Source organism: Diadema setosum, chromosome 5 (genome assembly GCF_964275005.1).
Source record: "Diadema setosum chromosome 5, eeDiaSeto1, whole genome shotgun sequence".
NCBI classification, from domain to species: Eukaryota; Metazoa; Echinodermata; class Echinoidea; order Diadematoida; family Diadematidae; genus Diadema; species Diadema setosum.
In genome coordinates this window covers 42294790-42361637 of record NC_092689.1, presented here as the reverse complement: position 1 = coordinate 42361637, position 66848 = coordinate 42294790, and the positions used below count along the sequence as shown (strand labels likewise).

The following is a 66848-nucleotide window of genomic DNA, read 5'->3' as shown; positions in this document are numbered from 1 at the left end:
TTGGTATAACATCATATATATCATCATAGCATGTGATAATACAAAGTGATATGACGCCCTAATTGAACGCCATTTTTACGTAATAAACATGTCAATGCTCTCCTCCTTATGGGTGCCATGACTACATTGCATCTACATGGCAACATCATTGTAAAGGGTGCGCACCCCCAGAAGTGTCTCATATCAACTAAGACTGTCTGTGAGTGCACGCTCTATGTGTTCAGTGTTTGTTTTGCTTTGTTTTGATACCGTTATTGTCAAGACTCCTGAGGAAGGCGTAGGACGCCGAAAATTTGAGTTGAATAAACTCATGCTTTATTGGCCAAAAATGCAACCCCAGTTTGTTTTTTCATTTCTTCGTGGAGCCAATACCTGAAATCTCAACATGTTTATACATTGTATATATATGGCCCCAAGTTAAAATTGTAGAGGTAAGCATACAACAATGCAAAGTAGAAACACAAAACATTTGTACTGCTTGTCCTTATTACAAGCATTAAGATTATCTCTTTGATCATTTGGTTTATCATCATATTTGCAAGTATTCCTATTCCATTTGATTGTACCAAAATTGAATCAATGATACAGTACAGTGAACCCCATTACGAGGAGGCCATCAGGACCACTGGTTTTAGTACATTATATTAACAGTAGCCCATAAACATAGCTAATAGATACAGCAGTGGGACAATGGGAGTGCTGAATTCATGCTGTTAAAATGGTATCCCCTCCTAAGCTTGAGGGGTTCCCTGTACCATTAACATCAAATTATGAATTGTGTTGATCTGGTTTGTGACAGAAGTTTAGTCTCAGTGCAACATTACAGAGTACATAACCTTATTTTATGCCAGATTTTGTCTATTGTAACCCATCAGCGTGCTGAAACATGTTTTTTATTCAGCATAGTTTATTAGATTTATAAACATTTAAGCTTACAAATGCTACTGTTGATACCTTTCACCAGCTATTATGTATGACCAGAAGTACTAGAGACTTAGAACAAATGATTCGAAGTGGTATAAAGAAGGTGCACAATAATCTGGGGATATAAAATAAATCAATCAGACAAATCAAAAATGTTAGTGGCTTGCATACACACAGTGGGATACTTTAAATTGTTCATATAAGACAAAAGTTTATGTTTGTGTGTGCATGTCTGTTATAATGTGTGTGTGTGTGTGTGTGCTACATTATAAATTATCATTTGTAAAATCAAGCAATTGAAAATAGTGACATAGCTGAAGAAATGGCACCAGTTTTCCAGTAAATCTCATTCCTCTCAAAAAGATAATGTACGTAACTGATGCAAACAAACTCGTTATTTTCATTAAAATTACCAGACTTCTATTGCAATAAACAAAAATGTATTTCATACATATGAACTTGTGCGAGTTTATGTTGTTATTAAATCCTTCTGGTATGAAACAATAGCTGCAATGAATTTAAGCACAAATAAGTGAACCACTAATAGCAGAGAGATGTATTAGAGCAACTCTTACTCTCTGTGAGTGGAAATATATGGCAAATGATACACCATGCTGTACCTCTGGGTTACGTTGTTACATAGTGCCATCTTGTGTTCGTAAGATGTGGGTTATGTCGTTGCGTAGCGCCATCTTGTGTTCATAAGATGTACAGTTACACACTGCCATAATGATCGCCATAGTTTAGCAGTCTGGCAATCATGATCCAGTGCCAATTCAGTGCTATTCTATTATGAATTTTTGAACCATAACACAGATATGATAATAGACTTTTCATATACATGTATATTTTTTGAAATATGTTTTGACAGTTTTGAATAGTAATTCAGAACGAGATCATTTCAATCCATGAACTCATCCCATGATGACTTATTTGATGTCTTCCATGGACTGGTATGTAATGCGTACAAAATGCGATGCTGCTGTCTGTGTAGTGTGTGACACAGATCACTAGCGAGTGTGATGAGCTCTCAAGTTATGATGCTGGCCATTGCACTGCTGGGCTCATTGTTGCAACAAAGTTTTCTTTCATGTAGTACTACTGTGCACTCCTGTTATAAACAACATGAAATTCCGGTTACAATGAAATAAAAATTCAGGCCGCAACATTATCCGCTCTATGTATTTCATTGTTTATTTGTTCGGTTATAATAAAATCTCAATATAACAAAAGAAAACTGCCGGTCCCGAGGACATTGTTATAACGGGATTCCACTGTATGAATTACTGTCACCCATTTCTTGGTAACCCAGGGTACAGCCGCAGTAAAAAAATAAAATTAAGTCAACAAAAATTGGTATCCCAGGGATTTGAGAATTTGATAACCTTGTAATACAGTATTTTCAAACACTATCATTAACCACATCAGACATTGAAGTAAATGTAAATTTTATGTCTTATTTTAGCTTCACTTTGACAAGCAACCAAACTGCTAGTGGGCCAAATAATACTGTATTGCTTACTGATGAAAGTCACTGGGATTTTGTGTGTAAAATAGCAGCCAGTAATGTGGATACACACTGTAAACATGCTGTTGCACACTTGTTGCAAAAGAGTTCATGTGCACTCTTAAAGGGATTGTATAGTTTTGGTTGAGACCTAATTTCACGTTTCTAACATTTTTTGGTGAGATAATGAGAAACCCCTTATGAAATATGATAGAGCATGTAATTCTATGAGGAATTCAACATTTATTTGATGAAAATTGGTTTTGAAATGGCCGAGATATCAAAAATAGCGATTCTAATAAAGTGTGGGACCCACACTTTGTTACGATCGCTTTGTTTTACTTTGTTTTTGGATGTTTCAGTCATTCCAAACCTGATTTTCATCAAATCAACTTTGAATTCCTCTTAAAATGGTATGCTCTGTATTATATCACAAGTGTTTTCTTGGTATCTCGCAAAAAGTTTTGAGCCCAATTCTCACCTCCACCAATACTGTACTATCCCTTTAATAGCAAGAGATGGCTAGACGTGCATCCAGTAATAACAAGTTGCCCTTTCAGCTATACTAGTAGTTCATTGTTTTTTACCCTTTGAAATGAAATGATGTAATTGCATTTAATTTTGTTCAAGGTTCAATCTACATGTCTGATTTTGTTAATAATAGTGATATGGACTGGCTACTCTTGAGGGATACAAGATTAATTGCCCTCACTAGAATTATACTGCCTAAGTCGAAGACAAATGCAATACAATTCTACTTCAGGCAATATATGTTGTATCCCCCTCAAGGCCAGTGCATAATTATGTTATGTGTACTGTTTACTCGGACACCAAGTAACTGATATTTTAATGTGTACAGTGTACATACAATACATAGGATTACATGTACCTTTTCTAATCTTGGACAAGCTGAGAGTACAAGAGATTAATCAGATCAGTTCCGAAGTTTGTTGGTTGGTGAGCACATTTATTTCATGATTTTCTACCAAAACTTTCACAAATCATCAATAAAATATAATAGAGATATGCAATGTAAACTGAAGACTTTGTATTACCTCGACCATGTGCAACATTTAACATAAAGAAGGCACCTTGTACAAATGTAATTACTGTTCAAGAAAACAAAATCCTGCACTCTTTTGCATGAGTAAATTTCAGTATTGCTATAAATGACAAAATACACACTGCACAGTCACCAGGGCAGAATATCTGTGCCTCCTGTCTCATACATACATGCATGTAAATGTACACAAAAATATAAAATTTCACCAAAATAAAGCACACATGTGAATTCCAATAAAATCCATTCCAGAGCTGTGAATGGCGATAAATGCAAAATAACACAACCACTGGCAGACATTTTGGCACCAAAAAGCCATCATCATTTTGTAAATTGCAAATATACAAATTGGCACATCTCATGATATTCCTTGATTAGATCTAATGTACAAGAAAATGGAAACTAAAATATACAATCATTGCTCATTTGTGTGTATAAAATTATGTAAATGTACATCTCACACTATAGCCTCATGTATACAGTGTAACATTCAATTTTTTTTTCTTTTCTTTCAGTCACTTGCTATCTCATGAAATCTCCAGAAATACCAGACCACCAACTCTAACAAGGGAAGTTGTAAAGGTCTTCCTGTATTAACATCCACTCTCCTTTCATCTTAAATTGTGTCAAACTTACATAATTGTGGCAATACTAGACTATTACAAATTTTTTGTTCATGTAGCCCTTATCCTATGATGAACAGAAAAGAAATCAAAATGTTTCCTTTTACCAGGAAAAAAAAAACAAACAAACCAGCAGTTGACAGCCACCTTCTGCTGAAATACCTCCGGAGGGAAGCACTGACAGAAATGTAGTACACTGTATACATTTTTTCACAAACAATCATACATAATCCGATTTGACGAGAGCATATTAAAATACATAGACTCTTCAACATATTTTGTTAGAGTTCCCAAGAGTAATAACTTCTCTTTAAAAAGGTGGGAAAAATTCTGATGCGAGTGACACTATGTCATCAGTAATCCCCATCCTAGGGAAAGAAATAAAAGATGCAATTGATTACACAATTTAGCAGTTTGTCAGTATAATTAAACATTTTCCTTGAGTGTACATGATATTGTAAGAATCGATATCAATGTGCCAACAAATGAGCACACTACCAAATATGGACTTTCCAAACACTAATCATTCTGAAGAACATACTTAAAAATCAAATAAATATCAGCTTGACTAAATAATGGTAGTAAAGTAAAGTATTTGTAACATTTTTTTTTTCTTAATTTTGAGTACAATGACATTTTCAAAACATGTAGATGAAAAGCATGATGTCTTGAAATTAGATCTCCAACATATTTGGAGGCAGGCTACTAATTTGTCAGAGAAAAAAAAAAAAAATATATAAATGGTCCTTGGTTCACAAATATGTCCAAACCTTTTATTTCACTGCTATGGCAAGTGAACACATGTATTCTGCATAAAACTTTGACATACAAATTCAGATATTACACCTCATCTACATGCTTCTTGTTTTTAGATTTGAACTTGCATTTCTATTCTTAGAGAAAAAATACAAAAAGGAAAACACACTTTTTTCAGTACTGCATAAAATTCTTTGCTGTAGCAAAAGAAAAGGAAAATTAACCAATGCCTACCACAAATAATTTCAAAGTGGCATACAACAATTACTAAAGCACCATAAATGTTTAATTGAGTTTTGTATAACCAAGAGTTAATCACTTTCAGAGCAATCTTTTGCAAATACGCAGAAAAAAGTGCAAATTGACTTAAATTCATATAATCCAAAAAACATAATGCAGTGCAAAATAATAGTGCTCCACAATAACAGTGAGTTAAGCCATTGCCTTCCAAAAACTTAGCAAGTCCCGTTTTTGATCTACAAGAACATCAAAATCCCACATGGAACAGGCTGACTATAGTGCACAAAACAAGATCAAGATATTTATAGGAGATATGTGTACTTGCATCTGTAATTGCCAAAGTGCATTTTTACGTTCAGCTACTCTCCAGACTGGGCATACATGTAGCTACAGGTGGGGAAAAAGGAGTAGGCTCTTGATTTGAATATGTACTTCAGAATGCATATTTCATCACAGTGTCCTTAATATTACCCTCTTCTGAATATATAATGATGTCATTCATAATGCTGAAGTATACTGTATTTTTGCTGAACAAAAAACACTTCAAGTCACCTCACTTGCAGAAAATACCACACTTAATATTTCAATTTGATTCCTGCTGCCAGTCAAATGTTACAATTCATTCAAAATCATCATTTAAAACTACTCTCTTCAGAATCTTTTCTCCATTTCAGTCCACAAAATGAGCCAGGTAACTACACTTATGTTCAGTTGTACTGCTTTGTTTCAGAGTTTTACCTTTGAACTAAGTTATTCAGATTAAATTCTGCTGGGGTGTTTTGATATTGATTCCTGTATACATGGGGCAACATAGTTGTATTGCTTTTGCTGCTTCTAACAACTCTTTACAATATAATGTCCAGGCTACTACAGAAGTTGGCCCTTCAAAGAGAATGCACATGATCACTACTGCACAGACTTGGAGGTAGTTTTCCCTCGTTTGCTACTCATCCATTCTGTTGTCAAATTCAATCTGCAAGAGGGCTTTGCAGGGATCATGAAGTCAGTCAAGCTCAAATTACCTCAAAAAATTTACTCAAAATGAGGAATGGAAAAAAAAAAACATTTTCTACTTTTATTACTGACATGTGTGCTCTTCTTATCATATAATAGAGTGGTCTGATTAACAACTTAGATGTTACTTTTGAATGTGAGTTGAATGTTTGGAAAAACATAACATGCAGTGGGTACTCGATCCATGTATTGTGGAGCTCATTTCTGGCATTTTTTATCCTCCTCAAAACCAGATCAACATAAACACTATACTAACACTCCTCCAGACCTCAAATCTGCAACCTGCTGATTTCACATCCAAGAACAAAATGCACGACCCTGCTGAATGCGCCCTCATAGCATGCTACATAATGTGTTGTGTATGTATCAGTGAGGTAGCCCATGTTTACACTATTGCAGTGATACTCAAAACAATACAACGCAGCAGCTTTTGACACATTTCTCAGTTTTACAACAGGGCAAGACTGTCTGAAAAATAAGAGAGTCGAATATAAAGAGAAAGATATAAGAATTCACCATACTGTATTAAATATAACACTTTTTCAAATAATCAAATTATAATAACAGAAATGTTTCTTCCTTTTCCAAACAAACCTCTTAATCAGAGTTGAGCACCACAATGGTACACTTTGTTTACAAACATAATATTTCTATGCAAAAATCAAGTAAGTATTGTAATATTTACAGTAGTATGTACCATCAAAGCTTACTTAATGACTACATTTTATAAAAATACATTGTGCTACACCTCTCACTGTTTCTTGTAAAAAAATCATGAGTAAGAAACCAATACTATGATGGTATATACATGACTGCAATGTTGAGTATCATTCTTCAATAGGCCTATATATTATAGCTGTCAATTTTCTGGCATGGTTATTATGTAAAGTAGTGAAACTATTTTTCTCTAAAAATGTAAATATACAATTTGGCCCTCAGACTTGCAGATTTATGACAAAAGGCGAGAATAGAAGCTTTTATGTACATGGCCATCAAGCTACAGTTTAAAAAGTGGACTTCAAAGGATAATCATGTCCATGTGTAACTACATCCATTCTTTGTTTTATACATCCTGTTCAAGACTTCTATGGTGCAGTAGATCAACAGAACATAGAATTCTAATCTCAAGACAAGCATGTTGAAATTCTACTCATATTCAAACATACATGTACACAAATTATGGCAATACATCTTGGTGAATACAGTACGCTATAATCAATTAAGGAAATATTCATATATTACTCGATTATTTACACATAGTACATGCATCTTAATAGTATAAAATGTTTTTCTTTTATGCAAACAAAAGTGATGACAGCCAGAATTGTCACAAATATGAAGGCGTAGGACGTACAAATCATAACCCTGTCTTTCTTTGTCATTAAATATTTTCTACATTATAATTGATCAATATTTATCACAGAGTATTGTGATATCGGTTCTCTTGCAAGTAGATCATTGTGTAAGGCTCACAGGCAATACAAGTAAAATGTCATCTCATTCTCATATAGCACCATTTTATCTGACAAGGACAAAACATTTCCAATGGATATTCATAGTATTCAATCAACCCTTCTTCATATAATCTTCATATAATTATATCATGCACATACACTCTGCCTATTTCCATTCATCAAGATTTCACATTCTGTTGAAATCTGTCATCACATGGCACATCAAACTTCGTACCAGAGCATGCAATAATTTTCTTTTTCTTGACACCAGTAAAAATTGTCCGTACGAAAGAATCTCCTTGACAACACCATGCAGCTTTCCAGAAGGTAATCAGGGAATCCCTCTAGGAACCTTGAGTCACATGTCAGAAAGTCAACTGGAGAATTCCCGCCAGCCATCACGCAGCCTCTGCCAGGATGATGGGATGTGTCCGAACATATCCCAGCATTCAAAGTGTCGGTCAGCAGGAGAGAAAGTCCGCCCTCTGGTGATGATTTGCTCATCAGCCACCGCCAAGATCTTTATTCACACCCTGTAAATGCAATCAAGAGGAAGGGAAAGGGGAAATATTACTACAGCGGACTCTCATTATAACGAAGTCCTTGGGACCTGCAATTTTCATTCATTATATCAAAATTTTGTTGTAGCAAATGTTCACATGAGTGTCTAGTCCACACGTTGATAGGAAATCTAACACGTAGGACTGTACAGTACTGGTTGAGGTAAGGACTTTCATAAAATATGAAAGAGCATGTAATTCCAAAAAGGATTCAACGTTTATTTGAAGAAAATTGGCCTTGAAATGGCTGAGATTTGCAAAAAGAGCAATCCTAATAAAATTGACAGGCCACGACTTTTATTGGGATCTCTTTGTTTTTCCTTATTTTTAGATATCTTAGTCATTTCAAAACCAATGTTAATCAAATAACCTTTCAATTCCCCTTAGAATTGTATGCTCTTTAACATTTCATAGAGTGGTTTCTTAATATCTCACAAAACATTACAAGCAGAGTCCTCACCTCAACCAGTACTGTACAGTCCTTTTGATAAATATTTTGCAAAAGTTTCTGAGAAAAAAAAAAACAATTAGAAAATATGAAAAAATACCTATAAAAGTAAATACCAGCTGGCATCTTGCACTGGAAAGATGCAGCATACCACAACTTATGTATTTGGTTTTGAATGTCCAACCTTGTTTTCTTAATCATTTAATCCTGACAGTGCTATGAGTTTGTTGCTGACCTTAATTTGTGCTTGAATACATGTAATTCAGTGTTCATATGCTTGTAGGTGTGCTACTAACTGAACATGCTTCGTGATGCGAGGTATTATGAAGCTGCAATTTGGAAGTCTGAGGTAGCAAGGATGTCATGCAAAGTGTGGATGGTAGTGTCGTCAGCCGCGAGGGCAGCATTCGCAGACAAGGATCGCTGGCGTCAGCTGAGCATGGCTGCTTGCCGCCCGACGGACATGGGCCACGTGAAGGCCTGCCTTCGCTCACCCAACTCCAGCTTGGTTAGGACGCTGTGGCAGTCAAATACGATGCGGTAGCACTCTTCCAGGTCACTCCACAAGTCATTGCTATTTGCTTCGTCATCATCATCACCATCATCATATTCACTATCGCCACTTTCATCAAATGAATCCAGTGCTTCATCAGTTCTATGTGAGTGATGAATATAACATGCACATGCAAGGCAGGTGTTAGTACAGTGGAAAGATCAGCTCGATAAATCCCTCCCAACATTGATTCTCTGATTCCTGTATGATTTTCTAGACTATGTGCTCGCTGTTTATATATAAAATACCCCTTGTTATTTACATGATCCCATCAGAGAAACTGTGACACCACTGAACATTACAAAATCACAGTGTTGAGAAATTGGCTTGTTTCCTTAGATGCTGTCAATGAGTGGAGTAAGTTTTATAGATTAATCATATGCACACATAAAATGGGTCAATATATTGCACCACAGTAAAAATGCCTCATCAAAACCAGCAAGTTTTAAATTTGATAACAGTCAGAGACTTTGATATTCAAACTTGAAGTTGTTAACATATGAAACTTCACACTGTCGAACACAAATCTAGTTTCTTATTTGAGACTCAACAGCTCTGGTGTTTGCACATTAAATGGATACTTGCCTCCCAACTTTGACCAGTGCATGAGTGAAAAAAAGGAAAGGGGTGATATTATTTATATGGGAATTCAAAATCAGATAAAAGTTAGTCTGAAAAGAAAGTACAACTTTTGAGCACAAGAGTGAAAATTTTTATCGAAGTTTGATACAAATTAGAAAAGTTATAAAATTGTTCCATTTTGCTAATTTTTTCAAAACAGTTGATAATGGATATGCAAATGAGTGAGCTGATTATGTCATCCCCTAATTTTCCCATTGAATCATGTGCAAAAAAAAAAAGTTACAAAATAACTTTCAAATGATGATATGTCAGAAATATACTTATGATTTGTGACTACGGCATAATTGAACTGTCCAAAAAGTTGAAGATTTCAAGCTTTTGTGAACAAACTAGATGGCAAAGTTGTGAGGGGATGACATCATCTACGCACTCATTTGTTTTTCAAACTGACAGTTAAGAACTGTTTATGAAAATTACTAATACTTGACAAATTCATACCTGCCCTAATTTTATCAGATTTTGATAAAATTTTCACTTCTGTGCAGAAATTTCACACTTTCTTATCAAGTTAAGTTTTGACTGGTGTGGAATTCCCCTCAAAGAGATGATGAACTAGACATTTAAACTAATGAACACTGTTAAATTGTTAAGCTAGTCATGCAAGAGTCAAGGTTTTAAACATAAATGCCATGCACACAATCATGCACGATCTGATTAAGAGGAAACTGAAGTGTACCACTTTAAGTGAATTTATATCTACGAGTTCAGGCCTTTGTCACATCTTCCAATGTTTGTCACTTACATGGAAAACTTGGGACAGGATATAGATTACTTGATTATTTGTGTATTTATATCAGTTATCAATTTGAGTCTATTGCTTGCTTATGGTGTAGAACATACTGAAATACATGTAAAAACAATATTTGTAAACAAGGCAGTGAGAACAAGAAACTGGTCAGAGAAAATGAAACATGCCAATAACCAGCAATAAAATTAAACATGCCAACAACCAGCAAGAGAAAATGTTAGAAAATAATATGAAATCATCTCAAATGGCTATCTTGGTCATGTGACATCATTGGACAGGACATCTCATGAGCTTCAGTGCTAATTAAAGCACTTAAACACATGATCTTTCTGTACTAACTATGTACTGGTCTATAGGCTGAAACTACCTTACACATCCAAGCACACTAATGGCTGTGAAATACATAAAATAGTGTCATGACAAAGTTTCTCCTAATCTACCAGGTAAACAGTGTCTGAAGTAACATTTCATGAATGTGGAGTTCTATATGGGGAATATGATAGTCAACTGGACAAGACAACCACAAAGAAGCAACACATTAGCCAATTAGGGACCTTTATAATAATCTTTAAAAAAGTATTAATCATCTTATTGTCATATGCTGTCCAGTGGTTTTCACTGAACTATTGCATTCATTTCATCACTGCTATCTATAACTACTCACTTTGATGCCTTGAGGAACCCTCCGATGGAGCCACCCTTCTTCTTGCTCGACTTAACTGGATCAGGAGACTTGGCCCTGCTTGCTTTCTTGGACCTATCCATGGAGCTGGACCTGATGCCTTTACTGGAGGACTTCCTCTCGGCACTTGGTGATCTGTCTTTGGCCTTCCCTGGCCCAACAGACCTTGCTCTTCTGAAGAGGTCCAGCTTATTCAGTTTGTCTGCCTTTGAGAGGAAACGTCCTCGCCTTCCTGTTTCTTTTCTGGATCGCCTGTCATCCTCTTCCTCCTCCTTGGCCTTATCCTTCTCTTTCTCCTTCTCCTTATCTTTGCCCTTCTCCTTTTCCTGCTCCTCATCATCATCGGTCTGCTTGGGCAGAGGATGACCAATTGCTGCTGCTGCCCCCTTGAGTCCAGACTCTGCCACCATGGATCTAGGCCGCCGCTTACCATTGCCGTTGCCTTCTTCCAGGGTGTTACCTTTGTCTTTCTCACGCTGTCTTGTCTGAGCCAGCAGGTCAGGGTAATCTTGGCCCTCTGCACTGTCAATGCTGCTGGATTTGTTCTCTGCCTCCAGTCGGGACTTGGCTGGGTCACGCACCTTGACCTCTGGCTTGGTATCCTCACGTTTGCTGACCATCCTCTTGAGGGCTGTCAGAGTGGACTCCTTGTCCTTTTTCTGGATATGCCTTTCAGAGGGCTTGGTGACATCCTCCTTCTTCTCATATTTCTTTTCAGTTTTCCTTTCTTCCTCCTGGTTTTCTGCAGTTTCCTGGATTTTCTTTGCCTCTTGAGAAACTGCCTCCTCAGCCTGGGCCTTCTTCTGCCTGCTCCTCCTCCTGCTCTTCTTTCCAGATTCCGGCTTTTCAACATCTTTCGCTTTAACTGGTTCATCTGCTCGCTTTTGAGATGATTCCTTCTCTTGTGGTACATCTCTCACTGCTTCTGTTTTAGGTGGTTCTCTTGTGGTGGCATCTGTTTTTGAGGCATCTTCCTTCTTCTGCTCCTCCTGAGCTGCTGCTCTTTGTCTCTCCCTTCTCCTTCTTCGGCCTCCTTTATCTTTGTTTCCTTCTTGTTCCTTGGCTGTGGAAGAATGAGATTGCTCATCCTTCGTATTTTGGGAGCTCTTTACCTCCTCATGACCGGTCTTCTCGGTTACTCGATCAGTTAATGGGGTTGGCACTTCCTTCACCTCCGGTTCACTCTGCTTGCTGTTGCTGTTATTTTTGTTGTCAGCCACCATCCCATGTCGCCTTCTCCCATGTGAGCTAACAGTATATGTGACAGTATCTTGCTTCTTTTGTGAGCTTGGTGTTTCTGTGACTGCAGCAAGCCTTGATGACTTTGACTTCTGCCTGCTGGACCTGTCATCTAGTCTTGAAGATTCAGAATTCTCCTTGTCACTGTCTGTGACAGACACAGTGTAGGAGATCCTTCCTGAAATCTTCTTGGGGGTGGCACTACTTGGCTCTGGACTAGCATTCCTCTCAAACTTGTTTCTGGTTGCTTGGATGGCCGATGTCGATTTCCTGTGTTCTGTTTCAGATTGATTGGTCTTCTCACCAGGCGAATGCTGCAGCTGTGCAACCCTCGCCTTGATGAGATCTGCAGATTTCCGCCTCTCCAGAGGCTTTTCATCACCTGGGGGACTCTTCAGTCTCTTGATCTTCTCAGCAATGCCAGTGGATAAGGAACCAGAGGAAGACGCTGGAGATAAGCTCTGAGGTGAAGTTTTGGTTGATCCACCTCCAGCACCCTTCTTCTCTTCGGTAGATTCTGTAAAGGCTTGACTGAGTGCCTTCACAGATCCCTCCCTCGGTCTCTCTTTCTCATACTTCAATGACTTACTCTTCTGCTTCACTGGACCAGCTTGGACTGCACTTGGGCCTGTACTTCCAGAGAACTTCTTTCGCAGATTTTGCACATCACCATTGGTTTTTTGCCTTGAGAAGTTGGAATCGTACAGTCTCCCGGTGGACGGTGAACTCCTACGAGAACTGCTCACTGAATCAGAAGACTCTCTGCGCCGATGGGCAAGAATGCTTTCAAATCTCCTACGAATGTCCGAGTCTGAACGAAGCGATATAGACTCCTGCTCACTGTCATTTGTCGTGTCTGAAAACACCTCCCTCTCCTGGCGTTCCTTGCTCTGAGGGGATAGAGGGAGCTTGAATGGCTGCTCTGTCTGCTCTGCTGTAGGAGACTGGAGTTGAGATCCACTTTGCCTGTCCCTTCGTCGTCTTGAACGTGGACTCTCTGCAACACCATCCTTCACTCTCGCTTGAGCAATTGGACTTGCCACTGGAGGCACTGATTTATCAGCAGCTGATCTCCCAGTGGATGAGACAGGTGCTTTGGAGTCCTCCCTTGTCTCTGGAAGAGGTGGTTTGTCTTGGTTTGAGGTGATACCAAGTCTGATGTTCCTCCTAGCCTCACGTCTAGCTCTCCTCCTGGCAACCATTTCCTCCACTGACTCCTCCCTTGGTGCATCTGCTTCTCTCTCTGCCTCCTTGTGGGTACTGCTGGTGGGCTCCGTCTTTGATTCTCTGCCACCCTCTTCTTGAACGTCATTTCCTCTCCTTCTTCTGGTAGATGTCTCGATGGGACCGTACAGACCAGGATACTGTCGCTTTTCAGAGTCTTCTTTAGTACTGGTTTGCTTCTGGAAAAGAACATGATGAAGAAAACTTTGCATAAGTGCATTGCTTTCATCGTCCCAAACCTCAAAATGATAATTTTATCAGGTACTGTCACAACCATTCTCGGTGTAGGTACATTTCAATATTGACATTTGATTGATAATACTGCCTCAGTTTCTACAGATGTGAATACACACAAAAACAGGAACAGAAAAACAAACCTTCAAAACCTGACGGCTACTGGGTCAGGAATTACAATAAAATGTTTGAACATTTTGATTGTTTGGTTTTTTTTTTTTTTTTGTGGACAGATGCTGTAAAAACTTAACGAAACATCTTTTACCCTACATTGAATATTTATGGTTACATAAATTTGTGATTATACATTTATATATGTCAACTGATCTCCAGGACAGCTGTACCATAAACTGCAGTAAAATATCTAAATGCTCAACATTATGCATTTTACTAACCATGACTTTTTGCCAAATCAATCAAACAACACAAAGACATTTGAACATGTGAACTAATAACAATGAGCAAGAAACTTGCAAATTATCATGAGAATCATAGTAGCTATGTCTGGGTTATCATAAGTCCAAAGTGAAGGGCACAATAATAGCAAGGATTTCCTGCCATGTAATGTTCACATTACATGAAGCTTCACTTTATTCCATCTGTGAAAATGCTACCTGCACATGAAATGTTACAAAAGCACACTGAATGTGGTCAGAGTTCAAGGCTGTGACTTTATGAAGCACACTGCAGTGAACTGAAAACAACACTCTGCACAGTATACCAGAGCAAACCACTGCAGAAGTTGGTACTGTAAACAGTATCAAGTGTTCCTACCAGCATGTAAAACGTAGGATCTACAGGTGTGACCAGCTAGTATACTCACCTAAGATTTTAATCTCTACTACGTGACCATGTTAATAATGTTCATGTTATACATGGCAAGGTCATAGCCATGATATTAAAAAAGTTGAAGAGAAAAAAGTCACCAGAAGTCACTGCAGGACATTGCCGAACCAAACCCTACATCTTTGCTCATTGTAGAAGCTGATTTCTACAGATACATCGATGGACAGTCTGCAAGGTCTGATCTTTACAGTGGTAACAATATTTCATCTTGTCCCAACTGTTAATGTAGTTATGTACTACAGTACAGGAGAGAGATAGATATGGAAGAGAACTGACCTGTTTTTCAGAGACTTGCTGTGGTTGCTGTGTTTGTGTGCGTGAGTTGGTTGGAGACGAGCTGGCAAGGGGAGGATCAGTCGTCACATGTTTCTTGGATGCATCATCATCCATCCTAATGTCTTCCGCTGCATCGTCCAACACAAATAACAAATACAAAAAGTGATTATTTTAGACAGTCTTTCATCATACAATAAATGACTGATTATGATGACATACATATGCACGTGTGCAGTCAATAAATTCCTGTTACATGCCAACACCCTATTTCCCCTACAGAGAAAGAAACAATGATATACCATAATCTAACCACTCAATAATAGGTTCCCCTTTTTAATTCTACAGCTTGTATCTCTTTCATCCATGTCACAAATGATGCATGTTCTCTCACCAAGTTAAAAAAGTTCCATTATTTCTAATAGACAAAGGAGCTCCTCCGTACAAGAAAATACATGATGACCTAAATAATCCATAAGTGAGCTCAAGAACACGCTGGAAGTCTGAAAATTTGTTCCAATTCCCACAACGGCTCATAACTGTCAGGAAATAGGCCTTGGTCAGAGCAGACATGGTCAGTGAAGAGAGACAAGTGACCACTGCTCACTCTCCTCAGTAATATGGCATTCATTATCATACAGTTTGTTACCATGACAACACTGAGAGGCCAGGAGACAGCAGGTTGTTATATTTATATCTCTTAGAGTAAGGTTTCCTGTCAGCATTCCCTTTTCATCACAAAATCTTGTGTTGTCTTTTATTACTCATTTCTTTTTCTCCTTCCCATATATTTTTCCTCTATACTTTTTCATCTATTTGTTTTAACATTTGATCCCTTTATTCATATGGTCCTTTTCATTATCCATCTTCTCTTTCTCTCTCTCATTCTTTCCCTGCCTTGAAGAATCTGCTCTTATTCTCAATGCCATATGTTTGTTATTTGTGCAGTTTACCATTCTGTTTGTTTCTTTTTTTATGTTTCTCCTTTAGCTCAGTCCTTGTTCCTGTCACTGTTTTCTCTCCCTCCCCCCCCCCCCAAAGAAAGAAAATCTATTTATAAATTCTTACTTCTGTCCTGCACCATTCACTCCACTTCTTGATGTGCATGCTTAGCTGTGTCTGTGTGAACACATGTCACAACAATTAGCCTGAGTCACATACAACCCCCCTGGGACAAAACAAAGTTAGCTTCAGAATCACTCTCTCACACAAATGTTCACACCCTATACACGTACATCCAGGGACTGTCAAATGGTGACAGATTTTACTCATAAGAGCTACCTCCACAGAATCCTAACTTGACCTTTCATGTTACACTTAAAACTTCACTTTCTAGATCTCACAAAATCAATTGCAATGAAATATGAAGCCACAGCACTGAAGTTTTAACAATAGACTATCCGATTACAGCATTGCATGCATGATACCCATAAATGTTCATAGAGAAGAAATGTTATGATACAATAATATACTGTTAACATACTGCCTCTGACATATTGTAATTCTCTGTTGGGTACATTAAAGGTACACACAAAATTGCTTTCAAAAGCAGATGCCATATTGTGAAGAAGGGTATCCCACACAACCACACACAGTCTAGGAGAATGACCTCATTTTGTAACAATCTTTCTAGCTTGAAGTTAGAGGCATTATGTGCCTTTAGTATACCACAGAACAGAATCACACATAAAATGACAAAGAATGTGATTAAGAAATTCATTAAATATTGGGTTTTCAGTTGGAATATAAGAGTAATAGTGATGGTTGGATCCATAGTTCATATAGCACTTTACAATCACAACTGGCAATAAATGCAGATGCAATGAACGCAGATGCAACTTGACAGTGGCTCGACAAAAATGATGAGCTCTTAACATTTTGACGGCCAGTATTACTCTGGTAACTACATAAATCAATGTAACTCAAAAGCTGATTTCTTTATGAAATAATCCCCTGGTGAGTTCTTCCTCCTTCACTCCCCCTTCCCCTCCTCCTCATTTTCCTCTTTCCCAGGGATCCACTTCCCTTTCCCTCCCCTGTGCCTTCCTCTTCCTCCTCCTCCACTCCTACTCTGCTTCCTCCTCTTCCTCTCCTCCTCCTTCTTCTCCACTCTTCTTCTTCTTCCTCCCCCATTCCCATCTCTTTGCTCCTGCTCTTCTCATCTCCCTCCTCCTCCTCCTTTACCTCCCTCTTCCTCATCCTCATCTTATTCCATTCCTCCTCCTCTCCTCTTCTCCCTCCTCCACCTCTTCTTCCTCCTCCTCCTCTTCCTTTCTCCTTCCTGCTCCTCCCTCTCCATCTCCTATCCTCCTCCTTCTCATCCATCATACCTGATATATGTAATGTTTCCAAGGATGGACTCCCATCTTGTCTGGATTCCGTGGACTCCGAGATGGATAGAGTGGACAGGGAATCCTTGGAGGGCTTGGTATGTCCAAGATTCCGTCCCACAATAGGATCCATGGACTGCATGTGGACTGGATTCTACAACACAAAAATGCATTTTTTTCATTACAAAACTGACCTTCCATTTTCCCTTTATTCACAAGTTGGTTAAAACAAATGATTGCACAATGTAAATATCTATAAACATAAAGGCATTAGAGGAATTCCTTGTAAATGAAAACCAAATATATTGAATTTTATAGTCACATACAACTGCATGCACATTCTGTGTCTCAGAACCACTGATGAAAATAAATATCCCACTCCCCCTGAGATGATGAAATCAAAATAAACATTGCAAGGGACCCGTCAGATTTCCATAGCCAGTGGATCATTGTCAATCACACATGTATGTTAACTTTGTTTTCCCAACAAATATTGCCCTCTTTAAATAAGGATGACAAAGCGTCATGTTTGTACATTACAGCTAACAACATAAGGAAACCATGCAGACATATAAAACAATCACTGATGTTGAGACTAGCTGCATGAAATACGCAGAGCAAATATCATCTACAATCTTCCTTGTGTTGCACAATGTTTGCATTTGGGCGCAGGTATTTGCCTAAGGAATGAGTTGGTGTACAAGCATCAGCAAACACTTCCAGGATTGTTTTGACAGGTAAAGAGGATTGGTGCTTGGAATGTCACACAAATCACTGTTTCTGGTTGAAAAATTCTGAAAACACTGCCACTGTCAGTGACCTTTAATGTTACATATCCTTTTTAATGTATTATTATGTCGTAACTTGATCTTCAAGTGGCCAATGAACTAATATACACACATAAATGTAATGTCAGCCAACTATTTTGTGCACGAAAGCAGCAACCTATAAACTTTGTTTGGAAAAGACTATCCATCAAAATCAAATATCTAGACTAAAAACACCAGAAAGCTTGCATGTGATGGTCACAAGACATTATGTCAACCTACGATTAGGTTGAGTATGGTACTGTTCTAGTTAACCTAATGATTCTTTGCACACAGGTGTTATTCACGCCAACTAGACAGTTTGAATATAAAAACTAAAAATAACATGGGTGCATCAAACTTACATAGCTCCTGTCTCTAGCCGAGAAGCTTTTGGCTCTCTTGAAGACGTTGCCCTGGTTACGGAGATAGGATATCTCCTGCGACTGTCGCTCCAGTTCCAACTGTAGGAGCCTGATCATGTTCTCCCGCTGCTGGAGACTGCGCTTCAGATCCTCGTTGGGGACGCCCTGCTGTCGAGGAGACACATCGGCTGTCTGCACCTCTGCTTCTGTCTTCTCCGGGAACTTGAGAGGGTCTTGAATTTTGTGCAGAAAATCATTATAGGGATAAATAATTATTATATTATTATAAGGGTAAGTAACAAGGACACTTCATTCTCTGTTTTGAATCTTTATCTTCTTTTTTAACGAAGTCTTACTCTACACATTTGAACAAGAATTGATCAAAATATTTACTGCTTCTCAAAGTGGCATCTGTACCATAGTGCACATTGAGTATATTTTACTTACTTCAATACATTCCCAGATTTCTTGGTCAGTTCACTCATAAACTAGGTGAATACAACCACCTCTGGTACAATATAAATGAATGTTGACTTCATCTTTCAACTGCAACAAACATAATTCCCCAGTACCACATTTCCTATGTAACAGAAAATTAAGAAGAGACAGATACAGACTTATGCATGTACATAAGACCTAGTACTGTAAAACGAGGAATGTTCGCGTGCATTTTAATTTCGCGAATTTCGCGAGCGCGAAGATTCCCGAAATTAAAATGCACTCAAAAGTTCTTTTCTACATTATATGCATTGAATGCCAGTGGCAGTTCGCGAAAATTTCATGCCACAAAAAAGGCCTTCGGCTCCATTTCGCGAAAAATTCATGTTGCGAATATATCATGTTTTACAGTTATTACGGATAAGATCTATTTGCAAATTGCAAATTTTGTGTGAGCAGTGTTGCACATGAAGCCATAAAATGCATAAGCCTCAGAGATTAAAGTTATACTAGCACATTTGAAAGTTCAGGGGAGATCTAATGCTAGTAAAATTACATTGACACAATGCGCAAGCACATGCATGCATACAACAGAATTAATTAAAGGGGTATTTGGGGAATCAAAATGCAAGGGTTGATCAAATGTGCAAGAAATCAAAGTATCTTGTTATGAAGAAAATATGGAACCAATCAGTAAAAATCAGGATGAATCATTAATGGAAGAATTTTTCAGTGTTAATTCAACTAGAGTTAGAGGCAACTGGCATTTCCACACTGCAAAAATACAGACAGAATTATCAGGATAAAACATCTCATGGAGTGACGCAAACAAGTCAAGACACAAAAGTCCAGAAACCAAGTCTCTGAGTAGTCATCTCTACTTACATCACCAGTGCAATTTCAACAACAACAACAAAAATAGTAATGATAATAACTTGGGAAATCAAACTCTTCGCTGGTATTCACATATATGTATGTCATCTTTGGCTTCTGTAAATAATATTCAAAACTCAGGACCAACAGAATACTACTCATTTGCTCTTGGGTGTGTAAATGACTTTGAGAGTTCACATGTGTATATGTACAAATGCCTGCAAGTAAGGACGATCCTAGAAATCCACCCATATTAAACTGGGACTTCATAATGGATTCATTCAAGGCCCTTTATGGTGCCATGGGCTTTTTACTAGAGTGGAAACATATTTGCAGCTGGTCTGAATTTGTAAGAGCATGCTCCATGGCATGAATTATCTTAGTTCAGGCTGAAACGTATCAAGTCCAACATCCCCTCCTGAATATTTTATCGTCAAGCCTTGGGGTCCAGTGTTATGCGGTAAAACAAAATAAGACAAAACATCTCAAGAGGGGACAGGGCACATTTGAAGGCATCTGCATGCATGTCTGCATGTGTATGTTTGTGTGTATGAACTATCTTTGTTGAAACTCTCAGCCAAAGACTGCATTCTTCACAAATCACTCAGTATCGTGAGGATCCAATGAGAGGAAGCATCAGTTCGCCATCTCTAAATGAAAGAATTATGTCCACTGAGTCACAGAATATCCATCGGCTCACCATCTTCCCCTTTCTTCAACTTCAGTGTAACCTTTCTCGCAGAATATGCCCCCTGTTTTAGTTTTATTGGTGCAGGAAGGTTGTTATAAGAACATAAATGGACACTAGGGTTTTGATGTATCATACTTCTCAATTATGACATTAGCAGGCACTGATCATAAAAACAAATAGGGCCTACCCCAAAGGAAATTACAAAAAATAACATTCGTGAGAAACAACTCCTAAGTATTTGTCTTGTGGAAAGAGTTAGAAGAAGTACATAATTTCAGTATTCCTGCTAAAATTACAATCTATCTCTTTATTTAAAAAAAAAATCAGCTGTCACTTTTCTAGGATATTTACAATTTGCCTGTGATACTCAGATGAAATATATTGACAAATGAAATGACATCAAATTTGAAAGAAATGAAAAATTCACACCTTTACTATTACTGTGACACCTTCCATCTTATATATTCTTTGCTCATTGTTTGCATTTTTACATAATCCAAGGGTTTGTTTCCATCCCTTTTTCCATCCCTCCTCCTCCACCCCCACAAGAAAAAAAAAAAATGATATTAAAGGGTGTGTACAGTTCTGGTCGAGGTGAGGATTTAGCTTTTAACGTTTTGCGAGATATTCAGAAACCACTCTATGAGATGTCAAAGAGCATGCAGTTCTAAGGGGTATCGAAATTTTATTTGATGAAATTCGGTTTTTAAATGGCCGAGATATCCAAAAACAAGGTGAAACAAAGAGATCCTAATAAAGTTGTGGCATGTCGCCTTTTATTATTAGCACTTTTTGGGATATCTCAGCCATTTGGAAACCAATTTTCATCAAATAAACGTTGAATCCTTCTTAAAATTACATGCTCGTTTATATTTCATAAGAGGCTTTTCATTATCTCACTTAGGAATGTTCAAAACATGAATACCCACCTCAACCAGTACTGTACAGTCCCTTTAAGACTCTGGCTGTAACTTCAATTGCCTTCCATACAACAGCACACTTCAATAACACTGGCTTTTGAAAACCTGCATTTTTCAAATTTTGTTGTCATTGAAGCAAAATCTAGAAAACTGAATATAAATCCCTTAAATAGCTATACCCTATTGTCAATCTTTTTTGTCACTACTGTATTGCTTTTTGAAATAACCTTTTTTTCCACTGCATACTCCCTTCAACCTCATATCAATTGTATCAATATCAATAATTTCACAAACACTACAGAAAATGTTAGTGAAAAAGTTAAATCAAATCATAGGTCATGCCACAAAACTTCAACAACCTGAAACTGACACAATTCACTATCCTCCTCAAATCATCACTTAATATATTCCAAAAAATATATCACACACAACTTTTGCAATAGTGTTTTTTAGAAGAGGTATGAAAATGTAATATCTTATTATGATACGTGATGGCTTAACCATAAAGATTTATAGCATATTTCTAATGCCAGATATGAAAAGCAATGACTAAGTTATAAGGAGAAAAAGAGGTCTTTTCTATGAGGCTTAGGTTATATGCACATTACTTTGTAAAAACACCAATGATAAAGTCTTAGCAATTAGCTTTCAATAGTTGTCTTTGTGCAAGTCTCAAACAAACAAAGAAATTAATCACATGAGAGATTTAAGCCATACCATAAATGTATAGGTTCTCTCCACTATCAAAATTTATTTACAGACCTTGACCAAAAAGGTATTTCAAAAGGGCAAAAGGTTAAAGCACCAGAACTTTATATGCCACTGTTTTTTTTATATACAGCTGCACAGCCATAAAAAAAAAACCCAAACAAACAAAACAAAACAAAAAAGCATACAGTGACAAGGATAGAATTGAGAAATGATGCTTGAATGTTCCCTGTCCATGCTACCCGCAATGATAAGTCTATGAAATATTATTTTATAGTAAAGGGCCATTCATCTAATATGACATCAATAAATGACTACACACGGCAAACACACTTCACTACTGTAGAGAAGGAAAAAGATTCTTCTGTGTACAATCCCACCACTGATGAAATCTCACAAGACATGGGAGACAGTGTAACGTTGCAGACAGTTCATGCCATTAAATCGAGCCAGAAACTCCAAGACACCAATCCTTGTTAAAAAGAGAATGAGGAGAAATTGAAGGAAAAGAAAATTGGACAGTTCATGACATGTTATGAACAAAACAAAGCATCTCAGCTCTTAGAGACACCGACCTGTTGAGGTGCACCCGTCTACCACCCCGCTGCCATCGCTCTCTTCTAACCCTTCAATGACCTCTGACCCAGTGTCAGGGGTCTTGTCCTCAGGACTAGTACCCTCCTGGGTCGGGTCATCTAGGGGTGATGTTGTTTGGCAGGATGGTGCGGAGGATGCTGATGCTGATGCTGGTGGTAGCGGAGGGATACCGGGCGCCTCCTTCCTCCTCTGGTACTGCTGCTCCAGTTTCTCCACCTGTGATTTGATGTCGTTCAGCTCTTCTTCCAGGAGAGACTCCCCGATAGAGGAGCAGGTGCTCATGCGCTTGTGGGAGAGATCTGGTGGGAGAGGCAGACAATGTGTGCAACAGGTTGCGGGAGGGGTTCAACAAGCCGTCGGGTATTAGGGGGCAGGGAGGCATCTGATATCTACATTAACGGTCAGTAAGCCTATGTGCATGCTTAGTTTGTACAAGAAAACACAGTAAAATTCAAAGGACAGAAATGGAAACAATGGAATGGTAATACAGTAGTAGAAGAAACATCACGGGAGATGGAAATAGAGGGAATAGAGCTCTAAACATTGAAGACATGGTAGTACACACAGAGGCATGGAAGGGATCACTACAAAGTATTGAAAACATTTGTAATATCAAACAGTAGCAGAGAACATGAAAAATAACAGCAAGATGGGACAAGCATATGTTTCTTCACTTTCCCTCCCTCTACAAAGTAGGAATGATAAAAAAGTGACAAATAATGCAGAGGACAGGAAGAAGACAGAACAGCTAAACTGATTTGCATTATACAAGAAGGAGCACGACAACAGACAGATCTGACAAATCTGCTTGTTTTATGTCTCAATTATCATACAGGAAGACTTGAGGTAAATTATGATTTTGCTTTACTTTTAAAATTGCAGTCATATGTTTATCCCCTGAAAAACTGGACCATTTAAAACTGTTTTGTTCTAATAATATTCTTGACAATGCAATTTTGACAGAAAAACTGGTAGCAGGTATTTTTTGTCTTGACAAAGATGAATCTTTAGGCCTACAACTTCTGCACAAACTGAAAAGAAAAAAGTACTATGCTGATCATACAGCTTAAATCTGCAACAAGAAGTGACATGGAAGATATGAATGAAACAGGAATCCTCTGTTGCCTCTGGGCAAAATGTCACATTTCTTGCCAGACAGGTTAAAAGATAGAGACTCTTGACTTTCGAGACACATTCCTTGGGAGGTTGGGAAATGTTACACCTCTGACTATATATAGGCATTGATTCATCGGATTTGGTGAAGAATTCCCAGCACCCTATGACGTGGTTAACCTTTGTAACAAGTGTTCGTTACTCCAGCTCTCCCTCCCTCCATCTCTACCCTTCGTTCTCTTGCGTGTCCCATATTCTTCAATCGAGCGAAACTTTCCATGACCTGAATGCAATCAAGCCCGGGCAGAGTTAGTGATGGACTGAAACAGTTGTGAATGGAGACACAGACACCACACAACAGATATGGTAGGAAAAGAAAGAGAGGGGGAGAGATCCCTCAGAGAAGTGATACAAAGAGGAGAGTAAGGGGAAAATGACAAAGAAAGGGGGGCAAGAAAGGAAAACACAGACAGATAAGACAGACAGTGACTGGTGACAGAATAGTGACAAAGAATGGTAGGGGGAAATATCCTCAGAAACCTGGCATGGGCTTCTCACACATTAATGAAAACAGTACTTTCCTGCCTTCGTTGTGTCACAAACTATTAAGCGCTTATTAGTTCTGGCAGATTTTCATCCACAAAATATGTGACAAATTTTAGATTCAGTGCTTTTCATTTGAGTTCACAGTACATCAAGGCAGTAAGGAGCATTAGTGTTCTCACTAGGGGCTAGCTACGTGGGGAGGAGTTTCTACGAAATGCTGCATGCAGGTACAAACATTCAGCTGTTGAGCCACATGGCTGGTTGGTTGACAACCATGCAAGTACTAGACAACCCACATCTAAGCATTCACATTCAAAGTCTGTTGATGTAGAATCCCAGCTGCCGCTGTATCTGTCATACTCTTTCTGCCCTTCAAGATGTACATCCATTATATAATATGAATGCAAAATGTGATTTGGACCATGGAGGTATAGAAAGAATATGTTTAGACTAATAGATCTGAAGTGCAATACATTCATCACATTGTTTGAGTAGTCAGATGGAAGGTAATAGCATCATTAATTATACCAACAACAACTGAACATTAAAGTCAAATTGTGCTTGTGACAAAAAGTAACAAATCATCGCATAATTGAAAGTACAGGTGTAACAAAAGGATTATTGCAGCAAGGGTCTATTACAAGATTTACTTGCTGCCTGTATGATGAAAGCCATTTCACATGGACATACTTCTATTTTCTCTTGTATGTATTTCCTTCTCTTGGTTCATAGATCTGAGCTGAATTTCTGACCAGAAAACTAATGACATTCTTATTTTGTATTGGCCTTTCTATCTGCACTATACCTCTGTCTGTCACCTTGCTGAAATAATTTTTGCAGCCAGCACATGAAGAGCTGATGCCACGGCATAGGAAGGGATTCACTTAATGCAACACTGAAGTTTGTGGGGCCCACACAGCTTGATTGACAGACTAGCAAGCGAGAAAAACGTGCCGATTCACGGGCTCGGAGAGTTCCGCCCGCATGACAGGCGCAAATTTGCCCAATTTCCCCCCTCCTCAAGGACCATCACGCACCCATCCCTGGAACACAAACAAGATGGGTCCGTGGAGCCTCATCCTGTCAGGGAACCACAAGGGGGCTCTCCGGGATCGCTCCCGATGATTATCGCTAAAGAAAGTCTTCCATGCACCGAATGATCTTATTCACACCAACGTGGTTGTGATGTGCCTTCGTTCAGTGTCTTCCAACACAGTCTGTTTCCACAATGTACATGTATGTGTCTTACAGTATGCAGGGGCATTTATCCCACTTTGAATCAAATTTCAATATGGTTTAAACCAAAGTGATATATGATTTCTGCCTCTTTTAACTTTTATGGGATACATTCCATTTTTCCTTTCATTCTTTTTTCTATTGAAATCTCTTAAACTGTGTATCACTAGGCGCATAACCTGTAGGTTCAAACATGCTTGGGAGACATACTGGTAGTCAAAAGACACATAATACAGACAATATGTCTCATTTGTCTGTTGCATAGCATGACTGGGCCAACCCTGATACAAGAAAATACCCTGGAAGGAGAGAATGCAGCATGATTAATGTATGGTGCTAAACGTGTAGCACAGGCAATTTGTGTCTGCCATGCATTTATGCACCTCATGATCTTTGCTCTTTTAAAGTATAAAATGATATAAATTTACATAACATGTTCTGGATACGGTTTGCAGTGTTAAACTGATGTTAGTGTTATTTCTTACCTCTTTTGCTGCCCCCAATCTGCTCAAGTTGGTGCTGCATCGTTTCAAGTTCAGACTGCACCGCCTGAAGATTCACGTCTTTCCTCTTGAGCTGCGTTGCTAGGAAGGTGTTCTTTTCTTCCAGCTTGGTGATGTGTTCATCCTGCTCGGCAAACACCGCATCATCCCCTGCCCGAGAGTCATCAGGAAATTCAGACTGTGACCCTGCCTCCTGAGATGTGGCGGTCTGTGCTGGTGTGCTCTGCCCACTGACTTCCTTTGTGGTTGCATCTGTCGCTGCGTTTCCTACACTGTCTGACATCACTCTGCCCTTTTTGGGAGCCTGGGACACCCTGTCTTCTGACCCCTGCTTTTTCACCCTCTGAGATGGGGAGTCACTGTCCGAGGTCAGGGATGACTGACTGCGCATCTTCTCCCACTCCTGGAAGCGCTTGGAGAATTCCTTGGTGGCACCTTCCAGCTTCAGCTGCCCATCCTCATCCTCGATCACCACTATGTTTCGGGTGACTTTGGCTTCAGGTGACTTGCTCCGTCTGGTGAGCAGCGGAGACTCCTTGGTCTTCTGCTTCTCCTTCTCTTTGGCCATCTTGGTGCTGTCTTTCTTCTCCTTCCCGGGTTTCCTCTGCTTAGGTTCGGTCTTAGGGCTGGTAGCGCCATAGCTGGTCTTTTTCTTCTTCTCCCACTCGGCAAGTTTCTTGGAGAACTCTTCTGTTAGACCCTTGTTGAGTTCTGCCTCAAGGTCAGATGGACGAGTTGGAGGAATCTCTGAGCTGCTGTCTAGAGATGACTGCTTGGACAGTGGCAATTGACCTAGGAATACAAATAGAAATGAGAGTACAAGTTTAAAGCTTTACACTTTGTGAAATTAAATGTCCAAAGAAGTCATGTACTATGTGAAGAGGAAGCATGTCACAGCACAATTCTTCAAGCACTACAGGCTCTGCTAACATTCAAGAGAAAAAAAAATGGTATGGATCTAAAGAGTGTTTTGGTTTGATTCCACATTAACCAGTTCCTCATGCATTTTTTAGTTTCCCAAAGACTTATGTGCATGGTCCATGGTTTTGTAACAGCAATGGGTTAATATGGTACAGGACTATCCTGTAAATATTTAACATGGAATAGGATCACCATGTTACCAAGACAACGAATATGGCAAGATGATTAAACCTAACTGTTCTTCATCCACCAATTGACACACATGCTGGAGTGCTTTCTTTGCCAATTGGTACAGATGTCTGGAAACTAATTGTCAGTGAATAGAGATTACCTAATTTCCCAATCCCTCTTGTGTCATCATGTCCTTCAGGTTGGACCTATTGCTACACCTGAGTGTGTTTGCCACCTTTACAATGAGATCAAATTTGGATGTATTTCTGAATGCTGATAAAATAGCTTTGGCGAGGTCAAGCTCATGCAACACCTTGACACACAAAGGGTTAATCACCCACAGTGTACCATCTCTCAAAAAGGACAAACAACTCACTCTTTCTCTGAATAACATCAGGATGTGAACATAGGCCAGGGACAGTCAGCATCAGCTATCCCTTGATTTTGAGGTGATGGTGCCAAGCATGGGATCAAGAAATGATTTTTTGCCGACACTTGCTAGATACCGATCAACTTCACAGCAGCCTCAAGACCACAACACTGAGTGAAACTCTGATCTAACTTCACCACTGGCCAACACCTGAGTTATTAGTCACAATGTGAGGTCTTTTCATTCCTAACACTGCAACCACTGTATGGAATCAGGCTTTGGAAGACTGTTTCAACAAATGATGTTGCATTCTGTGATATTATTGGAACATAGCAATCACTCAGCAATCATTCTCGCAAATGTCAAGCAAACATGCTGTCTTCATCTCTTGCAATTAATAATTTCTTTCAATTTCAGCTTCCTCCAACCTCATGGAAAAAAAAAACTGACTCACTTTCCTCTTTCTCTCTCTCACTTTTGCTGATAAGCTAATAGAGATCAAGGATTTTCAGCATTGCATAAGAGACTTATTTATTCTTACTTCTTTTACTCATTTGTAGAAAGCTGTAATGTGTCTTCATAATTCCTTTTCTTCAAATCTGAAATAGTCTGATGATGTAAACTCAATCTGATGTTGATTTTTATTCCACAATCATTCAACACATTAAAAACTTTAACAACCACAACACCATCCCATAGAAATTAAACAAATAAAGAATGGTCGCTTACAATAAGCATATCAAACAGAGATCACAGCCTGAAACAAAAATCTTATCTTCACAGTCTGAAACAAAAGCGTTACAATAGAAGATAAGGCACAACTTTGGCATCTCTGCTCATGTTCAAACTGAGCAGCAGAGTTGAAAAATTATAGTTAATACAATCATTCCTTACTATAGGAGGTTAATAAAAACAAATCTAACAAACTGATGACATATGACTTATATTCTCCCACAGACTTGTTCAGATCAAAACTTCACGGTACCCCTTGCTTGCAACGATAACAGCAAAGCAAACCTCCTGTTAAACCCTTTTCTGAGGGTCACATGTCTGCAAAACAGGAATTGTTGATCAGGTGAATTCAGATACAGGTGCATGCAGTGGACAGGGTATCAGGGCTGGCTGATGGCCAAATGTATCGCTCATACTGGCAAATTATATTCCGAATCCACTGGGGAGCTTCAATTAAAGTCAACTTAATGAATTTATGAAGACAACTAGACTGTATAAAATCCCGGCATGTATTGACTGAGGACAAGCAATTCAAGCTACCTCCCTTGATTTCCTCTGCAATTTCCCTTCCAGACATTTTCCTCTATTTGCAATCACAATGATTGAAAGGTATGTGGCTGTAGATGACAAGGGATACGGAACTATCTGTTATCATTCATTTCCAATTGAAGCAACCTGCCAACTGCATACAACTAATTGCTTCTTTTGTTATGTCTTCTTCTCAAGTCTTCATGCTTTTTTTCCATGGTTGTTTTGTTTCTTAATTTCCGTACTTGTAAAGGATATTTTCATCATCATCATCACTGCCACATGAACAATTCCTCCATTAAATAAAAAATCGAACCTAAGTTTGCCTTTTTAGTTAAAAACCTGACAGAAGTAATTAATATTTTACATCCCTTTTTTCAAGTCAAATACTAAATACTGAACCCAATGCACTATCACTGACAATCTTATAGTTTGTAATGGAGTATCATCCCTTTTTTGACTAGGAATGACAATAGTGCATGGTTAAATGGTATCACGCCTTCACCAGCAAGAATCAACCAACCAGGATTCCAGTTGCTTCTCATCTTCTGTCAATCAAACAGACAGGAAGGCATTAGTTTGCTGACCTTAGATGGGAGAAATGAGAGTGATACATTACAGACTTGTCAAGGAACTCTTTAACTTTCTGCTGTAAACTGATGCTGTGGGGTATGACCAACAAGGGCGCTTTGCTGACACAAAATTGGCAAGTCACAAGCATTAAGTGCAGCTCATATCCATCACACAGTCCCAGGGATAAAAGCATCTTTTCTTTCTTTCTTTCAAGGAAACTGGAAATCCACTCATTACCTGCTACTGACTTTGATTCCATGATAGGACAGGCACTTGGAGGGCCACTATGTTTTATTTGAGTCCTCTGCTATGGATCAATCTGGCAAAACATAGTCACGCAGGGCGGAAATCCCTCCAAATTATCCTGCCAAAGAGATGTGATCAGCACACACTAATGCCTCTTCGAGGCGAGCAAGACAAGCTGGGTATCGCTTCCTCTTATTTCTAGAGGAATGCACTTATTGAATATTAAAGGCATGTCTTCCTCCGTCTCACCCATCTTATCCAAGCCGTTTCTCTCATTGCATATTTCAATTTAATCCACATAGGGCCTACCTAATGCACTGGATTTAAATCTTAGAAGTCTCTGAAAATCTCTGAAAAATCTCTGAAACTCTCTGAACCTGGTTAATCAAGATAGTAATCCTTGCACATCTTTCAGTTAAACTATTGAGAAAAAAGAGTGTATTCAAAATGCAGGCCAACAACACACTCTTTTGCAACACTAAGCTTCTGAAAAGAAAGCGTAAGGCGTGTTACACAAGTCAGTTAATGTACTTAAGAAGCAATATCAAATGCAGACAAGGACTAAGTGACTTATCTCCTGATATCTTTGATTAAAAAAAAAAAATCAAATGACGTAAGTTCTCTTTGCAGGATTAATGAAGGGGAAATATCATTTTTTCTTTTTGGTAGGCCCCAACACTTGTCATTAACTTATCATAGGAAGGTTCTTAATGCTGAATTAATGTGATTTCCTTTGAAATAGAATTCCATAAAATGCCATTAGTATTTATTATCAGGGGATAGAAAAAAGAAAAGCACAACTCATCATTGAAAAATATGAACAAATGATCAAACAATTAAAGTCTTTTCACAAGGTAGGATAATTCCCTGTCAGAGGTAGTATTGATATGCTTGAATTGGAATATACTTCCACTGAAGTGAGCATATCAACAAATGCAGGTCATTTCCATCATCAAGTGCAAAAAAAAAAAAAAAACCAACAACAATCTGAGTAACATTCAATAAACATGAATGCAGCTTTCATCATCAGAACCAACACCCAACTCCTTTACACTGATCGAAATAATGTAAAACTTCCAGAGCATGTCAGGTTGCGACACAATGACTGACAGTGGCCTTCGTCTGTCCAGGTACCTCTCAAGTTGGGGGACCTCTCATTCAACCACAGATCCAACCATCCACCACAGTTACATCCAGATAGAGGCCAAGCAGGATTAATACCAGACTGAGACACCCCCTTACTCATTGTCGATACTGCACCAGAGGTGGGCTATACAACACATGACACATCCTGGAGGAAGTTGACAGGTCTGTCCACATCATGATGTCATATACTACCGGGTTTTCTCAAAACTTTAAAGGTGCTTTGACCTTCCTGCAGGCAACAATGTCCCACGTTAAGAACATACAGATGAAATGAGAACCTGCATCATGTCTGCAATTTGAGCTTTTCTAGAGTAAATCAATACTTTGATCAGTTCAGATAAAGAAGAAAGGACAAAACCCTCAAGTAACCCTAGATTCATTAAATGATGCATCAAATGTTGAAAAACACAGAAATTCAAGAAGATTCTGGACTTACAAGGCAAAACTTTGAGCACATGTTCAGTGACTTCAGTCCAGTTTCACTTTTTTCTTGCGATCGACCTAGTTCCCGAAATTTAAAGGGTGTGTACAGTTCTGGTTGAGGTGAGGATTTAGTTTTTAACGTTTTGCGAGATATTCAGAAACCACTCTATGAGCTGTCAAAGAGCATGAAATTCTAAGGGGTATCAAAAGTTTATTTGATTAAATTCGGTTTGGAAATGGCTGAGATATCCAAAAACAAGCTGAAACAAAGAGATCCTAATAAAAGGCGTGGCTTGTCACCTTTTATTATTATCACTTTTTGGATATCTCAGCCATTTGAAAACCAATTTTCATCAAATAAACGTTGAATCCTTCTTAGAGTTACATGCTCTTTCATATTTCATAAGAGGTTTCTCATTATCTCACTTAGGAATGTTCAAAACATGAATCCCCACCTCAACCAGTACTGTACGGTCACTTTAAAAACATTCAGAAGAAACACCCATATACCATCAACTGAACAAACTTAGTCAAACTTCCAGAGCAAACACTCTGCCTTGACAAAGTAGGCCCTACCTGATTTTTCCGTTACATGAAAATGACACAATGCCAAGTGATCGTTACTGACTGACTACAGGGTTCTTCCATTTAGTCATAATCATTACTATTTCTGTAGGATGCAGGAATATTCTCCCCATGAGGAAGAAAGGAAATTAATGTTCCTTGACATTTACACTAATGTGGCCTTCCAACAAGCTCGGACATGAGCTGGCTTCCCATTGGCCTTCTCTCCAAGAACATATTCAATTTCAGGCTGATGTCGAGGAAGGGACTTGTTGCAGTTCCTTCACTATACATGACAAGAAAATTTGTTGAGGTAAGCCATGGAAACTTATTCTCAGAGAGGAAAAAAAGCACAGTTTTTGTCTAAAATGCGATCGGACAGCAGCCCCGACTTGAGCTATTTTGGTAGATTTACGCAGGCAGGCAGCAGTGGCATTGTCGCCACTGCTGCTGCTGCTTTAATCGTAGACCAATCTCATCATATTACTAACCATGGCATCACACCCTAGTTATCCTTGACTTTCTGCCCAATGGAAGTGGGTACAGACACCTGTCTCGTGAGATTTGAGGGGAGAGAAAAAAAAAAGGGGCCATGATGCTCTCTAACTTTAATGGAGGTGTTATTTAAGTCATGTAATAGAGCTATGGGAAATCATCAGAGTATTCTGTGATTACCTCATGAAAAGGGCACCTGTGTGATCTATGCCAGAATGTTGTATAAACGAAATGTGCAAAGGGAAACTTGATAACTAACTAACTCGCAAAATGTCTCTCACATAACAAAGAACAATATAATAATTAATTGATTTACTGCAAAGAAAAAAAATCACAATGAGGCTTTCAATCAGATGCAATATCTTTCACTTTCAGCAGAGGAAAAGCCTAATAGCTCCCCTCTGAGAGTAACAACGTATAGAAGGAGAGTTTCTGAGTGTCAGGAAAAGGAAAATGATGACTGTACCGCTACTTGTTTTGTCAAGTTTCAAGAGTGTATGCCATCCCTGTTTGATTAAAAAAAAAAAAAAAGGACTTCAATTAGAGTCTTAGGCAAGAAGTGAAATCTGATCTTGATTCAAAACTGGTGTCACCCACAATAGCACATATATAATCACAAGCTTGCACGTAAGACTAGTGGCAGTCTCTCCTTCTCCTCAACTCTCACCCAGAAAGTCATGTCACATTCAATTAACGTCCTCAGGATAAAGAGAGACCATGCTTATATATAATCATATTTATAGGCCTAATCATATTTATAGGCCTGATATGGTGAGTCCTGGGTACATATATAATGTACAGAGCAAAAATACTGCAGACAAATTGCCAAACACCTGACTGATGCAAGGTATACATAGAAAATACTGTTTAATATTCTTGGAGTAAGAAACCGTATTTACAGTGCAAGGCATGCACAGTAAATACTGTTTAATATTCTTGGATTAAGAAACCCATACAATATAGCCAGTCTATACATGTAAATGAAAATTGATCAATGCAGTAATCCAATTGTTGGCCTCCGATGAAGAACAAGAAGATAATGATACAGGCAGATCTGAATCTTAAAACGACACTTATTCACAAGGGTATATCAAATTGATCCCTAGTGTATTGAAACATTGGTGTAGTTGCACGAACGGCACTCAGAAAGTATGCAGCTTGCAGTCTTCTCATGATGCAAATTGTGCAATCTTTTTATTTTTATTTTGCCATTTTGCCAGTAACCTTCAAAATAGTCACCAATGAAATAGTCACTGACAGCATAATCACCAACAATTCATGTGAAATCTTTACCGTGAAGTATTCACCAGGAGACTTCCGGTATAACATTTTGATTTTCCATTCTCTGTTCAACCTTTTTATACTTTAAGATTGATTTTATGGAAAGATAGGTCAGTCACAACATTTCCAGATCAGCAAATCTCATGGAGACATTTTAGAACAGTTCCTGGCTGGATTTCCTCTAAGCTGATAGCTGCCATCTTGTGTCTCCTATTCATCCTATTGTTATATTGTGCCATACATTTTACGGGGGGGGGGGGGGGGGGGAGGGGGGATGTGATGAAAGCACACTGTGGCTACTGAGATCTGCAGATCCAACTGATCGAACATGTAATGAAAAATTGATGCGATATATGGACACTGGCCCATAAAAATTCTTGGTTTGTAGTAATTATTAATAACTTCCATTACTTTAATAATTATTCTCATTTCTTCTATTCCTCTCGTCATCCTTGCTGAGGGATAACAACAAAAATGTTTGAACGCTTTCAAAGAATAGCTCCATGAATCAGCTTTACTAAACATTTCAAACTAACTAAACAAACTAAACATTTCAAACTAACTAAACAAACTAAACATTTCAACTCATGTCAACCAAAGACTGGTGTAATAACTGCATCAGCCAATAAGAAAAAAAAAAAGGTGGAGGAGGGGGACAGAAAGACATAATAATCTCTCATTGATATTTATCACAAGAAAGTCAACTCTTATTTCAACAAATGAAATCTCAAGAATTGAGAAGGCAAGCCTGACACCTCTCCCACCTCTTCCCAGAAGACAAAAACATGTCAAAAGCCATCTTTACAAAATACAAATTAATCACAATCCCACATTCCACATGGGAAATCCAATAAACATCCAAGAACGATTGTGTCTCATGAATAAACAGCAGAAGGTGAGCAGAATAAAAGAGAAGTCTGTAGACTTCTTTCAAGTCTTAAAAGTCTTGTTCTTCTGACTGGATCTGTCAAGATCCAATTTGAACCCATCATCAGATCAGGATGGTGATAAATGGGCAGGTTTTTGAAGACATCAGTCAGGTAAGCAACTAATTAGATTCTTTCCAAGGTTAATACTATTGTCTTCCTCGAAATAGTCATGACAATTTGCCCAGGTCTTCATGCAAAATAAAATTAGTCTACACAAGCAAAGGAATTATTCACCGAGTCATTGTGAAAAAGATAAGACAAAAAGTCAGGCATGGTTTTAGGTTCATAACCATCATGTGATTTTTACCAGTTTAATATTCAATGTGACTGGGAAACCGTCCAATTAAAAACTTGGAGGTAGAAAAAAAAATATCCTACAGTAACTGATGTTGCACTTTCCAAATCTACCAATCATTTATGCCATTTTTCAACCAGAACTTTGACTTATATTTGATTGAATGTGATAAGAAAATATGGCAAGTTACAAAACAAACACATAATTACACAGAGAAAGTGAAACGCTTCCATGCATGTTCTTTCCCAGCTAGAGACTGTGTGAGTCATATGACTACTTTCATGGAAGCACTCATGACTCTATGATGAAATCATTCATTGCTCTACTAAATGCAGTATTACACTGATTGCTTGTTAGTAGCTATGCTGAAACACAAAGCATTGAATTGCAAGAAATAGTTCTAAACAGCTGAACAAACAAAACATGCATTTGACTTTAATGAAGGGTCCATGCAGACTGCCAAAAACACTGACCAAGTTCATGATGCCTATTGTGACCATGCAAGTAGAATAGCAAACCATGAAGATCTACAGAAAAGAAACCTGCAACAAAGCTTTACTGCCAAACAAAGGAAAGCTATAAAATTCACATGGAAATATTTACAAAATTAATTGTAATTGCAAAACTCCTCTAATAAAGGGTAGGCCTACAAACCAAAATCTGAACTGAAAATTTCTAGAACTTGAATCTCAAAGGGCTTCGCATCTCGCAGCTGAAAGATTAACTCAAATCAAATGAAATACTGAATGAATCATTGCTGTAAGATTAAGAACATTCATCCACAGGCCGACTCAAAGCTGTTCAAGTCAGATGAAGCTCTCAACATATCCATTCTAATCAGGCTGGGAGGACTTTCACCTGTATTCCTCGGTCTCAGCCTTTCCCACTCTTGCAATTTTCTCGCAAACTCTTCGCTGATTCCCGACGTCGAGTAATCGCACTTGCTAGACTTGGAACGGACCAAGCACTCTGGATCAGCTAAGCATGGTTCTAGGAACGGTACATGTGCCAATCAACACAGCGTGTGGGGATAAAGGAAAGAATGAAGCATGACGGATTAGAAATGGGTGACAAAGCTGCTAGCAGGCTTGAAGAAGCAATGGAGGATCGAAAACTTGTTAGATGTAAAGAATGGAATAATGTGTTCCTTACATAACAAAATGCTTGATTTGGAATAAAATTCATTATGTATATATATTTTTTGCTTTATTTCATAGCAACAGAAGTACACAACTATCAATAAACCCATTCAAAAGTCTTGCAATCAACATTAAAAGGGACTGGCTTGAGCTTCTATAACTTGTAAAGCAAGCATAGAACGTTACACAGACCTTACCCCAGCACTGCTATGTGGCAAGCAACAACATGAATATATAGCAACATCATATTACAAGGACATGCACTGACACACACAAACACACAATCAACACATGGTAAGATAATTTGGCACTGTGAGTGGACACTTTTGGGGCATGTAATGGCAAGTAACTGACACCAAACAACACATTTCCTGTGGAAAAAAAAAACACCTGAAAGCACATCATCCACTATTATTTCTGTCTCTCTTCAACTGCTCCCCAGAAATTAGCCATGGCAGAACTTTGGCTGCAGATTGTTCTTGTTATCCATTATTCTAAAATTTCTTTTCACTTTCACTTGTGAATGTGGTCTGTTGATCGGCTGGTTTGCTGGTCTTTTTTCACTTTTGTGCCAGAAAAAGTACTCAATATTCCAAAAATAACCAAATTGTAGTTCATGTGCTCTAAACTAGTGGAAATGTCTTTATCACTGTAATTTGCCGAGTTCGCTGATGACTCAATTCCATTTCCATTCATGTTTTGCAGCAGTTTGTTAGGTCTTGTTAAAGTGCAAGAGTGCAGGTACATTGTGCGACAGATTTTAGTCAATACACGATGATCACAATCTTAATTGGTCAGATGTTACATAAATGAAACAGCTATACTATTTTGCCAATCTAATGGCTGATGACTAATAAGTTGTTAAATCAATATCTATGTGCTTGGTTTCATCGGGGGCCCGTTTCATAAAACTTGTCATCAGTGACAACTGCCACATTTCTATGACAAATCTGCTCTCAGCCAATCAGATGCAAGGATTTCAGTAGCTTGTCACATCTATGACAACTTGTCACTGATGACAAGTTTTATGAAACGGGCCCCGGGGATATACTAAAAAAAGAGATATACCTTTCTCTCTCTTTTGACTTTGTGATTTCTTTGGTCCAGCTCCTTCCCTTCTTGGTCCTTTCCTTGACCCATCGTCTGTGGAGTCGCCTGGCGTCAGGTACCCATCCTCTGTTATCTCCTGTCGCTTGGCAACGGGAGGACTCTCCTCTGTGGACGATGTCATCATTTTCTGTCGATTGGTCTCTGATAGATGCTTCTTGCTCATAGCATGCTTCACCTTCTCCCAGCCTGCAGAAATATATGAAATATGTTTTATATATATATATATGTTTATGTGGAAATATGTTTACATATCCCCATGTTGCACATGAAATAAAACATCCTCTTATACAACAAAAACAAGTAATCATATACTATGTCATGTGGTGTCTCTTCCACTACTCATGAAGGTAATAGAAATCCAGGTCTTATCCATGTATGGACAATCATTTTGCAATACACACTCCCCATTCATAACAATACACAAGATCTTTAACATATTACATTACAGGCAGTACAACAACAGTAATACCAAATTTAAGTATTTGTTGATCAAATGCCAAAAAGATTACATCATTACTACATATGGCATATCTCAAAATCATTCAATTCCTCTTTTATGTATAAGTCAAAATGATGCCTAAATGGTATTCACATCATCTGACCCTATCATTACCATTATTTTTTCCTCTCATATCCCATTCAAAAAAAAATAAAAACAAAAATTGCAATACCCATCTTACAACCCTGCAGTCTCCTTCCTAGAAAACATTATGGAAATGAAACTCCACGCTAATGACCTACCACAGAGCAATTCTATTACATGGCATTTCTTATTTCCATTTCATTTCTAGCCTTGCAACGAATAGTTTGAAATCGTACACCGGTGCTGTTAGTAAATCACTCCGGGCCGAAAATAGAAATTTGCCAGTGTTCAGCCCCAGCATACCTACCATTCCCAAGAGTTTCTCGACCCAGCTCTATCTGCAATATGAGTCTCTGAATCGCCTCAAGAATGGAGTCCAAGAGTTGGATGAACAAGGCTCAAAATGAAATATCACATGGCCTACTTTGAAGTAAAATAAATGGACAATATTTTGTTTGCAGATATTCTCCTTTCCACTATGACCCTGGTAACTACTTTCCATTTTATTTGCTACCAAATTAAAACAAGGGCTTGTCCAGCGTTATGTGTTTTCTCATCTTTACAATCTTCCAAAAAGATAGTAGGTAGGGCTGAGTTTGACACCGTAAATGATTCAAGAGACATGTTGGACAGAGGCTCTTCAGCCACTTGCTGCGAAAAGCCACAATGGTTTGGCTTCAGATCCAGGTCTATTTGTACCTCTTGGCCTCCTGCCTACCACCAACTTGACATTTCACCAAGACAAAGACAGACTGCTACATCAGACATAGCCAGAAAGGTTGCCCAAAGCACTTTATATCTACAGAGGAGGGGAAATATCACTTTCCGTTGCCAAAACCAAAGACCTCTGGGCATCAGCCAGAAAATGGAAATGTTGAATGGATTCACAGTATATCATAAAACTGCCTTTAATTACACAGTGTGCTATACATCTGTCATAATTCTTTCCGTGAACAATCCGATATGGGAAATGGAAGCAAAGACAAGTGAAAGAATTTCCATCATCTTTTCATGCAGTATCACCCACACAATGCTGACTGCAGAGGCCAACCCTGGAGTTACACAGACATGATTAATGTAGGTCCATTTGTATTCAAACCTCACAATCACCAGAAAGTGGAAGTAATCTCGGGGTCTATGCTAAGTTAGCTGGCAGGTAACAATCATACTGCAAAACAATATTTTCGTGGCATGAAATTTTCGCGAATTGGAGCCGACGGCCTTTTTCGTGGCATGAAATTTTCATGAGTTCCTTCTAACGTTCAATGCATAGTGTAGACAAGAACTTTCATGAATCTTGGCTCTTGCAAAATTCGCGAAATTAAAATGCACATGCACATTCCTCGTTTCACAGTAATCACATTCAAAGCTTCAGTAAAATAATGTGTGGCATCATGTAGGTCCTTATCTGTTTTGTTTTTGTAGTTTTGTTGTTTCTTTAGTTATTTTTTTCATGAAACATAGAGGCATTATTTCTTCACTGTAAGGGCAGCTTAGATATTGTTCATCATCATGTTTCTATTCATGTCAATCTCATGAAGATATGAAATTCTAAAAGAAAAAGAAGTGGGTCCAGTAAGGACTGAGAGTCAACATATAGTAGAACTTCAGGGAATGGTTAGGGTGCCACAGCCCTTCAGTAGTACTAGTACTCTATGAAATTACTCTATATATTAAGGGGGGAAAAGTAGTACATGGATAAAATCAGCTAAGCTTTTCAGTCCCTTGACTCATCAAACTTTATCACAAACTAAATCTTTCATAATGCTCATGACATACCACAGAAAGGGGGCAACTTTAGTGCACTAGTGCCTGACTGTGACTGGCTCCTTGTTAAATTCCTCATAGTATCATGAACTCTCTTTCTTTCTTTCTTTCTTTTTTACTACTTGTGTTCAAATGAGATCAAACACTAAAATAAAACTGATTTCCTTACAGAGAATTCATGAAAATGAAACCCTTTAGTCACAAAAAAAAAACACTTCCTCACGATAACTTCAATGCCATTTGCTGAGGTTGAATCAATCCTGTCAGTGAATATACTGCACAGACAATTCTGCTTACAACCAGTCATTGAAATAATCTGAAAATGCAATTACATTTATCGAATACGCTGACCTAGAAAAGAATGACACGATGGCTATGGCATGGAGTTTGAATTTGGAACAGATATTTCTTTGAGAATCAGACACAATTCTGACAAGATTCCCATCGCAGAGGAAGTGTTGAATGCTGTTGAGTAGAGAATTATAATTTCTGGACTTGCTCAAAGTTTGATGAGTTAACCATGACAGTCCACCACCTGCTGTGAGCTGTCAGCTGATGACAAACCTGTTGTCACGGCAACCAGCGAAGTTTAAAGTTTTTGAGGTTTTTTTGAGCCACTAGCCTGGATGATAGGGAGGTAAAGTGAGTGCAGTGGCTGGTGATGGCATGCCGAGTGCAAGAGTGGCTTGTCCATCAGTGCGAAGGTCACGGAGAGTGACTCTTTGGATAGCGGATCTAGCTGTGGCTACAATCTCCTTCTCTCTCGTGAAACTCAAGATTAGGAAGATTAATTAAAATCAAGCCATATCTAATAATATCAGGCTGACGAATCAGCCCTCACACAGTATGTGATGTCTACGGGAGTATGATAGATAGGTAGAAAGATAGATAGATAGAAGTTACCTTTGTAAGTTCCTGGCTCTGTACATGGGTATCTTTTTTTTCTTTGGATATTTGGTAATTTGTAATACATAGAAATAAATGAATTGAATAAAATCAAATTATCAAATTAGTCTTCCAAATGTAAGTATGTCTGAATGCCCATACACAGGGGAATTTATCTGAATTGGATGGTTTAAGATGTTTCATCATTTTGACAAAAGGTGAAAATCAAAGATGACATCGCTGATGATAACAAACTGACATAACTATGACACAATGTGCACATGCTAAACAAATGGTTATGGTGACTTGGGCCTCATCTCTACGTACAGGAAAGAATTCATCAAGCCCTACCAAGTTCAGCACTAGTTCAAGGCAAAAAAGGTGAGGTGATTTGCTAGGTTCATAGTTTCTATGTGCATGTTCCTTCATGTGGGAATGAAAATATACAAATAAGCCATGAATATACTATCATAATCAATGATATGCCTGGATGATATTGACATTATCAAATTAAAAAGACAACAACAACCAGAAATCAAAAAAGAAGGACAGACAGAGAGAGAAAGGACCAAAATGATTTTTTCTTCATCAGGTCAAAGGAAGCTAATGATTATCTCCTGTTATTCTCAACCAAAACATGTCAGTAGCCAAGTTGCATGTCCCCAAGAAATATCTTTTCAGGTATAGGGTCTACCACTAAAAGCAGTCAATGCTGCTGTCATTTTTAACAATCAAATCCCCTCTTTAGAATGTATTGTGACATTTCTTATGATTGAGGCAGTTGCGACAGTAATTTGCTAAATAGGTATATCATGGCATTACAAATAAAACAGTGAGAAAACTTTACAGACTTTGCACAATGCTATAGTTGTTCTGGGTCTCAGTTTAGATAATATGTTGTTGTTGTTGTTTGTGGTTTGTTTGTTGTTGTTGTTGTTTTGTTTTGTTTTGTTTTGTTTTGTTTTGTGGTTTGTGGTTTGTTTGTTTGTTGTTTTTTTGTTGTTGTTGTTGTTGTTTTTTTTTTGGGGGGGGGGGGCTGTCATCCAGTCAGGTGTATACCAATTTAAGCACAGAGGAGACTCTCTCTTTTCTACTGAAATCAGGATTTTGTCCAAAGACTTCATAAATGAAGTGACATACAAACATAGTACATTACTACACAAAGTATGTCCCTATACTGTTGCTTATGTCATGAAAGTTTAGAGAGATGGATTTACTGTCCTTAAATACTAGTTACATCCAGCCATCAGCTGGGCATTTCTGGGGGAAGGATGGGGATATTAACCAGCTGCGTGTGCCTTACACTGACCCTAAGTTCTCATGGTTGAGAGTTAACCACTTAATCTCCCAACTACGTCCGGCATGTTGACATTTTCTCTGTCTCTCTGGGAAGCCGAGCGGAAACCGGAGGGGGAGGTTGCACCGATCTGGGCCGAGGCTCCATCCTCCCCAGGCATTATGGGAGCTCAGCGAGAAAAGCTAGGTGGGTTCGCGGCCGCTGCCGGCTTTTTCCGCCAGTAATCCTGCCCAAGAACTCTGCTGCAACTCGGAATCTTGAACAGGCACGTCAGACAAGGAGCAAATATTTTGAATCAAGGATATCTAATTACCTTGAAGGATTTCAATTTAAGCTACAGTACTTTTTGCTACTGTTGCACATTAGGTTATTGATGTTGTATTAAATATATGCTTTATCTAGCAAATTATAACATTAGGGCCTAAGGGAGGATTTTGTGTAGTCGTATCTACCATGCCTTACAAAGTAACTTGTTAGTCATCTACAAGTTGTCAGCAATGTTGCCTAAGTGTGTTGCTCGTGACTGCACAGATATCACTGACATTAAAAAAAAAAAAAAAATCAGCACACTGTTACACATGAATATATCCCTATACTGTGTGTTCAAACCATGGTCAGTCTTAACTAAACATGAACATCACTTTATAATCAGTCTCTGTATAGGCGCAAGTGGGTTGAGGAACTGAACTGAATGCTTATCTACCTGATATTGGAGTAAGAGAAGACCAAGGAAGTAGGCAAATGGTTACTATTTGGCTTTTATCTAATCTCAGATGCATTTATTGCCACTGTTGTTATAAAAAGGTACAAATGTATCAGCCACACACACATGATTTGTTTGTACATCTATTAAAGGTTGTTGTGTCTAGGACAGACACATTTTAGCTCCCTGCTGATATCACATATCAGACATACTGTAGGCCTACATGGCACGACTATTCTATCAAATTACAACAGGGTGCTCAATTTTTTGTTGTCACTGTCAGATTATACACTGGCATTCCCATGAATAAGACTTACAAATTGCCAAGAAATCCTCCTTTAGACAAGCTGAAATATCTTTAGCACTACTTAATCCCATATGATTTAGAGTGGTGCTAAATTTAGCAAGAGGGAGCTACATTTAGGGTAGAAGCAAAATGTGAAGATCCTGCAATGCAGAGTGAAATATAAATTTCGTTGGAGATGCATATTGGCCTGGATGAAATGAACAAGTATAGCCAGTGGTTATTTTTGATCCATTAGGAAATCTATGAAGGACTGAAGCAGACAAGCAAAATTCAGGCCTAGAGCAAAACAGTCCCTGGGAATTCTGTGTCTGCTTCCAGGGAACTATCCTTAAAGGGACAATTCACACTGACAGTGAAAATGCAACATCTAAAAAACCAAGACATTGCAGTGAAAGTTGCCAGGCATGTTTGCTAAGGAGAACTTGTATCACTGCCGGAAAGAAAATAAAATCACGAACATCTGAGTGAGATTTTTCTATCTTTAATGAGGTACTGTAGTACTGTACATGTATATTTTTCATTTTGGTAAAATCAATTGTAATTCAGCCTCTGGCTGCGATCAATTATTTGTTGAAGATGCCATTAATAATAATAATAACAATGATAATCTTTGTGCAAAGTTTGCTGGACACATCACAAATTAAAGTGGGAACACAACTTGGAGCAAACCCATGATATCTGTAACAAAACTTCCAATCAATGTTTCGATTACTCCCTGCAACCACGCGTAAAATAAGCATCTTTCTGGTGATGCCACTTTACATCAGTTTCACGTCAGCAAACCACTGAGCCACTCTTAATTCATTCACATTACAGTTGTCAAAAACTCACAATTTTTCTCTTGTGCCGAAACATTACAAATTTCCTTTTGCAGTGAGAATTGAAAGGTCAAACATCACAAGTTTTAAATGTCACAGTACAATGAAAAGGGGTCTCAAGATCAAATCTGAGAGCCAGTAAATAAAAATTTCTTACATGACAATCCAAAGTTTCTGATGTCGACTTATACATTATTTGCTCTTGTCTCATTCAATACTGGGCACGAAAACTGTTTGACATTCAAACCACTTTTCTACTTGGCAACAAGGATATTGAAATCATTCTGTTCTGAAAAAGAAATGAAAATTATGCTTGCAAGGCTAGTGGATACGAACATGGCACCGGATCATTTGGACATGCTTCAAATTTGCCATGCTAATTGATTCAGCTATTCATTACTTGATATTACCACAGATATTCAGCAAGGCAGCAGCAATGAACATACACACAGTGGGCAAACAAAGCAAAATCAATCACGTTTAGTGACAAAGTTAAAAAGGGATTGAGGATGTAATGCATGTGTGACTAATTGATGCTTGACAATTTTATGAGCCAAATCCTGTCGAGAAGAAAAAAAAAGAATTTCATCTAAAGGTCTGATGTGCTTCCCCATTAATATTGAAAAGGAGGTTCTTACTTTGTCAAACTTCCCTACAAAAGTACAGAGGGGATTGGAAAATGTGTTTTCTGTTTCATTGTGCTTGGCGTACTTAGTCTTCGATACTTTGTATGGAGCTTGAACTCTCAGGAATTGATAAATTTCTACATCCTATGAGCCAACTCCTTGGGTAATTCAATGATTTAAGAACTTTCATCAGCAGCAAAACTGAGATGGTAACAATTTTGATAGAGCACAAGCAACAAAAAATACTTTTAAAAATAATTCTTACTGTTCAGAGATGATTAGGTACCACTTATATGCAACTTACATACTCTGCCAGCTGCCTGTCTTCTGAAAATGAATCTTTACACCCCTCTTCCCCTTCTTCTTCTTCCTTCTTCTTCCCATTTTATTCGCTCGTTTTCTTCTTCTTCTGCCAATCCTCCCCCCCCCCCCATCTTTGTTTTGGTTTTTGGTTAGTGTAATCAAACGATGACATGCTCTTATGGAGTGTGTATGAAATAATGCATCTTTACATAATGCATTTGCATGACAATACATCTCCTACACGGAATAATCTACTGTTCTTATAGCTAAAAACTTTCTAGGTGCACCTTTTTTCCTATCATGATACTACAGTTGATCAAGGTATGTAGGTAGGAAGTGAAATGCAAGATTCTGGCCAGGGCACACATTGTACAGTTTGCGGGTTCATTTAGTCATGTAGCAACACCCAAGAATAGGTAGGAAACAAAATGCCACATTCTGGCCCAGGTTCACATTGTATTCTGTGGGTTTGTTTAGTCACGTAGCTACGCCCAAGTATGGGTAGGAAACGGAATGCCAAGTTTGGGGTGTAGGCTCAGATATCCCCTTAAGGGTATTTACACAGGCCAGGTATCACAGAATCTCTCCATTAAGCCAATACATTGCACGTACACTTTCACTTCCAGAATGAGAGAAACTCCTCTTCCTTAGGCATTCTCACATTCAACAGTGTTTATATAAATCTAAAAAATTGAAATTGAAGGAATTTAAAGGCCTACCGTTGCCTTTTTCTCTTTCATACTTCAACATCTTGTTTCCTCCATGTGTTTCTCCAGTGAAAAAGAAGAGAAACACATAAAAACACACACACACAAAAATACTATTTTTCTTCAAAACCTCAGACCCTCAGAACCCCACTGGATGCTATAACTAATTTTACTTTACAATTAAAGAATATTTCAAGGACGTTGTGCAGATCATATAAATATCCTAAACATTTCAAGGCCAAGGTAAAATTCAGATACTTTTGCAGGCTTGTTAAAAACAAAAACAAAAAACACACACACATTAAAAAAAAATAAATCTGTGTGCAAATATTCCATGCCATGCACAGAATGTGCCATTCAAATACAGTAGAGTCCAGTCCCTCCACTGCACTTTTTTTTTCTGTACTTCTCAATAAGGAAAGGGCATCTATATACATACAACACACGATGGCAGTAAAATATGCGATTCTCTAAATATGCTATTGAATTTTTGTAGAGGAGAAGCTAAAAATACCTGCAAAATGTTGGTGGTAATTCATAGACCTTGAACTTCCTATTCTGTCCACTTTTGAAACTCATAAAAATAGGTTCTTTTGACAAACTGATTTATGAAAATAGCACATCATAAAGCATCAATCTATGATAGATTATCATAAAAACTAATGGAAATCATTTTTGGACTTGTCAATATGGCATCCTGAGATAATTTTCGGGGTTTTTTTTTTTTACAGCTACCCAAGGATTTTAATCTATCAATCTCTTTAAATCATATCATTTTTATATCTTTACCATAATCCATTATATTGTATGAGTTTATGTACATCTTTCAATAACACTACTATAATCAACAAATGTAAAAAAAAAAAAACAAACAAAAAAATGAACAAACAACAACAACAACACTACGGTCGATATTTATTTAATAAGCAAAACACTCAAATTCACAAATGTTTGTTTAACATTGCTTTGGGGTTTTTTTTTTTTTCTAGAGTAGTAGTGTTGAGTTTTATTTTCAAAAAGTCCTCAGGGCCGGTGAAATTAGTTGTAGAAATTTATTCTTATAGTTGGGTTTGAAAAACAATCAGGCAAGTAAACTTTTTAAACCTGAGGCAAGGAAATCTTTTTCATTATACTGAGTAAGTCATACCAATGTTTTTACAATAAGGGTCTATGATGATCATTTGATGAAACAGAGCTATTTAATTGTCAATAATAGCAGTAGATGAAGCATGCAGTATGTTCAAATTTCATTTTTGGTATTATGAAATACATAAAAATACACACTACATTGTCAAAGACCTGTAGCTACCTGTGAGAAATCATCTCGATGAATATGATCACTATGTGGGGAAAAACACCTGATGGAAAATTCTTGCAGAACGGAGTGCTGGGCGATAGCACTTGACCCTTATGAACCTTGACATACATATGTATGCCAGGTAAACATATTTCTCCTGACCTGAAAAACACAACTTCTGTGGTGAGCAAATTTGATGCGGATGTGTTCTACTTTTAAGACGCCTTCAGGCAGATAGTCTTCATGCTATGCAAAGGCCACTGGCATTTGGTTGCACACCAACCCTCCTCATGCATGTTTATCTGAATCCAACATGTTGTGAAATACGACACTTTCTGTACGGTTGTTTGTTTACATCAACATTTACGCAGAGTAGAAACGGTTAGCACCTCCCGGTGCACAGGAACACAGTGTTAATACGATTGAGAGTGTTTGTGCTTTGACTAAACTCGGTGAAACTGGTCAAGTAAACATTCAGTAACATGTTCCAAGTACAGTATACAGCATGCAGAAATACTAAATATATCAAATAAGACTTGATCTTAATTTCACTCTCAATATCTTTCTTTCCTTCTCCATTTACTCTTTTTCTGTATATTCTCTTTCCCTTTCTGACAATCCTAATCTATATTTCTGTGTTCTACTTTCACATTTCTTTTAGTCTTCCTCTATTTTCTCTCTCTTCAGAGGGACATATTTTATATAAGCTTTTCATTCGGGTTCTCCCATTAAAGTTAGTAAGATTTCGTAATTTCTGTTTCATTTCCCATATTATGTCATACATTCAACATCAATAATATACTTCAAGATTATATCTACTAGGTTGCATTTGCTGAATTTATAACTAGTAATATGTACTTCTGTCTTGTTTAAAACAGTACCATGTAAGGTAAAATCACTGCCAGTTACACTTCAAACTGAAATGCATTCATTTTTTGTCCTGTTTATTTAAAGTAAAAGTGGAAATAAATGTCAATGTCAATTCAATCCTGCTGTATCTCTTTCTCTTCTTTCAATCTCTCATTTCCCTCTTTGGAGTCTGTGTGCCCTGGTTGAGTGTATATGTATCATCACTCAAATAGTTCCAAATGCTTGTAACAAACTTGGCACACAGGAGTAGTATCATATTTTGTCTCTTTTCAGAAGTGGCCAAATTTCTTGACAGCCTTGATGACTGGACAAAGTCAGAGCCAAGATAAGAATGTATCAAAATATGCCTCACAACATTGGAAGCCGAGCACATCAAATAATTGAAATAAACTGTACACACAGAAATACATTTTGTACTACATTGTATAGTGCTGAAGGCCGTGTCATGACTAAAGAAAAAGTCATACAAATCAATTATAAATTGTGCAAAATTGAGAAGTTCATCAGTGAGTCTCACAAGAAAACCTACTTTTAATATGGAGGGGGAAAATATATTTCAATGATACTGTCAGATATTTGGCATATGAGATGATTGGCAGCTAGAACAATGAGAGTATCTTTGGTCATTTACAAGCTTCTCATAGTGAATACCAACAAGTTTATTCCTGAATGACAGCCATGTGAGAGAGGTCACATTTCAATTTGAGTCACAGGGCACCCTTCAGTTATTGAATGGAAAAACACAATGTCAATTGATGACTAAAGTGACAAATTGGCTTTCATGAATTCCAAGAAATCTGTTGTATATCTTGTGTACACAGTAAGCCTTCCTACATCATGCTTTTAGACAGCATTATATTTTGAACATTTCTTGAATTTCTAAGCCTTGTACCGGTATCCCAATGACTGTCAAAATGCATACACAGCTAACAGTTTGTGCTTTTCATGTTTTGAAATACCTGCTGAGGACTGCAGTTCTGAATATTGGTTCATTTGGATGCAACAGCTCCATGTTTTCTCCATGGTACAGTGTTCCTCTAACCAAAATTAGAATTTCAAAGTACTCTTATCCACATTGTCCAGCACAGCAACAAAATCCTCTCAAGAAATGCAAGAATAAAAGACACAATATCAATAAAGACAGTCAGTTGTTTACACTACTTTTCAAGGTACCTTCAAAATGGATGTAAAGTAACCTGTTTGCAGCAAAATATATGTACCTCATTTGTTCTGCAAAACGACAAGAATTCCAAAGCTATGCCCTGCTTGTGCTAGAATTTGACTACCAATACTAAACAAGACAGTATCTCCTGTAGTTTGAAACAAGCATAAAGTATCATTACCATTATTAAAGTCGAAGGAAAGTCTTACCTCTGTGTTTCTTTTTCTCTGGTGGTGATGCCTTCGGTGACCTTACATCCTTAAAAGCGCCATCTATTGATACCGATGAGGAGGAATGCTCATCATTTTCGGCTACCTGAGCTTTGCGGAAGTACTTTCGCTTCTGAGGGTGCTTGAACTCCGATCCCGACATGCGTCCCATTTCTCTCTCTGAGGCACCACTTCCATCTGTCATTTCAATGTCCAAACTCTGACTCTGCTGGATGCGCTTGTGTTTCAGTTTTTCCTCCACCGGTCCCATGGACCGACCCCCACTCATCCGCTCTGCATCCCCTTCATCAAAGGACACGTTGTCCTGGCAACTGGTTGTCCTCCGAAACCTCGACCTCCTGACCGCAATGTCGTCCACGTCCGGTCCACTGCTCTGCGGCGTAACCTGCTTGTGAGGTTCATTTGGCGAATTACGCTTCGGCTTTGATTCTAAGAAGTCTTCACTTGAGCTCTCCGTGGACAGGTCACTGCCTTTCCTGCGACTCTGTGCAAGCACTGCCGACCTAGCCCAGCTGGGTGGGGCATTCCCCTGGAAGATATCCTCATTATCTGACAAGTCTTCGGTGGACTTCTGTGTGAACGACTCCAGCCTTGCTGCAGCAGCCATATCTTCCGGTCCAACATGGTAAATCCCACTATCTTCCGACTTTGTTTCCAAACCATCCACATGGAATATTGCTCCAGATCTTCCTTCATCCCCTTCGTCATCTGACTTTGCTCCATCTCCTCGTGAATTAGAGCGCCGTTTGACACTACCCCTGCGATTGGTCAGTTTTTCTTTCATTTTTTCGATTTTTGAAAATAAACCCTGTTTGCTCCTGTCCTTGCTGTCTCCTTCATCCCCAAATGGATCTAGTGACCGACTGCGCTTCTTTATGCTTTTCTTGTCTTCTCGCTTTGCAGATCGCCCCCTTTTCTCTCCCCTCCCAGGCACATCCCCATCCAAGTCATCGCCAATCTGACTCTCTGGCTCTGACAGCGATTCTCCTGTTGCATGCATCGGCTCAAAGCGGGACCCACTGCTGCTGCTGAGGTCCGAGGCCCTGCGATGGGAGTCGCAGTGGCAGTTCTGCAGCAGCGTCTCGTTTCGCAGCTCATGAAGGTTTTTGATGGCAGAGAGGTACTCTGCTTGCTCTCGCAGCTTGGAATTCTGCCGCTGCAGCACACACATTTGATCCATGAATCGCAGTAGATGGTTAAGTTGCTGTATGCCCTGACCTTTCTGTAGATCCATGAGGTTGGGCATCCCCACCATGTCGGTGCTCTGGATGTTCTCGGTCAGCGGGGGCATCCGAGCCTGCTGTGGCGGGGGAGACTTGGTCTTCGCCATTCTGGTCTGATTTGTGTTCTCGATGCTCTTTAACAAGTCAGCAATGGATCCCCACTCATCAGAGTCCTTGTGGGTCAAGCCTGGAGGGACTTTCTGGCCTTCCATTCTTGCATCACGACCTTTGCGCTCCGCAGGTTTGCGATTTTCTGCCATGATTTCTCCCTTCTATACTCAGGCGGCAAACACAGCGACAACAACACAGGCTTTCTCCCTCTATAGCTGTGCGTACGTGGCAAACAAATTTGTAAATGACATTCTTGACACCCAAGGAAGGAAGCTGTCCCCAGGCCCTGTGAGGCAGTCACCAGTCCTCATACCTATCCCCAAGCGAAGCTTCGGCAAGGCAGTGTGACGTCTGCCTACGTAGATCGCTCCTTGCCACTGATCCTATTGTGTTCAGGAAGGATGTACTTGTCTGACGACAGCGCTATCACCATGTCTGGCACCGATCCAACGTCAGAGTCTGAACAGGCTGCCTCCCTGCCAACGAAAAATCAGAGGTTATCGTCAAAACTTTCTTGTGGTAATGGCACAGGTTATGAGAGAGTGAGTGAGAGAAAGAAAGAGAACAAACATGAGACACACAGAGGTGGATAAAGTGAATGAAAATCAAAAGAGAAGACATCTCCCACAGTGTAACTGACATATTGGAAACAGTTCAAATCCACTTTCCGCATCTTGTGATGACAACTAATGCCTGCTCAAGCAAGAAGAATTTGTCAGCACTTTTAGGAAATGATCACTCTTTCATCGATATAGCTGAAGATTTAAATGCACCCTACTGCAATGCAACAAAGTTCATCATCACAGTACTTTTTAAATACAAACTTTTTAAATGCAGTACTTTTTAAATGCAAATTTAGCCATATTTAGCCATATTTTCAGATGAAAATATTTAGCCATATTTTCAGATGAAAATAAAGACAAACATTTTAGCCCAAGAATATCCATGACAAAGAGAGAACAATGCTTGAATATTTCTTTGTGTGATTTTACAGGTCTTAACAGGTGCAAAATAAACTTGGTAATAGCACTCACTGATCAACAAAACTGCATAACCCACATATAGCAGTCTGCTTTCATATGACTTACTTACTCTCAACACTAAATGGCAAAATTCTCAATGTTATAACAATATTTTGCCCTATACTCTCTGCCATGATGTTTGTATCATGTAGGTTATGTAGTCTTCCCAGGGTTGCAGTTTTGCAAACTAACACTTCATGTTCCCAAATTCCCTACAACGTGGAGATTCAAATTTACATTATTTGCAACAAATGGTAGATAACAATGATAGTAGTGGCTACTCATGTAGCACTCAAGTCCTTATATTGGACTTATCTCTCTGATTTGTTTGACCTATTTCCTCCGAAAGCCATGTGCCATGCAGAAACTAAACGAAAAAAAAAAAATTACAGGGGAACATATTAATTACCAACTCTACACTGGTAGGTGGAAAGGATTTGGTAATGAAGAAAACAAAACATTCAACTTGGTTTTTGTGTGGTATTGAGTGTTATTTCTGCAACCTTACAATCTAAATTGTGCACACAAAACTGTGACATCTTCATCCCCTGAGCAATCCTGATGTTTCTCTTCACATTAAGTCATTCAGTGCAGATACCTGGAGCAATAATTTTCCTTGAAAAACCAACTGTCGTCAATCAATGACTGACTATTTTTCTGGCAATGTGCCTTCTACAATTGCTCTACTTCCTACTTAGGACAATGCAAAATCACAGAAATGTTTGCATAGATCTAGGAATAAGGAAAGAAACTAATAAGCCAGATTTAATATCCATTAGATGGGAAACAGCTTTCCAAATAAAGCTCTCTGATTAGGTGTGGTGACTTTAAAGTCAGTCATATCAGTTCAAGATCAAAACTAACTTAATGCCCACGAACATTTTTCCTGGGCAAGCGCCAACTGCATTTTGACGACACAAACTTTAGGTTTCTGAATGTGCCTGGATATTTGAAGCTAGTCATAGCAACCCGGTGCTTTAGATTTCTAGCAGTTCATGCTAGCATCTCTCATCCACTTTATACTGCAATGAAGGTCTGTATTCCTCAACAAACCTAACAGCAGATAATTCCCTGTAATAGCCAAATAGCTTCCATGATCTCTTGATGACAGCCAAGTATAGCAATGTAAGTTTGGCATTTCTTAAATTCAGTGGGTCGTACATAGCAAAGATACATTCTGCACTGCAATCTTAAGATTAGTAATTGAGAATACTAACATTTGAGCATTCAGAACTTATGGTAGAGAAACATATTTAAACATAGTTTTGTGTTCTTTCTTTCTTTCTTTTTAATTGAAAAGAAAAATGACATACTCTCACTTTTGACATACTGGATGCTGATGGTCACTGACTGTAAACTGAACCAAGTGACAATCTAACAACGATACAACATCGCTTGCCTTCTTCAGTTTGCCATTGTTCCTAGCTATCATGAAGTTTGTATAATCCATCACTAACTGATGTCTTCATTGCAACTGATTGACAAATTGCCCTACATCGACGTAAATAAGCACTGAATTGATCAGTGTTTTAGTAGTAGCCATGATAAAAAATCATGGGCGTACGTACATACTCGAGCAGGATTCGAACCTACGACCTCCTGATCACCGGACAGGCGTCATCTCCACTAGACCACCGAGCTTTCGCCCGACAGCAAGTGTTGGTTCTAATCCTTATAGCATGCAGCGGGTACTGTGTATTTATTCAAATTCATGAAAATTCCTCCATCGAGATGTTTTCATTGAAACTGATTGACAAATTGCCCTACATCGATGTAAATAAGCACTGAATTGATCAGTGTTTTAGTAGTAGCCATGACGGAAGAATTTTCATGAATTTGAATAACTGATGTCTATTCATCATTATACTTGTGGACATTCAAGAGGAGGAAACAAGCAACTGATGTAACTCCTAACAATTCTGCACCGGGGAATACATCCTTGTACTTTCAGAGCTGACAAAAATAGAAAGTGGTATATCCTCCCCCCACTCGTGATATTCATGATACTAGGTTATGACTTGCAATAATGTATGCAGTACTAAATAAGCAGCAGTAGGCTTCTCTCTCTCTCTCTAGCTCCCCCACTCCCCCCTGGGATCGGCCTAATCTTGATGTGGGTAGGGGATGCCACCATGTACCATGCAGACCAACCAAGAATCCTCGTTTAGAGTGCTAGACACAGAGGCTTGCAGGGGTTTAGAATAAGACTTAGCAAGATGTGCAGAATAAGACTTACTATAGCAAAACATACTCTCTCTGGTTTAAGAAGCCTTTAATCCCTCTTCCTCTCAATTTGCTTGGAATTACTTTTAGCCTTTATAGTTTTGTTATATTGGGGGTTTTTTGCCATCAAAGTTGATGTTGGCAGGCATATTGTAAATCATAATCATTAAATACATTTCAGCATGACAGTCCTTTGATTATCAGTGAGAGGGCTGGTTCCTTACAGGTAACTCAAACTGCTCGCCCATTTGGTAAAAGTAAAATATTCAAAATTTTGATGATAAATATTTGAAATAATCAAAGTACACTGTATTTTTTGTTTATATCCAATAATATTCTACATGTTCACTTCACAGAATATTGCCAATATACTGTTGAACAATTTGTCAAACCTCGAAAAGAATGTCACAAATTAAAGTTTCCTTCAAAGATTTACACAACAAAAAAAAAAATCGGATTTCTACAAACTGAATTATATTGAGCTTTAGGAGGAGCAAGTGCCAAATTTCAATTCACTCAGACTTAAATTTGTATAGATTTGAATTGTATGACCACAGACGCAAAAAAAAGTTTACACGCAGGAAATATTCCAATCTCATTACATAACTATTTTTTTTTTTTAATTCATGATGTTTATATGTATGAAAGGATGAGCATGTAGTAAGGCTATCAGATCATCTCCTTATCTAAGTTGCATTGACCGTGACTGATAATACAAACTTCTAAAATTTCATAACTTTCTCTTTTAAGTAGCTTTGCTCCTCAGATGCACTGACTGTCATTGATATCAGTTCTTTTAAAACAGCCAAATTTCATTTCTTTCATTTTTGTGCCTCTTTGTCAGATTTTAACGAGGCTTTTCCTGTTTTGTTCGGCAGTATTCCTTTCATTTAGGTCACCACTTGTATGTTGAGGAGTGTTTTCCACTAATTAGGGTCACATGACTCCCATGTGTAAAATCACACTAGCTCACTAGTCTTCAATCTGCTCCATACAGTGAAAGTTTCTATGATGCATGATGATATTCTGACAACTGACATTTCAACATTGAAGTTATTCTCAATCCTTACCTGGTTGTAGGACATGTTGAATGTTTCAGATATGTGGAGCATTTTTGCTTGACAGCATTTCAAAACTTAGATTCATTACCTGTCTCCACGAAAACCTAACGAAGTTGAAGAACTCTGATTTTCAAAATTTTGCATTTTAACATTCTTTCTTCAAAAATCCAATCCACAAAAGGAGATCCCTTCAAGCAGAACTGTATGTTCATTTGAAAGTAAGGGAAAATATAAAACTAGTTTGTATAAAGCAGCGAGTACAAGACTTTGATAAACCGCACAGAAGAAGAAAAAGAAAACTTGAATATTTTTTGACTGCCTGGCACCTGTCTGTCTGCCCTGGTGCAGATAACAAGAAGAGAAAGTGATATTAACGAGTTAACGAGGGTGTATCACCACGTCGCTGATTGCCATCAGCGGCAAGCCATGCAGAGAGTCTTTGGAGATGTGATACTCCCAGGGGGCATTTGCCTTCACCAAGTGAAGAGATAATTACGGACTGCCTTGGGCCATTGCAGCTGCTTCTGAAGTGACAAATTCATAGCTCTCCTGATGAAGTTTGAGGAGATAATTCCTCTGCCTAGGGTTTTGACTTCTAATCACCTTGTGTAATAAATAGCTGCAGCTTCCCCCATCCTTTCACTATAGTGGACAAAAATGTCACTTTTTCTCAACTGTCAAACTTTCCTTCTGTATCTAACTAATTATACCACGTCAATGATTTCAATATTGTAAGACATGAAAAGTAAGACAACCTCATCAACTTGCTACACTTTCACCATGTCAGGAGAAAGTAAAATCCTTTAAGGCATTAATTATTTTGAGTCATTGTTATTGGGATTTTGCTTTAGTTGATTATTTTTCCTTTTCCTTTTTTTTTTTCTTTTCTATGATTTTGTACGTTTATATGTATTGTTTTGTGAAATTATATCATATATTTTTGTTGTGTTTTGCTTTTGTTTTATCTGTGCACGGATATGAAAAAGAACAGCCATGGCTGAAGCTTAGGTGCCATGCTGAAATAAAATGAATGCATGAATTCCTCATCTGTCATCACTCTCAAGAATGATAAAGAGGATTCCCCTTCTAATAACATATTTTCCTTTTTCAGTGAATTACTCAGTTTGTCTAGTAAGGCCTATTGTAAAATGCTCACAAAAAGACCCCCCCCCCAAAAAAAAAAAAAAAAATGTAAAGATGACTTGATATTTGGATAAGGTGATCAACTGGTAGAATATAATTCTGATATAATCATAGGATCCTCAACATTCGTTTCTATTAAACCTATTTCTGTATTATCCAGATATCCACAGCAAGAGCACTAACACAACCATTGCAAGGTATGTCTTTTCAGACAAAATTTGGTGTAACTACAAGATCAGAACAGGCAACAAAAAATGTGAAGAATATGTTAGACTTCCTTTGTTCTCACATCTCTATAGTGCTTGAACATCTCAAATGTACCAAAATTCATATTAACACACAGAAATTATTGCCACGACGACTGTGACATAATTCAATTACCTTTCTTCCTTCTTGTATCCTGTCACTCAATCTCTGTCCACACAATTATTTAAAAAAAAAAACCTCAGAGTTCACCACATATACTCCCACAATCGAAGGCACATACAGGTGATTCCAATCCTGTCAATAAACTGCACACAGTCGTAGATATACATCCAAAGTTGTCAAGAATCCAGCCACCAGTCTTCTACTGGGTATCTGCCCTGGTCCTTGGCATTTGATGACTACCCCTATGGTCTCCAGGAGTGTTAGATTTCTAACAATCAATTTCCTCCTAAATATTTTTAGAGGGAGAAGATGTCCGATGCTCGGCCGAGATAGAAGAGTGAACTGTCTTTTCCCAAACAAAATCAGAGATCTGATAAGGGGAAAAAAAAAACTTTTCATGTGCATCACCAGCCAGCCACCGTTTTGTTTGGCATCATGACTAAAGCACCCCTCTCATTCTTCAAGAATCTTTTCTGGATTCCCTACTGCCCATCTGGAAGTGCACAGCGCTGGAACAGAAGAATATCAGTGCATGCTCATCGGGTATTATCCATCGCAGGAAGTGTGTGGCAGAGTGCCAGACATCGGCAGGCACGCAACGGCCACACTTTCTGCCATATGAAGTTACAAAATATCCTCCTGCACCACGCGTACACACAAGCAAAAGCAAGCGCACACACGTACAGGCGAGCCGAACAAGGAGAGTCATATTCACGCAGAGACTGAAACCCTCGGACTCTTCCTGCCTTGAGAGAGGGGGGTGGTGGTTGAGGGAAGGGGAGAGTTGGTGTCAGAGCTAGCCCCGTACACTTTCCCTCGCCAACCCGGGCTCAGTACCAACTGCACCTAATTTCCGCTGACCTGACATGCGATGAGCGTGGTATTTGTCATATTTCCTGGCTCTCCATCAAAGAACCTCTCAAAACTCCCCGTCTCCTCTGGTAGGCACTTAGTAGCCCTTACCCCAGGGAAAGGGTCATACTGAACACCTCTCCACGCAGTGGGAAGGGGTGTGTGGGATGGGAGGGGGGGGCAATCTTCAAGAGGAAGGGTAGAGAGAAACCAAGCAATGCAAATGGGACTGGATGATCATTGGGTCTAAAGAAAAAGAAAAATTATCCCAGCAGAAAGCATTTATGTAGCTCTGATATTTTTCTACCATTTTGTATTTGCGCAATGAATGTGCCAAAACTCCTCTGTACCACTCACATGATGTATAAATGTCATGTTTGTTTTCACCTATAACCAAAGACTGTAAATGCAAGTATCCACAATACACTATACAGGAAGAAATGTGCAGATCTTTGCCAAATTAAAATTCAGTATCGCAACTGAACTTGATTGTAAGACAAGGAATCTAATCAAATATAGATCAAGAAGTAATCACTTCAAGAAATGTAGAAATATACTTGAAAATTCCAAAATATCCAGAAAATGAAATGATCACACTGCACTGTGCATTCCAAATTCTATTTTTGAGCTAGAATCTGACTAGAGTGGGTACAGCGAATGGCATGAGTTTATGAGAATCTTGGCTAGATAACCAGTCTACCTTGGCAACTCCTCTTCAAAATCCTGGCATAGCATCCTCCGTCCAATCACTGATGGCCACAAACTACCCCTTCCCCATCCATATTGAGGGTCAAACCAAGAGGAAATCCTATCCCTTCACAGGAAAACATTCAGCTTTCCTTCAAATATCAGGTCTTGGCTCGCAGCAGCCATGCCTAAGCCATGCCCCAGATGACAAAGTGCCTGGCAGTACCAAGGCAAGTCCACGCACTTCTCTCCTGTCAACATCACTTGACGATCTCACTGTACCGAAGAATCCCATACAAAATAAGATGTGACGGTATGAAGACACCCCTTGGGAGTCCCTCAATTGAGATGCTTTCTGCACCCAAAGACTGATAAATTCTTTCTTCATTTCTATTTCTTCTTCCTCTATCTTCTCTGTTGTTACAAGGGAGAGGCAGGGCAGGTCGAGACTTTGACATTTGTATATCAAAAAATCACTAGAATGTTGCTGTCACAGATCATGTTTCCAAAGAGAATGTCAAATGGGGCAACACACTGCTCAAAGCATGAGGAAATGGCAAGGTACAGTTGATTTTTGGAGACTACGGCATGAACTTCAAAATATCAGTTGGATTGATGCTAAAGGGCTACAATCTACTAGATAAAAAAAAACTTTATCAATTTCATTCAGAGACCAGCCAAAGCTGCATATCAAAGATTAACAGAGAGCGGTTAAGATTGAAAGCAATCAATTCAAGGGGAAATGATGAAGGGGCAATAAATGCTCACAAATTCTCACACAACGATTAGGCTAAAGGAAATGTGGGGGATGCAAAAGGTCATGCTAATTTTGAGGTGACATTGCATAATGAGAAAAAACTGTCTTGTTCCTCATGGCTAGTGACACACTACTTACAAATGCTCGAGACTTATGGAGGTTGTCAGGATGGCATAGAAGTAGTCATTTTGGTATCATAAACAAGGAAAACTATTGAGAAAAATAGGTACATATTTGGTAAATACCTGCTCATTCACCATGAAATTGAATCCAGCATTCTGAATTATTCAAATTTCTCTTTAAAAGACATTTTGCTCTGGCACTACAATCTCAGAATCAGTGCATCTCCTTTTCATGTCTAACTGAGAGAAAGAGTCCTTTCATATTGACAAAAGAAGAAAAAATGGTTACCACGTATAGTGGGGGGCCTTGCATGTGTTATTTTTTATTTTCATTTCAAGTTGATGTAAAAGTTTAATTTTTTGTACCATTGTAAAGGTAATTGTCTATAGATCAATTCTGGTTCGAGTGTCAAGCACACAAGTAAGAAATACTCAAAATGGCCGCCAAAATCCAAGATGGCTGCCAACTTCTATACTTATGTCAAAAAATTGGATAAAACTCTCCATTTGAAGTGATTTAAGTGCTGAACCTGATATTTTCAAGGGTAATGAGATTATTGGACACATTTAGAAATAAAAACAATTAATGCCTTTTGCTTAATTTGCATAAATTTACATAAATTCCATTTTTTAAGCTTTTTTCCTTAAAAAATACAATTATTTAGAGACAAAATGTATATAAAAAATGAAATAATCACTTTCAAAGCAATGTATCAATACATTGCTTTGAAAGTGATTGCTATACAGAATCAGAACGTATGTGAGTTTTGTCCTGGCAGCTCATATTACAGGATATAACAGTAGTTGTTGAATTCATGTTCATGGAATACAGCAGTGAACACAGAAATGTACACATGCACGTTACATGATCAGGAGTTGATATTTTCACATGTTGTTAGATTTGCGAATAGTACCCAGATCGCAGAATTCCCACAAATAACCCCAGGAAAACAGGTACGGTATGAAGTCTCATTAATAAAGATTGTCTTTGATGCGTTTGAGGTGACAAAAAATGATGTCAAGTATCAAAACTAAATGCAATCGTAGAATTTGCTTTGTGTTTGCTCTGTGTTGTGGGCTGCTCAGGTACAGCCCTGTCGCGATGTATACAGCGAGTGGGCTGTGTATAGTTAGTGTACAGTGTAGTAGTTAGTGTACAGTGTATTTACATAATATGCACAGCCCTGTACAGTGTATTTACATAATATGTGTATGCACAGGCCTGTCACATCATTTATCACAGCAAGTCATGACTGGTACTCTTAGTGGTCTCAGTCTGGTGGCCCCTGGCTGGGCCCCCTGGCTTGGCCCCCTGCCTTGGGCCAGCACTTAGGCTCCTGGCCTTGGCCCGGCCTTGGGGCCCCTGGGCCCCGTGAGCCCCTGGGCCCCTGGGCCACCGGGCCCAAGGGCCTGGGCCCACTTGGGCTCTGGGCCCCTGGTTCTGGGCTAAGGCCCGTGGCCTTGGGTCCGGCCTTAGGCCCCGCCTTTGGCCCGGCTGTACTTTGTACATGGTCTATGTGAAATCAAGCTTGTCTGTAACTGTATAATTACAAATAATTACAAATAATCACAAATGATCAACAGGTTCATACTATGAATATATGAATATATAAATATATGAATATATGATTATATTAATATATGAATATATATATGTGAATATATATATTATTATATATGATTATATAAATGTGATCAGGCGTTCTGTTACGGTGTCAGATCTGCAGTCATTCATATATAGCAAATTTTATGCATGTATAAATGGCATACATTCATGTGTACAGTATGCTACACTACCGCTATGAAGTACTCTACCGGGAAAACCGTTCCTTACTGGTAAAATATTGTCTTACCGATCTGCTTTCATTCAAGCATTACCGTTTGAAAACCGTTGCAAAGCTGACATGACTACCGGGAAAATACTCACGTAAAGAGAGGGCTTACCGTTGGCACAACTTTTACCGTACCGTACCGTTGTTACCGTACCTTTACCGATAGCGCGCGAGTACTGCAGAGCGCGCGTGCCCGCAAATCTGTACTTCTACCAAAGATAGTAGATAACAAGATACGAAGGTGCGCGATAAAAATGGACACATTATGGCTACCATACATGATGATACAAAAGAGACCTAAGTACAAACTCAGTACACCTAGGAACATCATTCATTTCCAAAGGTAGTGGTATCTTTATTATCTTAAAAAGATTTAAAAATTATAGTCGTAGCTTTTTTTCGATTAAGGGGATTATTTTGAAGAACGAGATTTTAGAGTAATAAGGATTATTTCGTGGAGGTAAAAATTTGGCAACAACATGATCTCACAATCAAAACGCTTGATAAACAACAACAACATCTTCAAAGACAGCGCGTCTCAGGCAAAAGACACACATCACCTGAGACGCGCTGTCCCTGAAGCCGCTACTGCTGTTTATCAAGCGTCAAGGCAGCGCATCTCAGGTGATGTGCCATGTGCTTACAAACATGTTTCACACTAATTAAGTAATGCTTTCACAAAATTCTGAAAGCAAACTTGAAACATACTACTCCCAAGTGTGTTTCCGCAAATCACGGTCTCAAGGTCTTTTCCAATCAAATTTTGCTTGAAGCTCGGTGTGCATTCATAATCTGAACTTAAAAATACAAATGTGTAGGCGGAGCTCAGCCTCACTTTGCATGAACTGCAAGAGTGGCATGTTTGATTGACAGGCCATTTGTGACACAGCTGTAGTGTGGAATGTTGTTTGCATTTAGCGGTTGGTTAGGAGACTCACCTCCATGTCTGAACACTGCCAACAAACTAAGTTCTTTGGTGAGTGTGAAACCTCCTCATATACAGGCATAAATATGTCCTGTGATAGGTCTCTAAACAATGCACAAATTATGTGAAAAGCAATATCAATATCTAACCTTTAGGGTCGGTGAAAACCTTGACTGCATTTTACTAATGTGATGTTTCTTGCTCAGAAAACAGAGAGAGGATTTTTTTTTTTTCAATGCAAGTCAAACTGAGTGTGGTGCTTGATTTCTCTTGCCAAAACTGAGTAATTTGAGGAATGGGTGAAGCATACTGACCGTAGACTGACTGAGGTGACAGGAGAACCAAAATTAATGGGCAGGAAATCACATTTATAAACTCCCCGAATTGAATTCTATTTCAACTGAGGCAAAAGCTGGAACATGTGATGGTGACACAATAATCACTGCAATGACTTTTGCCTCTCACATAACACACATTGTATTTGGACCTTGCCATCTTCCTGTCCAAAAAGTCATAAGTAAATGACAAAGGAATGAACTGACACCGTTCACTGCACTTGTTCATACAAGAGCAAGTTTTATGAAAAAAAAATAATAAAAAAATCAAAGTCAGCACATTTCTCCATACACCCATGAAAAGGAAATATGATCTCATTTGTAGAATATTTTTATATGACTCTAGATTAAAAAAAAAAAAAAAGAGGCAGACAAAGTAAAACATAAGACTGTCCGGTTAACTCCTTAGTCCCTCCCATAGGGAGCTGCGTGGCTTCCTCTTGTATCATCCACATAAAATGTGCTCTGCAGACCAACAAATATTACCCCTCCCTTGCCCTTCTCACATCTGCCCAGAAGTCAGTATTAGTGGCCAGACATACATGGCCCGCAGTGTTTGGTTTAATCCCTACTAACCTCCATGGGAATATTGGCCTGGGAATTATTACACTCTCGTTGAGTTCATGTCTTTTGGTGTTATGAATATGACTGACTAACGAACATGATGAACAATATGGTATGTCTATCCCTAGTTATTACCATTTGGTCTGAGATCATTAAACTTAATTTGATGATGAGTTTATTGTTTTCTGTATTTTGATATATCAGTTTGAACTCTGTAACCTCCAAGCAGCTTGGGAACATTATAATTCAATTTGGGTTTGAGTTCATTTCATTTAATTAGTGTAATGAAATATATGACTCTCTGGCAGATTCAATGCATAACATTTCTCTTAAAATCCATGTAAACTCCATTTGCATCAGGAATATCACACTCTGAGTTCAAGTCTATTTCTAACTTCTTCATAAAATGTTTTATGGATTTAGATACAGTCGTCAAGATACCTACTTTCAGGTGATGTAACCTCCATCCTGTCTGTTGATATTACACCTGAATTTCAGTTTGAGTTCATTTCTCTCTGTGTTATGAAATGCATGATTGACTAAGACACAAGTTAGGAATATAATTGTATTTGTCTGTTTGAGGTATACTGGTTGATCTTCACTTGAGTTATCATCCATAAGCTCTGAAATATATGGATGACACAAATGTATATCATGATGTGATTGATTTGAGCCCCTGTAACTGTTACTTAACCTTGAAATATCACAAGTGGCAGCACATACCGAAAGATTTTGACATGAAGTTTCTCATTTTCTGTAATACGATGCAATCGACAAAGAGAAGCAAAGTTTATATGTGTTCTGATCTTGGTTTAAAGGAAGGAAGCTTCTTATGGACAATCTTCTAAAATTCCACATAATTCTACATGAAAATATCTTATTTCTACCTTCTTCTGAGTTTGACAATGAGAATAAAAGTAATCCTGAGTTTGATTTTACTATTTTGATACACAATGTATATCCCACAGATGGAACATTTAAATTCTCTAAAGAAAGCGCTTAAAATGATAATTTATTGTATTGCCACTTGCTTTTAGTATTTTCATGGTTTCAGATTAACAACAAAAATGTCAAAACTGATTTGAAATCCAAACCTGAAGATCTAGAATCATCCCACTGGAATTACGACTGGACTGTACTGACTGTCTAAAAATCACTTGATTACACTACAGAAACTACTTGTACTGTAGTTATCTTTTATAATAGAACTGAAGAAAAGTATACAGAGCAAACATCAACTGTGTGGACAGAAACCTTTGTAGAAAGTTTTTTCAAAGTGGTAGGAAAAGTTGAATTTACAATTCAAATTCATATCAACGAATATAAATGTATTCAATATCACATGATTGAATAATCTCCAACATGTTCTTACCTATAAATTGTCACTTTTTCATGTCTAATAATAATCTCAATGCACACATTTGTCCCAATTATTCTGTACTACTTAATTCTCAGCTGAGAGAATCAGCCAGGATGTGTTGAAGTCTGCAAGGAATAGAAGAAAAGTAGCAATATGAAGTTGATAAGTGAACGATTCATCACTATTTTTAGACAAGATTATTTTTCTTGTCTGCATGTTGACCCCTGTATGTCGTTACCCTTGTTTTATTTCTGCGTCTGTCTCTCTAGATTTGTACTTTTTCTTTATCTCATCTCATTTTTGGTATACTCTCTATACCAACTCTTTCTCTTCCATTTCCCATTCCATATAGAATGTAGATTGGATACCTTTGTGTTGTCTCTCTCCCTTTCTTCCCCCCCCCCCCATCTATCATATTTCTATCTATCTACCCACCTACTCTGTATATGTCTTTCTACATCTTTCTGTCCCTCTCTCCCATCCCTCTCTGACTGTCTGTCTGACTCCAACCCCCCTCTCTCTATCCCCCTCCCCCCCCCCCCCCCCCACCTCTGTGGAAGGAAGTTTACAGTGGTCCTTCAGACACTGCTTTCCACTGCTCCCCAGATGGCTGACAACCAAGGCACACCCTTCCCCTACTTTTCATCCCCTAGACTCTCTCAACAAAATTCAGACGCAAAAGCTGAATATCTGCCTCGATAATCAGTTTAATCACATCACATTGATCTCCTCCTTCCCAGTCCCCCAGCCTTTGTTTCAAAATAAACTTTCTGAAAATGTGAAAATACCTACCTGAAATAGATTATGATGACTGGCTAATCTTTACTTCAATAATAGTTTTGTTTCTAATCTCAGTACTATAACGGAGTGAAGTTTGAATAGAAATCAACAAGTGTCTGTTGATAGGAGACTATTTTAGCCTGCAGTCTATACAGCCTCAATTAGGCCTGAAGGAGTCAACCTCTGGGGATTTATAAATGTATCCTGTACATCGTGTAATCTAATGTGTGTGCATGGAAATGATATTACATTAATTCAAATCAGAGATCGACACATTCATTTCCGTTTCCCCGTATCCAGGCATCAATGTAATCTTACACTCCTACTGTAGACTGTCTTGTAATTCCCTAACACAGAAACTGCAAAGCAGTATTTTGTTGTGACAAACATGAGGAGAGCTGTAGGGTGGGAAAGACAATTCAGAGTAAGACACACAGGTCACACTTACAGCTTAATGAGATATCAATAGATTTGGAAGCACTCTCTGCTTTACAGAAGAAGGTCCAATCCCAAAACCCCTTGCATGAAGTTAGTCTGCAACCACTTTGATACTGCTGTCCAAAAACAATGTCTGCAATGTCAGTCTAGTCTAAATTTTTGTACTTCTCCATCTTCACTGATAGCGTCTCTCTATTCTGGGCACATCCCACTGAGCGGCAAGTATGTTTTAATCCTAGGAAACCTAAACTTGGCTTGGCAAATATTACAGTACATTAGAAATGGCAGATTCTATTCTTATCTCAGTACCGGTCTAATGCAGAATGACTTCTGGTCTCTATTATTCACCCCAGCCCTTTGGAGACCTGGTATTAGATGTCTAGAATAATGCAACTCCTCTAGTTTCCCATCTATTCTGGCATGAATTTCACATTGTACACCTTGCACTATAACCCCGTAGAGATTCAGCCATATAAGAGCAGCTACACACATTGATTTCGGCTGGAAAAAGCCTGTGCATCAAGGCTCCAGTCTAATATCACTTCTGCAGGCAGCGACCGACTTTTTGCAATCAAGATTAAAATCAAAGCGTTTTGCTAACATGTCCATGCTCAATGTAGGAAACTGTGGAAGATCTGTCAAAATCATTCATCACACGTAAGACTTTCCAACCATTGTTCCGAGAGATCTGGCAGAAGTTAATTTCAATTCAGTATTTTACTCACTTGCAATCCTGACAGTAATCTTCAAACTTTTGGAAATTTCCCTTGAACTACATGATCTTTATATGATTTCTCACACAGTTTGTCTCTCCACAGCTACACACTTCTCAAAATAAGGATCAGTGCACTTTTGTCCCTAAGGAACCTGTCCTACATATATGGTACTAATAAAGGTTGCTGGTGGGATCTGGAGAAATGTCATGCATATCACATGTTATTGGTAAGGTAACTTAACCAGACACATTTCTTTCAATGTGAAACAAAGTTTTCTTTGAGACACTGCCATTTATCTGTGATCTCCAAATTACTTGAGGGTGTTAAGCTTTGCGTCTGCACAACCTCCTTACTCAAAACGGGTGCTGAAAATTTGAGCATGTATGTGGTTTGATTATCTGCATTTCAACCCCCCCCCCAAAAAAAAAAGAAGAAATAGCTAAAAGCAAGATACCCGTATGCTTTATCAATATTACACAAAGGAATAAAGACAACAGAGTTTCTGCTCGAGGTCATTTCATTTGTGCATTCAGTCCGATACTCACATTTGCTGAGTCAAAGTTAAGACAGTAGGCGTTAAGTTAAAACTATTCTACTCCTCCAACCTCGCCAAAATGTTGCGGCCCCCATAGCTTGGTCCCATAAGCAGCTGATGCTCTCCCACAGAAATCCTCCTGACAACATTAACAGATTACAGTCCAAATCCTCAAATTGAAATGAACCCATCTCACAGTCTTCTCCAATTAATACCCACCTGTTGCAGATTGTCCCATGCAGAATCCTGGGGAACCCCCTCTTCCAAAGCCTCTTGATGTCATTAGCACAGCCAGGCACATGTGTGTGGAGGTGTGTGTGTGGAGGTGTGTATGTGTGAGCCCAGCTGCTCGCCCAGGGTGAGTCAACTGTTTACCGAATAAGATATCCCCCGAGCGATCAGATGGGGCTGAGATGAGCTGGGTAGCAAACCTGGAGCCTGCCACCAGGGGTGCAGACAGGGCCTTTCTCCTCTTCCAGGTCCCCTGGTGGTGTATGTTCTGTCAGGTTGGAGTAGCACACGCGCCTTGTGAAGAGTGACTGGAAACACTGGATTGTCCTTGAACCCCTGGTTTAGTAACCTACAAATGTCCACAGGAGAAGAGAGGTAAATTGAGGGAGAGATGAAGACAGCATAAGACGATAAGAGAGAGAAAAAAATCATATCAATTACTTAATGCCTTACTTGAGGGTAAGGGCAAGCCAATGACTGGGTTAGACCTGTGTGTTCACTTTACTTTACCCTCATCTTGAAGTCTAGCCCATGGGAATATATTTAAAGCCCCAGTATACTTCCAAAACTATTTCATCAGACTTTTCATTTCAATGATGTCAATGTGCTGTTAACTTACAGACTATACTACCCAACCAAGACCCTACACTGAATGTTATCAAACTGTGATCCAATTGTGAATGACCAAAGTTCCATTTTCTCAGACATCTAGGAGGCTGTGTTATGCATTTTAAATGTGTACATATAATCAACAATCAGTTTTCCATCGGTCAAATAAATGAGGGCCTTGAGTTTAGGGTTTTGATAGGAATGACAATACACACCACCTAAATACTGTTTTGATTTCCAGAGATAATTATGTGAAATAAGGCAATGTTGCTAGGAAAGAATCTATCATACAGCACAACACTTTTAAAACTAAGACAGAAAT

At 38.6% G+C, this 66848-nt stretch overlaps 1 protein-coding gene across 1 annotated transcript; it reads right to left on the bottom strand.

Annotated features, from left to right (window-relative positions):
* Positions 1 to 8991: 8991 nt before the first annotated feature.
* On the bottom strand, positions 8992 to 50241 carry LOC140228307 (uncharacterized). The gene is made up of 9 exons (XM_072308535.1): positions 48611 to 50241; positions 37035 to 37262; positions 26136 to 26945; positions 22734 to 23054; positions 18529 to 18761; positions 17358 to 17511; positions 15031 to 15158; positions 11194 to 13853; positions 8992 to 9241 (listed from the first exon to the last, which is right to left on the bottom strand). Exons 1-9 carry the CDS (start codon positions 50112 to 50114, stop codon positions 9016 to 9018), a joined length of 6264 nt encoding a protein of 2087 aa, XP_072164636.1. The 5' UTR covers positions 50115 to 50241; the 3' UTR covers positions 8992 to 9015.
* Between the last annotated feature and the right edge of the window lie 16607 nt (positions 50242 to 66848).

What these genes read in the sequence shown, in the direction of transcription:
- LOC140228307 (XM_072308535.1), bottom strand. Translation starts at nt 50,114, where the DNA reads ATGGCAGAAAATCGCAAACCTGCGGAGCGCAAAGGTCGTGATGCAAGA. An exon ending in AGAGAAAAAGAAACACAGAG is followed by an intron (nt 37,263 to 48,610) that starts GTAAGACTTTCC and finishes ATATTTCTGCAG; the next exon opens with GCTGGGAGAAGGTGAAGCAT. An exon ending in GGGTTCCTCAAGGCATCAAA is followed by an intron (nt 9,242 to 11,193) that starts GTGAGTAGTTAT and finishes TCACTCACATAG; the next exon opens with AACTGATGAAGCACTGGATT.